This window comes from Cinclus cinclus, chromosome 5 (genome assembly GCF_963662255.1).
Source record: "Cinclus cinclus chromosome 5, bCinCin1.1, whole genome shotgun sequence".
NCBI lineage: Eukaryota > Metazoa > Chordata > Aves > Passeriformes > Cinclidae > Cinclus > Cinclus cinclus.
Window position 1 is genome coordinate 65327770 of NC_085050.1, and position 72089 is coordinate 65399858.

Sequence of the window (72089 nt, forward strand, 5' to 3'; positions counted from 1 at the left end):
AAACACATCCTTCAAAGAAATCTGTAGGATTCCCTGAAAACCAGCCCAAAAGAATGTGAATCTGATAGAAAACCCTGGCAATTTAATGCAAACTGTAGACACTGTGTACTGAGCTGTGGAGTTCTACAGCTCAGCCTTTTCAGATGTTCACTGTGATCATCCCATAAATGAAGGTTTGATTGATCTGAACAATGTGGGACTACATAACCTACTAGTGAGTGAATATTATGCTTGTGCCCTCTCTACTTGACAAGCTAGAAAGCCTAGTTCAGTAATTTAAGCAAAATATCACTCTCAGCATCACTGTTGCTGGTTTAACCAAGCAGTTACTTATCACTTTTGTTAGACTCCATCCTTGCTGCTACTTTGAAGAAACACAGGTTTGCTTTCTGGGTTTTTTTCTTCCTTCAGTGTCATTTGGGTGCAAAAAGGTTATTCAGATCAAAACTCTGTTTCTTCTTTGTGCATGAAGCTACTGGAATCTAAACTACTAACTTCTAATAATGTCTAAGAACACATACTGCGAGATAGTTGAAGCCAGTGATGGGAGACTAAAGTTTACAATAAAAATGCAGCACAGAATCCTCAAAAGCACATCAGGAACAAGGGATAGCAGAGAGAACTACATTCTATAGTAGAGGAAATAATAATGATTAAGGTGACTGTTCTGCTAATAAATAATAAATCAACAAGAGAGTTCACTGATAATAATACTTTAAGGAGCAGAAAAGAGACTATTTCTGTAGAGGAAGGATTATAAGCAACGTGAACTATTTAGCACAGCTCTGAAGATTTTGCTCTAGTTGATCAAAGAGAATTTAATGATCAAAGGTGCTTTTTAGAGATGTGAAAGAAGAGTGAGAAAATGACCTTTATTGAGTGAGCATAAACTCAATATGTAATTCATGACCTCTAACAGCATAAAATCCTATATCGTGGACAAAAAATATCAGTCTGTATCTACCTTAGCACATACTAACAGGGAAAAAAGCTCATTTTTTCTTTTCTAGGAATAAAAGGAATGGGACAACGTTGGGAGACATGTATAAAAATTATCTTTAAGGTGACTAACAGAATTTGCAGGAAAGAAGAAAAGAGGATGTTTGAGCTTTTTCTAAATTTGTTTTCTTCTTCCGCATTTGAGGATCCTTCACAATTAGAAGGAGGAAGAGTCTGTGTAAGGTGATCTGGTAGGAGCTTTCCATTATCATGGGTTAATAAGAGCAACAGTGTTGTCAAAATTGTAGAGAAATCACTAAATAAATAAGAATTCCCACTCATGAAGGTTAAGAGCTTGGCTGAGGATTCTTGGTGCAGCACTCTGTAAGGAAGTGCCCTGTTCAACACCTGTGAAACAAGAAAGCTCAAAATGACTGAAATAATCTCAAAAAATATGTTTTAGGATTTAATTTACACTTATTCTAAAAGCAATCACTTTTGAACAAGTATAATAAATCTCAGATACTCTGCTGGTAAAATGCACCTACAAAGAAGTCATGGATCAGCAAGGATTTCTTTTGAAAGAAAAGAGAATGTGTCCACTGTGGTTCTGTAAGCTAGTGCTGATAGCCAGGTACAGGTTACATTTATTTGTGTCATCCAAATATAACTCTGAACAGACAAGACTAGATTTAAACCTGCTGTACATATTAAAAGCAGCTGTGTTTGCCCATAAATTGGCGCTCCATTACACTGGTGAATTCCCCAGTTCCTGTCTGTCCTTTGCTCCTTTCACATTAGGGCTACTCACACCCTGCTGTGGTCAGAGGGGTCCAACCCTGCTGGCTTTTGTTCCTGTACACGCTCTACTTCTGGAAAGAACACCTCACACTGAGCTCTTGGCAGGTGGCAGGTGTTTGACTATGCAAAGAGAGACACGTTTACTCCTCCTGCAGACCTTCTTCTGCTCCAATAATGGAACTAAATTGAAAAAAAAAAACAAAACAAAACAAAAACCACAGAAAATGATCCCCTTCCTCCTGTGGAAGCCACTTGTTTAGCATTCATCACAAGGACATCATTGTTTTCTCAGGTCTTGATAATTTATTTTTATTAATGAGGTTGTGGTGACATAGCTCCAAGCTGGAGCTAGTATGAATAAGAAAAGTTATTTTCTCATCATTCATACAGACAGAACTTCTAGCTATTCACAGCCTTGTATAGATTTAACTAACCTATTCTTACAGACTTATTCTGTGAAACACCTTCTTAGTGGGAGAATTGTTTCTTCATTAATTTTCCACAGATAAGTTTTGAGGAGAATTTATCCTCTTAAAAAAAATCATCAAAGTAAAAACCTATGAATTTTGAATGACTGCTGCCAAAAACTACATAAAATATAGTATTTTATTTTCAAGGATACTGTAATAATTAGTTGAATATAACATTTAAGACCATAGGCTGTCTCAAGAGAAGGATTTTAATGATTTCAATGTTTTAATGATGTAATATCTTGCCAGCTAAATGGTCAACAACACAAATTATCTATCAAAGAAACAATGTCCATTATGATCTGTGGAAGGTCATTAAGTGTCAAAAGTCTAATTACAAAGGAGGTTTTGGATCATGGAAAGAAAAGCATTCTTCTTCTTCTTCTTCTTCTTCTTCTTCTTCTTCTTCTTCTTCTTCTTCTTCTTCTTCTTCTTCTTCTTCTTCTTCTTCTTCTTCTTCTTCTTCTTAACAATGTGTCCAAACACATAGCACCCTCCTCCTGGACAAGTATGTGAGGGAATAGAACAAATGAAAGACTTGAGTCATTAGCAAGGCCTGAAAGAAAATCCAGCACCTCAGATCCCACCTGCTTTCATGTAGATGAAAAGTGCAGATATTTAAAAACCTGAAATGAGAATTCAATATCTTTTTTTTAAGAAAAGGTGTTCTCTGTCTTTGTTTTGTTAACTGTAGTATAAAAGCCTTTATTAAGCCATAAAAAAGCAACTGTTTGCTAATGAAATAGACAGTAGCTATTCTATGGTAAAAATAATGTTACTCCGAAGTAGTTATTCTGAAATGTCCCAAAATTATCTCTGTATTATAAAAAGAATGGGAAAATAAAAATGAAGCACAATAACTTGCAGTTAAAGCAAAATTGCTGATGTTATAAACAGACTCAATTTCCATGTTTGCTTCTCAGTCTAATTTCTCATTTTACATGCTGGATAAAATAAGCTAATAAATAATCCTGGAAGAAGGAACCATAACTGAGAATTTTCCAACTCCATGTTAGGGTTTTTATCGCTCTCCTGCAAAGTCATGCCCATTGTTCTACTCCTTCTCTTTCCAGCCCAAGCATTTTCTCATTCTTTGTTCCATTTTGGCACTCCTTCACTAAGAGGGTGAAGGAGGATTCTATACTTCTGTGGAGACTTTCTTTCCTTCTCTGTAAAATTCCATGAGCCTGGTAAGAAGAGCTCATGGCTCAATGCTGAGGGGAAAGACTGGGAGAGGCATTGCATGTTCCTGGGCTTTTAACCATTGAAATATATTATCATCTAACTATTAAGATCCTGTAAAAATCCCTCTGCACTGTGGGATTCATTGCAAGACAAAGCAGCTGGAGCTCCATTTTGTGAGGAAATTTTCCCAGTTTTTGTGTCCAGAGTGTTTTGGGTGTACCCTACTGTATCAGGAAAGAGAATCTCTTTTCCAGACCTCAATCTGGAGAACCTAGGCCTTTTATGTTTTCTACAGGCCATTTTAGTTCAACAGTGAGATTTTAAAACACTGAATATCTACTAACTAGGGGTCATTCAAGTTACATGACTAGCTCCTTAAGCTCTGAGTCCTTCTATGCCCACCCAGGCCTTGCATTCTCAATGTAAATGTGTTTACAAAACCACCTATTCAGATAAATATCTGTATATATCCAAATCTCTGAAGATTTACAGTCTGAGATTCATTATCTTAGTTCCAGAGGAAAAAAAAAATGAAGAATTTACAAGAATACGATTGAACATGGAAAGTGACAGCTCTAATTAAACTTAAGGATAAGAGAGAAAACTGAAGGTATTAAACAAATTTGAACTTATTACTGAAATGCCTACTTGAATATATTATTGAAATGTGTGTTCACATCATCAATTTGTTCTCAGTGATACTTCCATACTGTACTACTTAATAAAAGACATGGAATAGCAACAGTAATATAGAAGATGTATAGGAAAAAATATAAAAAACCTAAAAGCCATTGGCCAGTATGGTAGCTCAGAAGAAAAAGCCTGCCTGCTTAAAATTAAAAACATGCAGCTGTGACAGTGTTGGGAAGAACACATTTCCATTTTTAAGTCTTAATATTAGCATGCAAAGAAATTGAGGATGCCTTTCAAAGCATAAGGATTTATGAAGTAGATGGAAATTACTCCGGATCAGTTGGTTGGAATAGGGTGTTAATAATGCCAAGGTCACAGGTTCAATCCCTTTATGGGCCATTCGCTGAAGGGTTGGACTTGAGGATCCCTGTGGGTCCCTTCTGACTCAGAATGTTCTGTGATTCTGTGACTCACAAAGGGTCAAATCCTGCAAATGCTTCAGCTCTATAAATCTACAGGAGAAGTGAAATTACTCAAGGAAATATTTGAGGAGTGAGCCCACAAAGTGGGTAGGCAGAGGACAGATGCAAATGCAGGGGCTGTGGAAGTTTACCTCCCCCTGCCAATAAATGCCTATAATTTTCTTTTAATTGTGGGGAAGCAAGAAGGAAAACAGCCCTTGGGTTAAGCATCAGCAGACAGTGGTTATTGAGCAGTTAATTAATCCACAGCTCTGAGCTGAGCACCACTTCTGTGTTGAGATGACTAATCTTAATAGCACAGGTTAGGTTGATAGTTTATTTGTATGATTTCTTTTATAAAATTGTGGCTTTTCTGTTTACTCCTAGGTGAGTGATTTCAGATAAGATAAAAACTGTTATTTTGGTTCAGACACAAGTGCTCTTACTGGTGTGTTTTCCCCCCCTTTTTTCTTCCTCTAAGGAAGAATAAGATTTTAAGTGTCAATTGGAAATTAAGGCATTGATTTTCAAAAATGTAGATGCCCAAAGCATTTGCATTCTATCTGAAGATGCTGGTTCACTTGCCTCTGAAATCCCCTTCTATAGGGGCCTGCATCGTAGTCATAGGAGGAATTTCTCAGTTTATCACAAATTTACAAGTTAACCTTTGTAGATTGACACCATCAATCAAATATGTTTAACTCTAATTCCTATAATCTTCTAAAATCTCACTGTGTATGGATACTTTGTGAATAAAAGGGAGTACAAGTACTTAAAATACCATGTTTTTCTGACCTCAGAACATTTAACTGAGATTATTCCTCTTCAATGTCGCTGGAAAACACCAGAGGTTGCATGTTAGCTCTGTCATAACATTTTCTGGCACACCTCCACAGAGGTTGAGACTTTAGTTCCTTCTGGCATGCTATGCTGTCTCCACGTGCACGTGCTATGTCTAATGTGCTGATGCTATAGACTGAGGAGGAAGAGACAATGTCTCTGTGCCAACCTTATTTCTGTTTAATCTAGCAAAACCCTTCCAGCAGTGTTACCACCTTATGATGGACCCTCCAAAACTTTCTCAGCTGAGGGGGAATGCAACTTTTGTAGATAATGAAATAAACTCACACTTTATGAAAAAAAACCAAACAAACAAAAAAACCCCCAAAAAACCCCATGGAACTGACCTTTAAATGTTCTAAACACCAGTAGTTTTATGTCATTACAATTTATTTAACCTTTGAGAGGGTGTTCATTTAAGTCACTCCAGCTTTATTTCTTTTTAAGTGTAAGAAAATGAATTATGTCACAATAGGTGGTTTTGTTCTTATTGGATAACAAATTTCCCTGAATTTTATATTCCTAGTCATTCATTTACAGGACAAGTCACTTGACATGCTGATATACATACCTCAAAGTTTCTTTGATTTTTATTTAAAATACTATTTTCAAAACTGCATTAACAATATTTGCTATGTGTTTTTCCTCCTTCATAACATTGCCCTCTAAGATTTCTAATCTAATGATGCAGTGCTTAATGAGACCCAGTGACTCTGCTATTAGGGCTTATTTTATCTCTTCAATCTAAGATTAACCATCAATTTCAATCGTAACAGTGTTGCATATCAGAATATTAAAGTAATAAATACTAACAGTCAAAAGAACAGAGGTCCTCTGAGTCAATCTGCTGCACCCTTTTTCTTTTTGAAAAGGGCCAGTTCTAATCTCCAGTTAAAGAGCAGTGTTCAAAATGTCTTATTTCCTGCACAGAATTTAACTCTTCTTTTGTTTCGTGCTTCATTTGAATCTGTCTGAGACAGGGTCTTCTTGAAAAGCTAAATGATGTTTACTTGCTAGACAGAGAGCTTTTGGCTCTCTGAGGGGACAATGGTGCTCTTTTGCTTTGAATGTTATCATCCTTTCCTTCAGAACAGTAACAATTGGACTTTGGTTTTGAGCATATCATCCCTCCGGATACTTAATAAAAATACAGTGCTATTCCACTGATTGTTCGGGCTTTGAAATGGAGGGGAAAAAAGTGAACGTTTCCATGAATGCAAGAACTAACTCAGGATGCTGTTATAAGTGTTGTGTCTGTGCACAAGAGTCCTCCATCTGCTTTGGAGTCCTCCACAAGAGCGATTTAAAGCATTGTTGGGAGCATCTATCTGCTGGTCTACATCTTCAGCAAGATTTTGAAACTGAGACACGCTATCACCTTTCGTAGTAAAGGTCACTGAGAGCCACATAAATGTTGGTCAGAAGCATTTCATAGTAAACATTAGATCTATTGTAAAAGATAAGAAATCTCAAGGTAAATACTGAAGTGCTCTTCTGTCGTTCACATGAGTGGTTGGCTCTGAAAGCCATGACCTACCGAGCTACTTGACTACCTGATCCTGTCCCTCTGCTTTTTTCAATCTGTGTGAATGGCCTAATGTTTGACATGATCCACTGAGACTTTGAAGCCAGTCAAGTCAGCTTCAGCATTTCTGTAAATCCATTTTTTCATGACCAGAAAAATGCATGTGTCCAAAACTATCTTAGTTTTATTTTGTGTAGCCAGACAGCCACATAATTTCTTTTCAAATATAGAAATTTCTGTGACCACTTTGTCACTTTAACTTCTGTCAAGTATTGTACATGTTCTGTAAGTGTATTGCCTAAATTGAAAGATTTTAATGAAAATATGAATTCATATTTCATGAACAGGGTTTATAGCACACTTTTAGATTTTGACTTTTTTAGATTTTTTTTTTCATCCACTATATCTGAAATAACTCTGAAAATTCTGACTTTTAACAATGTTACACATTCAAATTATCAGTTATGTACTGGAATCACCAGAATATAGTGTTCACCAGACAAAATTATTTAGATGAGAAGCATAATGCAGCTTTAAATGGTTAACAATATACCTGCATGATTAACATTTGAGTATGTATAAGTCATATTTCTGACAAAAGAGTATGTTCTATGTTCTACTAGGTACTTTCTATCAGCTATATGATTTTTTTTAAAAATTTAATTTTTTTTAAACTTCTGTCTTAATAATTTTAAAAAGAAGCCCAAGTAAATAATCTCAGTTCCTTGCCTACAATAGAATTCTGATATGGCAAGTGAATTTATAATCACAAAACAGTAAAAATATATGTTTTCTTGCTTTGTTAGAATTTATGACAATGTAATAACAAATATTACTTAATTGCTATTCCTTTCAGCTAAGTTTCTCATAAAATCCAAGCATAAATGTTTGTACTTGGATGGATACTTACAGCTATTTCACAACATGATACAGCAATGTTTTATATTCTATATTTTATATAAAGAACATGGATGAAGACAAGGCAGAAGTCTGTCTATCTATACCATGAGGGCTTGCTGTATACCATGAAATATGAAAGCCTGTGAAGGGAGCAGGATACTGCTCTTTCCCTGAAAATAACAACCAAAAAAGTGCTTAACAAACTTCTACATGTACCAGTTGAAAGACGGTGAATGACACAGAAATACAGAAATCCTTATACGTGCAGATTGTAGCACTCCTGAGAGAAGCAAGAACAGAGAGATCTGATAGCTTTGCCTCAGCTGTGCCATAAAAAGGCCTCAAAGATAACTCTGTGGAATTGGTTTGAAAGTGCCTCCTGCCCTATCCAAATTCAATCAGGTAGGCCATTTTGGACAGCAGGATGAGATAAACAGATTGATGCAGTGATTCTTCTACACTTGTCCTCTGAGCATCTCCTAGTGTGGATACCCAGACATAGCTAAATTTCATTGTATGCATTGCTACTTTCTCCTGTGTGTTTTCCACTTTTAGGCTGGAGGGCATTTCTTCTTTCACACAGCCTATTCTAATCTCAATGAGACTCTTACAAAGAGACTTTTGTTATTTCTTTGTTGGGTTCCTAATATCTACAAATAAAGGTTAATTCTCTCCAATGTCAGGCTCTATCTGTACCTGTAAGACCAGTGTTTTGTTTAGGAAATAGAGATTGGATATGTAAAAATTGTAAGATATATATATATTTCCTTTAATTGTTTTCTCAGTTTTTTCATTGCCTTTTTTAACTCCTGGAGTCATGGACAGCCCAAAAAATTGTCCATGGCATCCTCTGTTCCAATACAAGATAGAATATCTTTCATTGTAAATTGTGCTTTCAAGGCCTATTTAATACAAAGCGTCTGAGATGTTTAGGAAGAGGAGATGTTTGCTCTAATGCAGCAGTACGACTAAGAAAAAAAAAAGCTTCAAAGAGACTTTTTAATGTTTTAGAATTTCCAAGTTAAGAAGAAGCTGTTAAATATTTGGGGGAGGGAATAACTTATTTTCTGCAAATGAGTCTATCAGTTAAAAGAAGCAATGTAATACAATTAAAATTAGGTGGCTAATATAGACAGAAGTTTCCATCTGGCATCGTATTATTAGAAGAAAAACAAGAACAATAAACAATTTCACTAGACTGATGGTTTCTTCCCTTCATTGAATCTCAATACTAAATGTAATTAGGATCTCTGAGCCCCAATGACTAATACAAATTTCTCTCTTCAGCTTTCCTTTGTGCAGGCTAATGAAGTAAGTAAAATATCTTTTTTGTCTCTTGGAGGAGTATTCTAGACTTTAGTTTCATGTCAGGCATAAATCAAGCCTCATAGTACTTTATATCCTCAGTATATCCCAAGGAAAGAGAATTTCATCAAGAATAACACCATTAGTGAATGCCTGGAGGGCAGCCAACTTATTCTCTTAAACTAATGAATAAACTGCTAGTATACAATCAGAGTTTTAATTGATTAATATTTGCACGGGAAAGGATAACAACAAGACTGTCATTATGTTCTTTTAAACAATTGAAAAATATTCTGACTCCAAACTTTTATCACTGAGATGTTTCACATTTTTTATCCTGCTGTTTCTCACAAATATTTTGTTCCTAATTTCATGTGTTTGCTTATATACTCATAATATACTTTATAAAAATAAATAAATAAAAAATTAAAAAGAGAGAGGTCCTTACTCCAAAGACTAATTTTAAAATACTTCAGGACAGAAAAATACATTGTAGGATTAATGTTTGGGTATTTTGGGGTGTTTTTCATGGTATTGCATAAGAAATATTTCTGTAATCTGTAACTAAAATTACTCTAAGACACTGATGAACAAGTTATGATGATTCATGTACTTCCAGCTGGTTGTACTTTCTGTTTCAGTATCAAGATTATTGGATGCCAACCTCTGCTTTGGGGATGCTTTGGACCACAAACTTTTTCCTGAGATTCTGACTTCCATCAGCCTAGATATACATTTCTGCTCAGACACATCTGTGCTTCTGGGAGCTTTTCCTCACTCCACTATTAAAGAGCAATGTGCATTATACTGAAACATGAAAAGCTACCACAACTTTGTGTTCAGGTTGGCACTGGGAGGTTTTCTAATTCAATAATCTCGATTTTAATTAATTTATTTAAATTTCTAAAAATATTAATAAATTGCCTCGTGTCAAGACTCATTTTTCCTGTAACATTTTTTGAAATAAATGTAAGATTACAGTCAAATTAAATTCTTGCAGTATTGTAATTCTACCTTCTACTAGATACTTCCCTATTATTTGATCCATATTGCTTAAGGCATGTTATTATTTACATTTCTAAGAGAACTCAGATGTATCAATAATTCAGAGTTACAAAACACTGAGAAAAACCCAGGGTGTTTTCTCCTTTTTTTATGAGTAAATAACATTACTTTAAGGGACTTATTTTCACACATCCTTTTGTACAAATGTTTATAACAATGTGATCTAGGAGGATGAGAAATTCCATGTTGCAAGATCCAGATCTGGTTTTAATTATTTTAAATCAAGATAACTGCTCAAAATTGAAACCATCTACCTTTGTCAGGAGAGCTCTGAAAACAAAATGCACAAATAAAATTAATGTAGAGAGACAAATAAAATTATCTGTTAGCTAACAAAATTGTTACAGTAGGTTAAATTTTGTGTTTTTAAATTCACACAGCTGCTCAATTAGTAAAATGTTTGTTGTTACCTTCCACTACACACTTGGCTAGGGAGTCAACTCAGTACTTGCTATTTTAGCTTTTCTCTGGGAGTATTAATTCCACTTTTCTATGTACTTTGATCATAAGCTAGTTTATCAAAAAAGTGCAGCACTGGGACTGTGGGGGCCATATGTTGTCCAATATAGGGGGCACCTAAGGTGATCACAGCTTCCTGCTTCACAGAAAAAGTAATCTGTAATCTCCACCTGTAATTACAGCAAAGTTTGTAGGTGCTAGGATGCAATCAAATTAGATGTTCACACTTTGGACATGGTTATGAACTGCCTTAATTAATTAAAAGTAATGTTTTAAAATGAATAGTGGAGAAGAATGGAGGTGCCTTCACACGGTGCTTCCCAACTTCTGACTACAGTGACTTCCTCACTTCTTCTACAGTGTGTAGCTGTCATTTTAAGGGGAAGAAATTGATCTCTTTCAAATGCCTATGGAGTATTGGCACTCTGCATTTTTCTCCCAAGCTGATCGCAGTAGAATCTATAAAATCATCTTGCTCTGAATGTTTAGCCTTATCACTGATACCTGCTGAAATAGGGATGCTTTTATATTCCCTAACTAATAAATTGGGATTTGGAGCAGTTCAGCTTATTTGTTCCTGGAGAGATTAATCTTGCTGGTCTTGGTCTCTATGCTTCATCAAATACAGGTCATGTACTTTAGCGCTGCCTCTTACTCTTTCTACCAATTGTATCCATATGTGCTTTTCCTCTCATATTTTAGTACAGATACATGAAAATAGCAAATGTCACTATAAATACTTGGAAAAAAACAGGAAGTAGAGTTATTTAGAGTTGGAGAGAACTTAGAGATTAATTATAGGCAAATTATTTACAATCATCTTTCATTACATGGTCCCTCACTGTTTTCTTGCAATTCCCTACATAACCTGGGCAGGTCATATGAATGACATTTAGAAGGCTTTTTGATTCTTCTCATAGAAATCACTTACATAACTGCAAATAACATCTAAATAAACATGATTATTCTTAGTGGTTTATTTTCTGTATTTTTCCACTGTCTTTTTGAGTGTAGTGTCAAATTAAGACAGGAATTTTTGTTGCTACATGACTTCAGTTAATGCACACATTCATTTTATTTCCGTGGTACTTAAAACAATTTCTAGTTTAAAATTCAAAATGGACTCAGAAAAGAGGATTGTTTCTGAAATGAGATTGATATACTACGTTTTAAAGTAATTAAAATGAGCCCTTAAACAGATCTTCTGTCTTTAAAATAAAACACAAATGTTCTTTATTATGCATTTGCTGAATAAAAATTTAAATCTTAATACTACCAAAGGTGCTTACTTGGGAAGTTCTTAAATACTTGTGGCATTGGAAGGATCAAAATGAGTAACAGTCTGAGTACTGCATAATTATTTCTTTTTACTTCTGAGACTAATGTACTTTCAGAAACACATCGCTCAAATTCTTTCCCTGATCTTTAAGATATCCAGCAATCAAGATTCAAGGACAAATGGGATTCTAATGGATACTCATTCCCATCACATGGCATGCAAATACAATATTTCTTTCATAAACTCTTACTCTGCTCTTAATTTTTCTGTTCAGTCCTTTTGTTTCACTGTGAAAGCTGAAAAGCTGTAATGTGTAAGATTCTTGGTGATTAATTAATTTGGAGGAGGAAATTCAAAGACCTCACAAGATCAAAGTGATAAGAGTCAAAGCAGGTGAAACCTGCATCTGTTGCCTAACTTAACTTCTACTTAGTGAAAATTAATATTATTGTTTTTTTTAATGCAATGTTCTTTGGCAATAATTACAGTATCTTGTCAAAGGGGAAGGGTTATAATATTTTGGAATTTATTCCATTCATTTATAACCATTACAAAATCATTAGTTTTGTAATACTACAAAGATAACGTAGTGACTTTTTGTTGCCCTTAATATTAAGGAAAAGTCCATTTATATTTTTCAGAGAAAAAAATATGCCATGAAAGCTTTTAATTAAATTTGTTAAAAAATGCACTGCATTGATTATTCAACCTTACTTACCCAAGACATGATTATACAAAATAGGGTAATCTTCTCCCTGGCTGTAACTTAGATTATAAAGTACCCAATAGGAGTTGCCATGGTAATCAAAGTTAGAAAAGTGCTTTTTCAGACAGAAATTCAGAAATAAAAGGACTTCTAATGTTGTGATTTTTCTGGAGCAGAGGTCTGCTTCTGATGGTTTTATAAGCTTGTCAGAAAAAGTAATATGATCCTTAAAAACTTCACTTTTAACATGTTCTTTACAGAAATACTTCTACTTTTTATGGTAATTACCTCTTTCTTAAAATTCTATGCTCTGGTTATCTTGAGTTTTGCTTGGCATAGAGGAACTAAAGGACATAGGAGTAAAACAATTGACTGTGAAGGTACCTAAAATGAGGGCACCTGCAGTTCTTACTCTCTTGCATTGAATTGCAAACAACTAATTTAAGAATCTGCAACTCTGAACTGGCATTGTTTGGCATGTTCATTGAATGTGAGGAAAAAGATGATGATTTTTAAAAATGATGATTTTTAATTACAGAGGGGCTACAGTACTTTGGGGATAAATGAGCTGTGACAGAGTCCATTCTGTAGATTTGTTATGTATCTAGGACAGGAATAATTTCTGAAAGAAAACAAAACCAAAGAGAAGCCATCACATAGCAAACAAAGAGCAAATCACCCAGATATAACAGTTTTGGAAACTGTGCCACCATATTAAACTTTTTCAAATCTCAAGGTCTGTAGAAAGTTATAACAGTGAAGGTATTTTATACACTGTTTCTAAAGGTAAAGAATGAATTTTCAACATTCTAAACATTTAAGAAATACCTAATAATCATATTTCACAAGGGTAGACAAGCATTTAAAATACTTGCTCAAATGACTGGTGTTATTGTAAAATGCATATAATTATATTTCAGGTTCTTTTGTGCAAGTGTTTCTGTGAAATATAAGAGGCAATTACAAATAATCACTTTTTCAATTGGAAAGTAATATTTTTGTGTGGATTTTTATGATCGATGTTAATTATTTTTTTAATTTTTCTCTTAAAATAATATTTCTGTTTCATCTTCTGCTTCAAAAAATATTTTAATTTAGATATCCAATCTCATAACACGGACAGCAATAATAAAGAGTGAATCAGAAAGAGTACAATTCATCAGGAACTCACTGCTGAAATTTGTCTACATGATTTAAGCAAATATTAAAATCCAAAATGTGTTCACATCTGGTCCTAGGCAGAAAGTTGGATCCAACTCATCAGAGTGTATTTGCAAGTAGAAATCCATCAAACTCTAATTAAAATTCACTAGAATAGTGATCACAGGGCCGAATTATATTGCAATTAAATAGAAAATAAAAATCGAAAATGTAAATGTCAAACATCTCTCATTTTGCTTTACCAATGAAATTAGTCATACTTCAAATAAAAGCTTTTAATTTGTAGGATTTATTTCAATGAAGAAGTGATAAATAATTGCTTTATAATTATTGTAAAGGAGATATTAGGAGTGAAGGACTCAATACTTCAGATTTTAGTGAAATAGCAAGAACAGCATTTAAACACTCTGTGTGCCATATAGCAAAATAATGGTTCAGAGGACAAATACTCCACCTGCAGTGGATCACTTTGATGTCTCCAAGTTTTGATCCCATTAAAGAATTTGCTTTTTAAGATGCACAGAAATACTTAAAATCTGATTCTCTTCGTCTCTAGCTTTATGTACAGGTGTGTTTCTACTGGTAAATCAGACATGTCTTGAAGAGCTCCTGGGGAGCAGAGGCCGCCTGACATGGCAGCCTCTCAAGGGAATTCTGTGAAGTCTCCAAGGAGGGATGACTCCATCCAAAGTGACTGTTAGGTGTGCCTGGAACATTTTGGCCAAAATAACATGCCTGTGAATTCATCGGGAAACCACAAGTTGCCAAGGGACATAAGGAGCCTGGAAAAGCTCTTACATTCCCGTAGGTTAGGAGTGCTGCTGGACACAATTTAATTCAGGAAAATAGGTGAATTACAAGTTTTTAATCTTAGCTTCCTCTGTGGTGACTTTTTCTCAGGATTTCTAATCTAGGAATTTAAAGTGGTGAGTAATGTCTAATAAGTCTTACAAGACTTAAAGCTCAGGTATAAATAAATACGTACACTGCTTAAAATGTATTCCGTTTGATTTTCTCTCTTCAATGACTTATAATAATACATTCTTCTACAAGAAAAAAATTGCAATTTTATTATTTACCTTCATACTCTAAAAGTATATCAAATTAGTAATTTTATTTAAATCACAATTTCTTTATTAGGGGTAACTCAATTTTGTAGTCAATTGTGAATATTCTAGCTTTTTTATTTGGTAAAATTTAACACTGAGAATACAGTACAAGGGGCTCTGTCACAGTCTCTATAACCTAGAAAATGAGTTCAAGCCACTATTTAATTCAAAGAACTTTTGCTTCATCCTTTCCTAATGCTTAAACCAGCTAAGAAATATTTGACTTGCACTTTTATCGGGAATTAGTTCTTAAGTGTTGACCTTACATTCTTAGTAGGTAACTAAAGATGCCATGCTTTTAAAATGTCAAAAAAATTTAAATGTCTTCCAAAAAATTAAGACCTTGTGATAAAAAATGAAGAAAATTTAAAATAAGCTGAAAGTTCACTGAAGGTAGAGCCATCTTAATCACTAATAATATGAATGAAAATACACTTAAAATTAAAACATATTCAAATAAAACTTATGGTACAGCATATATTTATGAGCAGTTAAAGAAAGTATGTGTGGTATAGCTCTTGGATAGGTATTCAGTGTAAGGTTGTGCATTTGAAGCCAGACCTGGTTCTCACCAGTGGAAAGGGAAAAAAATATTTGTTTTCTTTGATTGTTTGTTTTATCTATTTATTTCAGGCCAGATCCTCAAGTCCTTAGCTTGTCTTCACTCTACAAAACTCACATTATCAGAAATATTTCTCTTGATTTAAGATGAGGCAAGTAAATTTCCTCCACCATTCCAATTAGAAAATGTATCACTTGCTGCAATGATATCCCAGTAGACATTGCACAGGTCTCTGATTCGACTCATATGCAGCACATAGTAAGGAAAACACATACTGTGCTAATGAAAATATGGGATTGAAACCTTGAAACTGTGACTTTGGAGATTTAAGCATTTAAGACCTCATAAAGCCTTCAAGTTAATCTGATTTGAAATATCAAGAAAATAACGAAAGGTCTGTTTTATAGGTAAACATCTGCAACCTGTAGATGTAAGATAATCTTTTTCCACAATATTGACAAGAATTTAAGCAGGCAGTTCAGAGAGAAGGAGCAGCCCTGGTGGGTAATCAAAACTCATGAAACTGGTGAGATGAGGGATAGGACTGAGCAAGGCACAAGCATTAGTGCCATGCACACTGAGATACCATGGGTTCTGAGCTGAAGAAGATATGTTTGAGGGGATACCAAAATCAGTTTTTGCAGTAAAGTCTTCCAGCATCCCTGCCTACTTTGAGCATATTGTTTTAGGCATGATAATTTTTAGAGATACTTTCAGGTGCTAAGTAGTTCCTGTAACTTTCCTTATATCCTCTACTCTTACTGAGCTAATAAGGCTAAAAGACATTTATAAATTGCAGCTGATTTGTGGGATTAAGCCAATTAAAAATATTGGTTCTAGCTGTAGCAGTCTGAGGGACCACAGCTGCTCCAAAGGAGTGCAACCCCCTACTTATGTTTGCAAAGCAAGTAATAGGTAGGGAGTGCTCTGGTAGTTCCCAGCGACTGTCACAGTATATCCAGGCATTACAAAAACTCTCTTGGGAAGACAGAACTTCAGATTAATGCTTTGAGGTTTATGGATGAGGAGTTTTTATTCTCTTTGGAAATGACTCTACTACAGCTGGACATCTGACTCACAGGTCCCTGCCCCACTGATCTGACAATCCTGATTTTGTGATATCCACTCCCGCACTGCTGTGAATCTCCTGAGTTACCCTGCTAGGACAATGCAACTACTGGGAAGCATACCTTGGGCACTAGGACTCAGATGGGTGTTTCAAGGGGTTTTGAAGATGTAAAGGACAAATAGGGGTGTTGCAGAAGATAAGGACTGGAGGGTACCTAAATTGATTTCAAGTGTTAGCAATTTGCAACAGCCTTGTATAAATAACCAAGCTGTTGCCAGGGCTTAGCTTTTGGCTGGGATAAATGAGATGGAATCTTTTTCAGCCAGGTGCTTTGGCTTAAATCCAATTAAGGGATTTTGTTTGTTTGTTTGTTTGTTTTGCTGTAGAAGTGTATTTCTGGGTATAATTTTTCATAACATAGGGTAATAAAACTGGTAACGTTAATAAAAAAATGCACAGAATCAGGAGTAAAAATAGCAAATGAGGGTAGTTTCCCTATATTTATTTTCAGAAATGTCCACTCATCCAAATAATATCTAATATTTCTAGTCAGAATGGTAGTACTTAGCAAATCTAGAACAGTTTGCTTTATGTCTGTTTCCTTGCATTACCTCTGCTTACAGAATTTATACCCCAGTCACATCCAAATATCTGTTTTTAAATCTGTCCAAAATATAGAAATTTCTGACGCACCTGTTCTTCCACCTATTATGCTTTATAAATTTTCTCTCTTACTCTATAATTTATTTTACTTTGGAAGCTTACCCACTGCTCAAGAGTTGTTTCTATAAAGTTATAGCAATGAAAGAAATATTGAATAAAGACCGTAATGCAATTGTAAACATTTTAAATGAGTATTTCATCCGAAATCAAATCTACAGTTCTTATTGTATTTGGTTGCCGCACAGATTGCAAGACTCATGTTCTTTCCCAACATAACATCAATAAGCTATTTTCTCCACCAGCTGCTCACACGTTTGGTTTGTTGTTACTATTAACCATAGAAAAGTTATCTCATCATTGCATTTCACTGATAAAAAGACTCATGGCATCTTGATTTCTTGCAGTTTTTGCTGGATTTTTTTGGTTAAAGGCACTCACAGTAATATCAAGTTCTCTGCCAATCTCTAATAACTATAATTCAAACAAGTCTCACAAGCATTTTTATCAATGTTCATAAATATAAGCATATACATCTGTGTGTAAATTTTATATATATATATATGTGTTGCTCTAGAAAGGGTAAGGGTCATCTGGCAGGCACAAAAAATTCTTGGAAGCTGCTGTAACTCTTGCTAGTGCAGGGAATGTTGCTGTGATCAGCAGCACCTCAGAGTTGAGTCAGTTTTGCCTGGTTCAATTGCTCTGAATACAGTGTGGCCAACATATAACTTATGTGGGAGGAATTTCAGTTAAATCCCCAGTATTATTGTTCAGGGTGAGTAACAGTGGCAGATACTGACTCCTAAATGCCCACTTTCCATGCTGATGTTGTAGCTATATGCCTGTGGGAAGCTTTGCTTAATGAATATTTGAGGTTTTTTTCTCCTGGCAGTACTGTAGCAAGTCCAAGGGCTCAAATACTGTTTACTCAGACAGAAAAAAAGGTTCCATTGACCAGAGATGCACTCCATACGACAATTCTAAATTCTCTTAAATTCCAAATGTTAATAGTTCACCTTGGCTTCCTTATCATTTTAGTGCACAAGTGTATAAAACTAATCTTTTTTTCCAAGCTTACCAATCAAAGCAGCACTTACGATGCAGCAAACGCAGGTCTACTGAAATAGAAGAAAATGCTAAACCCTGGCAAAGTCTCTATATTATAATTTTCTTATAAATTAAAGAGTTCTTTGTGATGAATCTAAAACCACAAAGAAACTTGTCTTTTGAGTGTGAGATGACCAATGTTATAATCACAGGTAACAAAAAGAAAGAAATGTTCTGCTGACAGATAAATTTCCTTCCTGTACTCTTAGGTTTTGTTTGTTTTCATCAGTAACTTCATGGGAAGCCTATAGACAAGTAGGTGTATTAAGCAGAACTGCTTACAGAATGAACTTGTGTTTTTGAAAAGCATGTCTGGCTACGGGTTTGTCAAAGAATGAAATTTCTTGAAATGTGTTTGGAAAATGGATCTTCTGAAACAAACATATTTGCATTTTTGAACATTACGGAAATGTTTGTGAGTTCTCATCAGCTTATTGCTGAGAAGCTCCTGAACCAGGAAATATTGCAACAATCAAAAATAATTTTAGACTCTCATCAGCTAATAGGATTGTTTTCCTAACAAAATAATACGAAACTTTAAATATGCATTTTTTTATTATCATGACTCATATGCACAAATAAATTTTCTGACTCTAAAATGCCACCCTTTCCTCCCATGCTACAAACACAGTTTTACATATCAGAACAGATGGTGGTTTACAGTGAAGATGTACTAAACTACAATAAAGGTATAGTTACTACGATACCGTGCGGCAACAGATGTTAGTAAGAGCTTATGAGTTTAGTCTTTTTTATTGCAGCTTTATAGTATATTTCATGCAGTTTGAAGAAAAATAATCCTATTTTCCTATCGTTCCAATTTGTGCGTTGGATTTTTGCTTCATAAAGATTTTTGGATGTTCCTACATTTTCAAGTACCCCATTATATAAATTTGCCTTTTCTAACAAGCATTTGAGTACAGAAATAAAACTTAATAATATGTGTTTCTATTTTTATCCCCCTAGGAAAAAAAAATATGATCAAAGGCAACAGTCAGAAGGGTTCCAATGAAGAGAAAAGTGTGAGAGGATGGAAATCTGTACCATGCTCAACAGACTTGAAGTCTGCCAGAGCATATGGGAAAGAGAATCCTTAACTGACAAATCTTTACTGAGAATGAACCTGTTAACCAAAGCAATTTAAATCCAGGCAGTGTTCACTGGAGTGCTCCAGCTGACCTCAGCCTTTTTCTGATAGCAGAGAGAAGCTTTTAAGGGATTTTCACAACCAAGTGGAACTGAACCCATAAGTGCACAGGAAAATGATGCATTTCTTGCAGTTTATTTTTGCCTGAATCCAATTATGCCTAGTCAACAGCCAGCTGTTGCCTCAAAATAGACTAAGCTGGGAACTCTCTGCAGAAAAGTTGGTAAAATGAAAGCCAGCTAGTTGTAAGAATGGATTAGAGCAGAGATTTTTGAATCTCTTTTTGCAGTTTTGTGTTTTCCACTCTAACCTAGGATTGCTAGATTACTCTGATCTAGATGCCAAAATGGCACTGCCAACTGAGACTCTCTTGAGAGAATTCTTCAGGCAAGTAAGTGGATTACATCTCAAGCACTGTATTGTCTGCAGTTTTCAATTCAGTTAAGCGCTGGGAATTGCAGATAGCAGCTGAAAGAGGCCCCACTTTAAAGAGAGAGGTATAAGTGTCTGAAGCAGAAAAGGATTTTCTGACTGTGAGATTTGCCCTGAGAAACTGAAGATGGGTTTCTAAGGAAAGGAAAACAAAGGAACTGTCTCAGAATCTTCATGGACTGCAAATGGGAAACAGATTTAGGATGGTCTATACAGGCATCATAGGAATTGATGGATTGAAGAGGAAGATCAGGTAATTTTGTGGGTCTGAAAATAGCAAGCACATTCGAATTTATGAGCAAAGTGACAGCATGGAAATAAACTCATTTTTTATAATATAAAGAACAGAAAAAGTAGCAAAATCCACAAAAATATGGGTGTGGAGTGGAGTGGTGAGAGAAGATAGAATAAATTGAGTATAATTTTTTAATTAATGGGAGAACTGAGAATTAACTGCCTTTAAACACTATAAGTCAAATTACCGTGTCTTTACAGACAGTTGAGAAATATTTCAGGTACTCAGAATCATAAGAAATATTGCTAAAATGTTGTCACTTTACATGATAATTGTGTATATAAATGGCAAAACTTGAATGGAAACATGGGTTTAGGGCTAAACACTAAACAACTAGAATTATATTTTGCTCTTATGCTGATTGTAAGCTGACACTGACCAGCCTGATGGTATTATTGATGTTGCTATTAATAGCACTCATAAACTTATTCCTGTGTCAACTTTTCCTCGGGGACACTGAAGCTTTGATTTTTTTGGCAAAGAACCAAGGAAGGGCTGCAACAGAAAGTGTTTAGTGAAGATTTAGGCAAAAACTGAGCAGTTTAAATAAGTATCAAGATAGTATGCTCTTTCCAAATTATTCCACAGCCTCTAGATCTGATACCCTGTCTCCAGTGCAGTCTTTCAATTGCATTCTTGATCAGCTGTTTGCAAAAGAAGCTCTTTGGAGGTATCTTAATGGACAGATTACAATTCTAACTGTGTCCATGCTAAAAACTCATTAAGTGCCAGTAAATATGAGTGGAATGAGAGAAAGCAGAAAGATTAAAGGGGCTATTATGATCCAGTAGAGGAGAGGAGGTATTTTCATTCAGTGTGTAAACAAAATTTCAATTGCCCTTTGGGCACTCATGTATCACTGGCAAATAACCAGTCTGCAAGGAGAGTACTTTATATGTGAATACTGTAACTTGGGGGGCACGCAAGCAGTGGAAACATGCAGCAGGTATTAAATGGGTAAATATGTGTAAAGATTGTGTTTGGCTGGGCAAGAGACAGAAACCTGGCAGAGGGGATCGTGGTGACACAACACAGCAAGCTCTGCGCGTCTTGTTGGATTAAAGACTAGATTTGTGTCTTAGCCAATATAATGTCATGTTGAGTTATGTAAATCCCATCACAGAAATGCAAACACAATGCAGCAGCAGCATTCTTTGGCATGGGTTCTTCAGCTGTTTTTCCTGAAACCAATTTGATGTCTTGCTACAGATTGTTTCTCCCTTGTGGCTCAGCCACTCTGTTGAATTCGGTTCTTTTTTTTCTGAATTATGATGATGCAAACTCTGTGGTTTAATGACTGCAATGTTTTATTGTTGGTTTTTTTTTTCTTAAATGCAATACCTTAGGGCAAGTAGAAAGTTGATATCATAGTAAATGAAAATATTATTATACCATCGAGGAGGTAAGCAACATTTAGCTAAAAATGATTTAATGTTGAAGGGAAAATATCCTGACCGATAGTAGGATATAGCATTCATATAATCAGGCAGAGACCAAAAACACTGAAAGCAAGCATTAACCAGCCACTGAGCTCACTAATAGCTTTCCTCAAATAGCCAAAAATCATCTTATTTGGAGGCTCATACTGGTTCAGAGTGCATGGAGAAAGAAAACCAGCACTTGGGCTTATTTCACCTCTTTCCTTGAGTGGATGGCAAGAGGACAGAGCCAGTCAGATGGTGGAAGATGACATGCCAGTCCTTATTTCTGTGCAAGGCAACAAACTAAGAATTACTCCAGGGGGAAGAAAAGGGGTGAGGATGAGAGTAAAACAGCAGCTCAGAATAACTATTTGGGAGTGCAAACCTGTTTTTCTTTTTTCATGAGGTTTATTATGACTTTCAATTTCTTCTTTGCCTAAGGCATCCTAATTATGGTTCTAATCTAGCCCCAGGTGCTGGAGCTGTAATACTAACGATGCACGCCTAGTGCCCTGATAGTTTATGCCAAACTCAAAAATCACTTTAGGGGTGAAAGTTCAGACTTAAAGCACAGCTTTTGAATGCATACTTAAATGATGCCCTCAAAATAAAATGCCTTCAGGTGCCCTCTTTTTAGTTTGTAATATGTTAATATTAAGCCTAAAGTATCTAACACCTTAGGAAATTTTCCTTCACATCAGCTCTTTTAGGGCCTCTGCTGTATTTGGTAGTCTCTTGAACATAATGAAAAGAGTTTTTTGAATATATCAACTTTAAGAGGTGTGATACATTCAAAAAAAGATTTAGAAAACATCAAGATTATAACATAATGTTCTCAAATGATGTATACTGGGGTTTATTTTCCTCCATAATATCTTTTAAGATAAATGTGACTCAGTATAGAAAAGTGAACATAGCAGCATTTAGTTTGCTAGCATTCTTTGATTTTATAGTTCTTACATTTAGCTCTTTGTTCAGACGTATTGAATAGCTGTGTGTGGCATTTAAAATTTCTCCTTCCAAACTCACTTCCACTTTATAGTAAGATAAAAATCAAAATGTTTTTTTGCAGAAGTCAGCGTTCCCTTTAGAGGTATATAAGTATTTTGCAACGACACTATTATCCTCATGTCTTAAATCTTCCTTTCAGAATATTTCGGTTTCGTAGGTTGGTTTGACACTAATCACATGGAACAGTTGTTTGCAAATGTGCAGCAATGCTGTCTGCTGAGATCTGTAAAAACACTAATAGCTTCCGGAGCTGTTTGCTGCAGGAGCAGGAGCTTGGCTGCAGCCGTTGACAGTGATGAAAATGGGCATCACACTGAGACAGTCCAAGCTTGTCCTGATGTTGAAGGATTGTCCACCTTGAGAGCTAATTGGAATTACAGGATTATGTCACCTAGAGAGCTAATTGGAATACTGGATCAATGGCTGAGCTTTGGAGTCACTGGTTCAGGCCACAGGTGAGATGATTTGTCTTGCCTGTAGATATTGGTTCACATGAACCCTACACATTGTAATGACCCACCACAAAATAGTAATTTAGTCCCAACTCATGCCTGTGTTGAGAGGTCTCATTCTGAGTTTATCAAAGCAATTCAAGGGCATATTGACTTTATTTAGGAAATTATTAGTGCTTTATAAACAAACAGTTACACTCCCTTACTATGAAAACCATGGATATGAAACCATAGAAACCATACAAATATTTTGTAACTTCAAAACTATGTGCTTAGTAACATCTTCTCACCTCCTTCCTCAGCCTTTTGAGGTGAATGCATTCAAATAAAGGCTGTTCCATGGATCTGAGAATAGGTTTTGCCCTTAGCTGTAATGGTTGCCAGATACATGGTGTTGCCTCTCTTAAGCCAACATATCATTTAAAGTACATGCTTGCCTTCCTAATTTTAAATATATAACTGACATCCAAACTGGATTTTCATAGTTTTAATATGTTTTCAAAGTTTCTATAAAGTTTAAAATCAGTCTGTGTGTTAAAATTTGTAATTAAGTCTAAAAAAGATGCACTAGACATTAAGTCTAGTCAATGCACTAATTTTCAGGAAAACCCTGTTCTCAAGCAATGAAAGTAAGAGCAGAAAAAAACCTCAGCGTTCCTAAGTGTTTCAACTCCCGCTAAGTATGGTAAACTTAAATGATGGGTCTATCAATTAAAAGGAGGAATCAAATTCAGAGAGACAATTCAGAGAAGCACTATTTATCATACCTGTAGTTCTGAGGCCATCTAAACAATTTTTCCCCTCAGGGTCTGAAACTGAGAAAAAAAAAAAAAATCAAATTAATTTATTTTTTGAGGAATCAGTGTTTTTAGTTATACTTTGAGAATGACCACTCAAAACTTCAGGGGGCATAGCACAGAGATATTCTTAGCTCTTGATCTTTACTGCAGGAAAACACAACATAGTAGGTTAGCTGATGTTGAAAAAATAGTCAGGCCTGAATACTTGCATAGGTAAAAATGTAGGCATTGAAGAGACTTAAATAAATTTTCGGGTACTGTGAAATGTACCACCTGTGCTAGGTACTACCTACAAGATTGCCAGTGTTAAAATTCAGATTTTAAATCAGATTCAAAAAATTTAATTCAGATTCAAAAATAAAATCCTGTTTTAGAAGTTTGAATCATTTGTGTGAATTTAATTGGATTTTTTTTTTTACCTCTAATATAGCAACAGAGAGAAAAATAATAAAAGAAAGTAAGACCAGGACTACAAACTACAAAATATGACAGAATAAATTCATAGAAACTATTGCAGAAAGAAAATTGATTTTTTTCTCCTTGTTATTTTAATTTACTTTGTTTTATAATGACACTTAAAAATGTAAGAAAATCCAGGGAAAAAACAGATATGAAGAAATCTCTTTTGCCTATTTTATTAGAAAATGGGTATATTATGATCTCTTCATAGAAATCTCTCAAATTTTTATTTGACTTCTCAAGAAGAAAAGTATGAAAAAGTAAAATCAATATAGACTGCAAAAGCAATCAAATATTGGTTTTCAATATATCAGTTTAACTTATATTATTTAAAAATTAAAATAGCTGTTACACAAATGCAGAAAAAATTACAGTATTGAAGGACAGAAAAGTAAAGGTTGTCAATGTCACGAGGTTCCCACATTTATGAAATATCACTGTTGGTTTTGGGTCATAAAAATGATAACTTCACTTTCAAAAGAGCAATGAATCATATATAGGAGACTTGAGGGAAAAAAAAAATGAGCTTTCATCTACACTTTACTTTATTATTAACCAGAAAAGTTATTGCATTATCTTGGAAACCACCACTCCATCTGGAAGCTACTCCATGGCTGAAGGAGCTACGGAGATGTGCTTCAGTGGAAGCAATGCATTTATCTGAAGGCATCACACCTCATGTACGAGGCACTAAGCTTTGATTTCATGGTCTCATGCAGACTGCACAAATATCTCTCTGTACAGCTTTTACTAAGAAATGACAGGAAGGGATGAACAGGAGCTAGATATCCTGTAATTTCAGAAGCTTACTGGCTGTATTTTAATTCACTCAGTTGTCTGGAAGTTTTAGTCTTGATAGGATTAAATCCTTATTCTAAATAACAACATAATGATAGCCTTGAATATTTACCTCAGAGTTGCCTTTGGTGAAGAGTGAATTTCATTTTCTTGAAAAAACAGGCAGCAGTTGGATGGTCTAAAATCTAGATATTTAAATCTGTGCATGAATGAAGAGAGCCATGCTTGAAGTTAACAGGTTTTTTTAAAAGTCAAATTAATTTGTGTCTAAGGCATATGTCATACTGATAGGCACCGAAGGCATAACTGAACTGAGAAAGGAGTTATTATCTGTTACTATTTCTGAGAGTTTACAAGATAATACTTTCACCCAGCTCCCTCACAAACACTGATCTTAAGTTTTAAGTGTTTTGCCAAACTTTGGATGACTTTTCAGAACATTGACACAAGCTCCCTTTTGACACATTTCAGACAAACATATATCAAACCACTTCTCATGAAGGTTATAGTACACTGACTGTGTCTTCCACCAGAAACAAAGGATTCATATCCATAGAAAGTGGGGAATATAGAATGGGCTTATCCATACAACTAAATGTTGAAAAATTCACATAACCAAAAAAATATTAAAAATGGGAAATGCTGCTGTACAGTGCTTTGCCTTATTTATTTATTTATTGTAGGTACTACACAAATTTAGCAGAATAAAGGCATACAGAAGCATTTCAGGACTACAATCACTGCTGTGGGATTGGCATGGATCCAGTTCAGAATATACAGATCCATACTCTTATGCCCCTTTTGTTCAAACAAATTAAGGAAGTCATTAAATCTTTCTGTGGAACAGTTACTAAAGTGGATAAAGTGTTCACTTAGTGCCTGTCTCACTTGACTGGTAACTAAAAATAAATCAGAGACCAAAGTTATGCCTACATTCTTCTTCTAGAAATAAATGCTAGATAGTTTCCAGGAATAATATGCGGCCAAAATAATACATTGCTAAAACCTTGCTGTTGAAAAATGCTGTAACAAAGCAATTGTTAGTGACATCACTGGCACAGGTCCAGTATTCATCAGTCTTGTGATATATCCTCTTAAAAACTCTACCACACATTTCTTTAAACTCAGAGGAATGTTGCTTGGGCAACCTATAATAATATAATGTGATTTTTCTTAGCAGGGAAAGAGGTTGAATTTGAATCTGTGGTCTTTATCGTACTTTCATATCAGCATTTTTCTTCAGAGTTGAAAGGGATGAATCTTACTGCTCTGCCTTCCTGGAGATCAAATACCATGTGGAGCCTAGGATAAGTCCTGTAGAGGTACAGTGTACAAAAATACCAAAGCACAGAGTTCAAGGTTGTGGCTATCATCTTTCTAATTATTTTGATCAGAAAAGTAAAAATAGTACATTTTCAACAAATGTCATTTCCTGTTTTAAAAAAATCATTTTAAAGAAGTCAGTTAATTGTGACTGTGATAATTTAAATGTTTCTTGTGAAATGTGTTTTCTGGTCTTTTCATGGCTTCTCTTTGGACTTTATTTTAAGAGAAACATAATAAATATTGCAGTTATATTTGGAAAATATCATCTTCACTGTAGTTGAAAAGTCACAAATGGGTGGCAACTGGTTCTATCATAAGATTGTATCTGGCTTCCTGATACTAAAATTGTGATTGAATATCTTAGTCTATCTGACTTGACTGAATCTAGTTAAAGATGGGCAATAGCTTTTAGTCAAATGCACGCACTTCCTACAAAGGCCTTGTTGTCATAAATTCTTCTCTGTTTTTTCTATAAACATATGGTTATATCCTGCAATGTGTTGACTGTCACTTGGAATCGACATCTTTATAGGTTGTGCCAGCCATAAGATTTCTGAAAACTAGTGTTTCAGCTTTTATTAACATCACATAGGAGCACTGAAAATGTGTTTAGGGAAAATTATGGTATGAAAAATGTTTCAGCATGAAAATTTAGGTATGAAAAGTGTTCAATCCTGCAAGGAACATTTACTAAGAAAAAGTTAATAGGTACAGTAAATCATTTAAATGGAAAAAAAAAAAATCTGTGCCCTAAAATGCTACTGACTTTGTATAAATTTAACAATTTCTTAATATAAAGCAAGACTATACTTTCATATGCCAGACTAACAGAACAAAGTGGAAAGTACAAATTCTACACATGTTTGAACTAATGAATTATTTAAAAAAAATACAAAATTCTTGGTGTTACAGGTATTAAATTATATATTGCTTAGGGTGAAAACATTGCTATAGATCAGCTTTGTCTCTGCTTTCCTTATTCTTTCATAATACCATGAATGTTACTTTTATTTTCTAATAAATACAGAGAATGACACAAGTCTAATAGATGGATTAAGTCTGCTGGAAACTTTGTAAGATATGCTTCAGAAGTAGGAAACAGAAATGAATTACGTCAAGACTATATCACAATTACCATGATATTGCAATTACTTTCTGGAAATTTTTTTTCATAATATTTTTTGGTATGTTGTCATACCATGATTTATATATTACATGAAGTAAGGGAAATAAGTAAAGAATGGGAGAGAGTGAATCTAAGATTACTTAATACTCTAAAAATCTGTGAAATGAAACAAACACAAGTGTATAGAAATCCTACTATGCAAGCGCAAGTCATCCATTTATTATTATTTTATTATTTCAAATAATGTAAGTTACTGTGACAATAGTCTGCAACCGTTTAAGAACTGAGGGCAGAATCACAAAAAATAATCAAGCAAACAAAATAAAGTTGCCTGTAATTTTAAAAAGGAAAGTTAAAAGCTAGGAAGAAGAAATCAGTGTTCCAGTTCTCTCTGTGTACATAGCATCAAAGTTAATTAATTATAATTAACTTTAATTTATATTGAATTGCTATTCTTATTGTTATTAATAATAATAACCACAATACATATTTGATTTGAATTAACATAATGCTCATATGTGAATAAACTCAAGAGGACAAGAGAGAAAATGCCAAGGGAATTGTAGTGTTTCATTATTTTCTTTCCAAAGCTAAGCATCAAATTTCAAACATTGGCACTTTGAAAGATTCTAGCTGTGTTCATTTGTTTTGCATTATTTTTGACAGCAAATGTCAGTCCCATGCTTGCTGGCCTTTTGAATGCAAAATACTGCTTTATAATTTCTGTTGTGGGGCCTCTTACAGCTGAAATAACTCAATAAACACCCACTTGTAGATATTTGTTTAATAACTGGAGTACATGCCTTGTGTTTTTTCACACAATCCCTGCAACGGATAGTGAACCAAAATAATATGCATTGAATTTGGACAGCTTCCCCTTCACTACTGTAATGGAGGCATGGAGGAATCAACAAAGTTTTCATCATTTCTACTTTTTAACTACCATCGAAGGCATCTCAGGCTAAACTGGCTTTAGTAATAGCCTTAATGTAAAGGCTTACAAAAGTAACCTGTATGGGAAGTAAGAGTGCTATGGAAAAGGAGCTCATCTCTTACATTTGGAAGAGAATCCACTAATTTCCTGGTTGAATTAATCAGCAGTGTCTCTTCATCTTACCTGGTGCTATTTTTCAGTCTTGGCTTAGTCTGATGTTTTGATTAGTGTGTGAATTGCCAGCTACCATGGTGTAAAAACGTGTGGAGTAACACTACAAACATTTTACCAAAGTTTGTTTTTTTTTTTCTTATGAGCAAATGTTCATTGCAATTCTTTCTGCAGCCTTTCTGCCCACTCCTGGGGTGGTTTCTGTTCCCTTGTCACTTAGAGTGCAACAACTCCCTGTGTTGGCATACGTACAAGAGCAGCAGTGATGAAAAGGTCCAGTGGTTGTGGATAGGATTATACATGTCATTAGAGTTTCTGATATATATATATATATATATATTTATTTTTTAGATTATGAGTTACGCTGTACAAATACTGCATCATGCTTTCTGGAATCATTGAATTGGGTCTCAGACAAATGCTATCATTTGTGTAATAAATAGGGCTCAGTAAGTAACAGATATGTAATTTGAATGGAAATGCTCAAAGGAGAAAGCCTTAAGTTACTTTAGGACAGCTGCCATTATATAGCACTGTGAAAAAAATAAGAAATGTCATTTGCCCGGGAGCCACTGAAGGGCCCTTAGCTCTCACCATAGGTGGGAGTTAGGGATGATGTAAGTGCTATATTCAGTAGGACAAGGACTGAAGACCATGATTTTGGTAACAGGATGGTAGAGCACATTTCAAGATAGACAATTTCTGTGAAGTAGTTTTAACACAACAGTTACTAGATTAACCCATGAAAAGCCTGGTAGTTCGTTCTTTCAGGTTCCACTGAACTAAGGCAAAGTCTAAGGTCAGTGTTATGATTATGGTTAAGGGTAAGAAAACTAAAACAGGAACACTATCCAGGCATGATTGAACCTTGTCTTAGACCTCATCTAGAGATAGCAGTAGAGTGTCTAAAGCAGACACTGTGGTATGGCATGGAGACTGATGTAAGAAAATATATTCCTATATACATTTAGTGTAGTATTCTTTATATTTCTCAGGAAGATATGGAATTGGGCTTTTCTGTTGTATTCTTCAATGTTAAGTTAAAAGTGTTCAAGTTTATTAGAATATGAGGAGAGTGAGTAGGTGTAACTCAGTAGCTCAGAAACCATCAGATTAGTCAATGTGTGGATTGCAAACCCTATTTGAAGGAATTATGTTTGAATTTTTTCTCAGTTGTCAAATGGGAACAATCAACTGGCAGTATGGACCCCAAATTATTGTAGTACCTGCTTTTCTAGGGGAGAAACTAGATGTATAGCTTCTCAGTCTAGGGCAGGTTTTAGGTGTACTCCTTGAAATGCCTGTCTTTTCAGAGGGTTCCCCACCACATCCAAACCACCTGGAGCATTCAGAAATGCTGAGAGGTGTGCTGCATGGGTTGTGCTTTGAGTGGGGCAGACAGCACACAGGCTGTCTAACAGCCCTGCACTTGGAGCACTGACTGCAGGAATTCTTAGTCACAGGGTTTCCATACAGTTGTCTCTCCATGTCCCATGGTGAGTAGAGATGGTCCCAGGCACCATCCAGCAAAGGAAATGCATCCTGTCTGTCAAACACTTTCAGCTCTCCTCGGGACACTTATCGCTGGCTGTGAAAGAGGACCCAATACAATGGCATATGACTTAAGAGGATTTCTCTGAGCTTCAGACTGGAATGAAGGGCTCTGCTCCTCTGATGAGGCTTTGAACCTGCAACTTTATGTGTGCAAAGCCTGTACTAGCACCCTCACCTCCTCCCCATGCTACGAGTGTTCTTCACGGAGAGATAATCCACGTTCTCATTCCATGAATTTAAAACTAAGGGGGCTTGCAGCAAGCATTAAACTTTATCTTAGGTAGTCAATACTAAAGGAGCATCCATATGTCACTCTGGTTTCAAAAGTAGATAAGGCACTCAGCTGCATTCTTTAATGCAAATCCCTCTAAAACCTTATATGCTATTAGTAGTCTGCTAGTTATTTGATGAAAGAGAAAATTAACTTTTCAAAGAGCTAGGCAAAAAATAGAACTGAGTCTATTACGCCAACCAATCCAATATTCTGCACAATGAGATAGTGTTTCTTTCTACTCATTATGCCTAGCAAAAGCAATCAACAGAAGCCTGAAATGATAATTGTACAAAAATGCAATCTGATTAAAAGTAGAGATCGGCAGGTATTGGAAATAACCCACCTATGTCTCAGAGAAAATGCCAAGTCTCTATGGTGCAAGTAGGGGATTGTTTAGCTCGGCATTGCAGGCTTGGTTTTCTTTCTAGATGAATTTGCCCTGTATTAAAACAGCTGTGCTCATAATGGACGTGTGTCAGTTTAAAACTGAAGTAAGAAACATAGGAATTAAAGTCATAATCTGCATTCAATTTAAATGTACATTAATGTTGTGATCTCTTTGCCACTTATTTTGCCCCAAAGCATTCAGGAAGCTACATTAAATCAGAGCCTAATTCTGGGTCACGCCAAGGTTAATTAGAGCATATGAAAATGGTACTGGACTTGTCCATAAAGTCTGTAGCAACAGTTATTAACCATAAAATTATTAGATGACGCAAAACTGCGACACTCAGGAACTTAAGTTATGTTTGCATTAAGTAAAGGAAAAAGAGGTATTTCAGATACTGTTATTTGAGAATTGCTGGTGAGTTGCAAACTGTCAGGGAAAATGCTTCTTTTAGAATAAGTTGGAATAGATGGGTGAAAGGATAAGTGTGAGACACTTGTGTGTACTTTCTCATATACCCACAAGCACGCTGGAGACTCAGCATGTTGAAGATTAATTTGATAAATACTAGCTCCTTTTTCAGAACATGCTGCACTGAATGTGCTGAATATAGGGAGGGATGAAGGCAAAAATTATCAGAGGGAAAAATAACAAGAGACTAGATCTAAAATGTACCCACCTCCTATCTTGCATAACACAAGAGTATTTAAGTACACTCCATCTAAACTGTAGTGAATCTCTCTTCCAGCACATTGACTGCATTTAGAAATGATTTTTATGTTCATATCCTTTTGAATTCCTAGTTCAGCCTGCCTCTCCCTCTTCCTCTCTTTTTCATACAAAGCAAACGTTTTTGGTTTTGGATTCCTACAGCCTTATCCCCACATTGCACAAGGAGTAAATTCCAGTTTGCTTCCAAACAAGGGAGAGAGATCTGAGCAGAGGGTCTTCACGAAGGCAGCTGAGTTCTTCACCTGCTGTTCATGGTCATTCTGGGACTGACCCATCCCCGATCTGGATGTAAGAGAAAACTGATGCTGCTGATGTGCAGAAAGGATTCAACCCAGATAACTCTCTGCTGTGTCATCTCTGCAGGGCTAGGGAGGAGACCTGATTTAGTACTGGCAGTAGAGAATAGATACCTTTTTAAAAATATTTGTCTGAGAGAGGGGGTAGCATTAGCTCACTGCAGAGTATACCTGAGTTGTAATATAACCAAGACAACTGTGACCACCAGTGTGTGATTACTTTTTTTGTAAGCAAGGAGTGTGTAATGGAAAGTACTCAGGTGAATCTCAACTTCAGGAAAACAGAAACTCAAAGTGAAGATGTTTCTGTTAAAGAGAAGAAGAAAAATCGGAAAGTGCTGCTTAGGGAGGTAAAGAGACTGAACTGCTTATTTTAAGAAAGAAAAAGAGCAATTTTTATTATATATCTTATATTTTGGAGAAAGTGCTGTGGAAGGTACAAATACCATGAGGCTTCTCTTTAGAGAGTGTTATTTATACCAAATGGGACAAGAGCTGTACATAATTACTCAGATGCAGGAAGGCTCCTGTAGTCTATAAGCTTCTATAATTTCCGTGAAGCCACAACCCTTAGTAATATTTATTAATTAAAGAGAGTGGTCAAGGAAAGCTGTGAACATAACTATTGTGGCAATCAACAGTAGAAATATTCCACAGCAAACCACCTTATCAGTGAACCTGCTGGAGGAACAGCCATAAAATCTAGATAAAGATGACAAGATGGGTTACAAACCTACAGATGACAGAAAAGTAGATAAAGCCACTGTTTTCAGACAGCCTTGAGGCAAGCAGAAATTTACCTGTGCAGACACTTCACATAGTTAACATACCTAAGGTCTCACTCTACAGGGAGTGCTGGTTTTGCTTTCTACCATCCCCACTTAACTGCTTCCCATCTCAAAATCAGCCAAAATAGCAGAGTTTGTAATCATGAGAGGTGATCTACAGAGTCAGACAAATGGTCTGCCAGTGGTCCAACCTGATTTTCTGCCTTTGACAGAATATGGAAATGACAGTGATGCTGTTGAGAAAGGATAAGCAAGTCATACAACTACCTATCCTGAAAGGAGGTGCTTCTTTTGATCTGTTTTGAACTGATCTCCTGCCAACAGTTCTTTTATTTTGGGACTTGGAAAGCAGCAGTTCTGTCTTCACTTTATCAAGCCATTCAGAGGAAATGGCTGCTGTGCCCACAGGAAGGGAGTCAGCTGGTAAGAAACAAGTGGCAATGCCAGGCTTGCTCTACACACCCAGCATTTCTGCTTTGCTACATACAGGAAGTGGTATAGTCTCAGAAATTTCAGGTAAGTTCAGTTTCCTTGGATTCTGACTCTTCCTTATTACCACAGTGATGCCCATCTAAACATTTTCTCAAGCAGTCACTATTATTCTTCGGCTTTTATCCCAATTCTGTTCTGATAAACATGAATAAAAATGCAAGTAATTTATTAGTGTTTCTATACATTTAAATTATTTAATGAGCACACTAGAATTACTTTCTAATATTTTGTAATTTCTAATATGTATTTGCTGTCCATTGAAATCTGGTCTTTGGAGCAGCTCGTTAAAACTGACATACACACAAAATATGGGAATTAGACATAGGAGAGAGAAGGTAACAGAGTGGGAAAGGAATGCCAGTGGTACAATATAAATGCTGCTCCTTACAAAACTGCAGGAACTAAGGAATGTTTCCCATAAATATTTATTGAGGACCAAAATTGTGCAGTATTTCTGCCACAAGGGACTTGTATTCTAAAAGCAGTGTAGAAGGAGAACGCTTCTACACATTTTTCTGCCCCCCTCTTTCAGACTGTACATACTCACTATGGCATCCATTTCTGCATTACATTTAATTTGCATATTCGACTGCTTCATTTGCATGAATCTCAATTATGCATCTTCTCTGTGATGACTTGCCTCATTCCAATGCTTTTAAGTAACTATAATTTTAAGAAAGAAATAAATGGGGTTGGGGGGGAGGAAATTAAGGTTCTAGGGTCCCAAATGGAAGACTAATCCTGATTTGACAGTCAGGGTTGACAATAATCTTACACAGGCTGTAATTTTAAGATTGTGCAGCTTGTGGTCTTTTGGCCCTTGGAGGTGAAGATTTTTGTGTCTCAGTAAATAAAGCACAGTCCTCTATAAGCTGCAATACGTGTCTGTGTTTGGTACTGAGATATTTGCTATTCTACTCCTGGTACTATGTCATACCTATCATCCCAATTGTACCAGAAGCTTTGAGGCAAACTGACATGCAAGGAGAGAGAAAACTTATTGTAAACTGGTTTTGAGGTTTCCAAAAAGAGATAAGAACTTCAGAGGTTGAAAGACTGTACAAATTACTGTGACTTTCCCCTTCAAACATTTTGCTGAATAAACCCCTAGATTTAATATGTGTATTTTAATTTGTATTAATTTTATATTACTTATCCCTCTCTTTCAATGTAAGGCCTGCTAAAATAAACCAACAATAATTATTCTACCTTCTTTTTTAAAAAATGAAACTACTGGAGGAAAGAAATCTCAGAATTTTTGTAAGGGGAAAAAAAATATTCAATGTAAAGAGCAGAGAACAGTGCAGAGAACAGCTTAAAGAACAGCCTGCTGGCAGCTAATGCAAAAAACAAAGCAATTTTAAGTCACCTCTTATTATGCAAGATGCTGTGCACGATGATCTAGAACTGGGAAAGTGGATAAATAAACAATTAAACATCTACCTAAGTAATCCCATCCTCCCATCCCATATTTATCTTTATATCTGGGTAGAAGTTCAAAGCACATAATTCAAATTTTCATGTACAATGTTTTGTCCAAACCTCTTAGCACTCTTAAATTTTAATTCATTCCAATTTTCAGTGTGTGTCCACAAGTAGACAGATTCTAAATCCATGACATGTTTTGTTAAAATAAGCATTTTCCAAGTTGTCCCTGGATGCTTCAGAAAAAACAAAAAAAAAACCAAACAAACTATGATTTATCTCTTTTTCCTTTTGCTGTAAAAAACTGAAGGATACAGCTTCTTACAGAGAGTTGCATTTTAATGTCACAGAGGTAGCCAGGTGACAGCCAGGTCACAATCAGCCATTCCAACTTGCTAGGACAGTTGCCAGCTGCAGCAGATTTGTCTTTCATGGGATTAATGTTCTACAATCACTAGTTCCCAAAGCAGGTAATTGAAAAGACTTTTTTTTTTTTTTTAACAATTATTTTGGCAGCGTGAATTCCTATCCTAGTTTTGTCAGGCTTGTATACTATAAACATTTCATTTTTGAATAACACAACCAGGATTAAGTGAAAGTAAAATAAGTTTCTATGGCATTAAATCACAAATGGCCTTTGATCAAAAATCTGTGTAAATATTTCAGCAGCAATGTTTCCAGTTTAGGAATGGCACAGAAACAATGCATGGATTAATATGCTGTGTACTATTTTTCTTGCCAAAGAAGTTGGGGGAAGGTCATAAAAAGAGTAAACTTGGTTACCTTTGTGGTTATAGTTCTGATTGATTCAGGTTAATATACATGTTAAGAACTTCAGGCTACTTTGAAACAGGAATGTTTCAAAGGAAAGCATTCCTAAAGCATTCCTAAGGAATGCTGCAAAAGTGTACTTTATTTAGGCAGCATGCTGTACAATGAAAAAAATATCAGAAAATCTGCCTGTGTAGGCTGCATACTCTAAAAAATCTTGATTGCACTGTCTCTTCACTGACCACTCAAAGTTGAAAATAGCTTATGCAAAATCTTTTTTTGAGTACTTGGGAAAAAAACGTTAAATATGGTGAATCATATAGTCTTAGCAATTACTGTCAGTCTTGTCATTTTTAAAGACTGGGGATGAAAAATACTCGCTTAAATTTAAAAAAAATTATAAAAAATTAGAAATTGACAATAAAGAAAAAATCATTTCAAAGTAGGTCCTATGAGAACAAATAAAAAGAACACAGTTGCAAGAACAGTGATTGGGTTTTCTACCGTCCTTTGCTATGAGGAGGTCCCTAGAGACTTAAACATTCACTGACTCAGTCTCAAGGGGAAATCAAGGAGAAAAGATGAATATTTCCAGGCTAAAGGTATAATTTCATCCTCCAGCTGCATGGTTTAGAGAGAGGAAGAGAACTGGGAGGACAGAGCAGGTGATATACAAGCTGTGGGTTTTACAGTTAATCTGTCATCTTGAACTTTCTATTTTCTACTGCAGCAATATATATGCTTCTGAAATCCATGTGCACAATATTATTCAGCTTCAGCTGTTCAGCTTCAGAAGAGATGATCATTGCAAATAACAGGCATAAAACCATTTTGTTTATTATTTTCCTTTTCTTATCCAAATCACTTTTGATGTGTTTTGTTGGGTTTTTTTTTGTTTGTTTTTTTATTTTTTTTATTCTGCAGTTCATTATAACATAGCATTTAATTCTGGTGTCCTTGCACTGTTTTAGATTGGAATTAATGATATAAAATAATTTAAGTTTACAGGAAAAATCTGTAGATGAGATTAGCTACTAAGATCAGAGTTACAAATGCATGGAGAGAAGCTCATATAGATGAGACAAGATTTAAGTCAATAAAACAGATTGACACACACTGGCTGAGGGAGAATAAAACCAAGGACATTTTTGTATCCCAGTAAACCCTATCATGGCAGTAGGAAAATCCTGAAAAAGCAAACAGGACCAGACACTAGCTAAGTCAAACTGGGAAGCCTCAGGTCACCTTATCCAGGGGCAGTCAGCTACTGTACTGCACGATGACAAGCAGTAAGGCTGTCAGTCTTCTTGATGTGGTGCTGAAAATAGCCACTCATGCAAAAACTGAATGTCCAAAGATCAGTCAGTGTGATGAGAATTTGAGAACCTAAAATTATTTGGAAATACGCCAACGGGTATCAGTGCCACTCACATGAATGCATTTGTTATCTCATGCTGACAGATCGGGAATACACAGGGTAGAGGACCTAGGGCACTCTGCATGTCCTGAAAGTGAATTGAATCACAGGGAGAAGCACAGAAATTGTTGATAGTATATGGCTTAATGATCAAAAATCCATGTGAGGGAATACCTGTGCTCAGATTCCCTTGGTCTCACAAACATTCAGCATCACAGTCAGAAACCATTTATGGGAGAGAAGACACGAAGAAGGAATTGAGGAAGGTACTTTTGCATTTTCTGTCAAGACAGAAGGGTTGCACAGGAGGAGGAATAAACATGAGAGGACTTCATCCTACTTCCTGTGTCAGTGTTGCCTCTGAGATCGTGGACAAGCTCTGCTAAAGGCTGACCCTTCTTTGATTCCTATGAAGTTTCCAGCATTTAATTTAAATGTAAAATTCCAAATATCGAAAATAAAAGTTTTTGGTAACAAAACTTATGTTGTTAAGACTGAAAGAAGTAAAGCTAGGCCAGAAAATGCAAAATGTTATCTTAGGATCGTTCAAGTGGTTGTGTGGTAAATGTAGGGTTTTGTCTTTTCTGCTAATTTCCAGGCCTGCCCCAGTCCTGGTGCATTACATGTTCTGGTTCTTCATCTGTACATGCAACAGATCTGTTATGATGGAGGCAGGTAAGATGTCTTGATAGCGGATTTCTGATTTTTCTCTGCTTTTCTGATTTGATTTTTAAAGGCATTTTTTGTGATAGTGTGTCCTTTAAATGCCTATGTCTATTGTATATAGTTGCATATAGTGATGGTTATAAAAGGAAAGCTATTTTATTTCATGAAGTAACAGTAGTTTGACCTTAATTTGAGATACTTTTTCTTTTGTTATGTGTGATCTGTAATGAAAACTGAAAATGATAATCTCATTTTCTCAAAGTATTTGATTTATGGAAGTAGATCTGCAAGGTTACAACTAATAGCGTATGGTGTGTGATTAATTATTTATTCAGCTTTCTATTTATCTTGAATGTTTCATTGCATTTTCATAAAGTGCTGTGTACTTATTTTCCTGACTGTAAATGGTTCCTTCACTTTTTAATGATCCAAAATTAGTTGCATGGATCTAAAATGGATCTAAAAGAGCTCTTCATTGCTTTTATCTTTGCACACTCTCAGTTATCTCAATCTATTAAAATGGTAATTTAATTTTTTGATTAAACACAGATGGAATGCTATACTGGGAAATGGAAGATGATAAAATACAGAATAAATTGATAAACCTCTATGTCAGGTAGGACACTGGTGCTCTCTGTGGATGGTGCTCCTTCATTCATTTTCAGCTGCATTTGGTGCTTTGCAGTGACAATACTGGTGAATATATCTTGACTTACTGAAAATTAAACTGCAGTGAAAGGAATCCTAAATAGGGCTCTGCTCATAAGAATATTGAATTTTTGTTAAAAGGAGGAATGAATCAAGATTAGGAGAAAATTATGTGAACTAGCTACACGCTGAAACTTCACATGTGTTTGTTAAATTATTTCTCAAACTTGGCAAGAAAAACACTAGCTCTTAAATTTAACTTCTTTTATGAGGGATCCTCAGGAATATACATAAAATATTAGAAATATAAGATCTTTCCTTTTTAAACACTTTAGATCATGAAATCATAAGAAAATGGAATAATAAAAAAGGATTTAATTTCTGTGCAAAATGAATGAGAGAAGAAAATACTTTTAGTGGCAAAAGTGACATTTATAATTATAAAATGTCTTTAAATTGGAAGACAATCATTATATGCCCATATTGAGTTATCTCAACAACTAATTTGACTAGAACACTGAATAACATGTTTTCCTTTCTCATAACCATGCCACATACATATGCTTCTAAAATGAATTTCAACAGTTTATCAGGAACATTTTTGATGATAATATTCACAGTTCCTTAAAACTGTGAAACACTGAAAAAACAGTGTTTCAATATACTGAATTTCCTTGAATTATGTTCTGATAAACTGTAGTATCAAGACAACATTCCTGTGCAAGTGTATGCTATTTTACAGTTGATAACTCTGGAAAACCTTTTGTAATTAGGTAGGTACCCTGCTAACTTTTTAGAAAGAAAAAGTATGCTAAAGAGCCAGCTGCTGTAAACTCCTGTGCAGGTTCTGGAAATTTGCTGCAGTTACCACTGCTCTGGGAACCCCCCAGTGGCCTGGAGTTGGGACACAGCAGTGGGATCAGACATTCCATAGAACTCTGCTTCCTGCCCTGTTGCAGAGTCCACGTCAGCAACAGAGGCTGATGATGTCGAAAGAGTTGAAATATACACAGAAAGATGTAAAGTTCTAAGACAGAGCTACATCCATTAGCTGCAGTGAATTATAAACCTCCCCATTGCAACTCTACTGGGGCTTTGTGACAGAAATTCAAATGATGAAAAATGTGGCTTTTCAGATGGCACTGCCTACTGAACCTGCCGGAGGAGCTAAGTTTACTTTTGCATCATTTATGCATTTCAAAATGCAGAATATATCTGCAAATGATAATCTCAAAAGAGAGGAGGGTTTTTTTGGGTAATTTTATTTTTAATTAAAAAATATACATGTCATTACTGCTGGGAGAATATGGTCTTTGCATTATGAATGTCATGCCAGAAATGACAACTAATTACACTAACCTAAGCTATTTATAAATATATTTAAATCAAGAAATAAATACAAATACGCTTTCCTTTAACTGAATATCAAAATTAAAGAATGCTGTGTCTCAGCTAAGACATCAAAGCCTTGAAAGAGTTTAGAGAAGAAATGGTGTGTTAATTCTTATTGAAAGCAAAAGCATTCCTAAGGGAAACTATTCCAAACCATATGTCTTAGACATAAACTGGCAATAAAAGAGAAAACTACTGCTGAGAATTTCTGTGTGAGAAATGCAGCTGAAAAGTTTCTTCCTTTTCTAACCATTTGACCTCATTGGAGATATTACACATCCTTATTTTGAGGTTCATATAATCTATTGAATTGAGCCTGGCACCATTCATAATCTTACAAGAAATGGAATACATTGGGAATTAACCTGTAACAGTAAGATTATTGTGTTAGTAACTGAAATGGTACCATCAGCAGAGTTCACTTGGACATTATTTGGCACCTATTGAAATGCAGGACTTTGGAGTATTGTGGTAGGCTCCCAGACCTGGGTCCATGTGTTTTGAGGTCTGTTACATGCAGAGGTGTCACTTAGGGACACAGTTTACTTGTGGGCTTGGCCGTGAGGTTTATGGTCGGACTCAGTGAGCATGAAGATCTTTTCTAAGTTAAGGATTCTGTGATTCTATATGCATCTTAACTCCAAGTCACAATTAGACAGGCAACCACTACTACTCAGTACTGGGACTGCTATTTGAAATATTCAAATGTTTTGGGGTCTTTTTCAGATCTGTCCCATAGTTTGAAAGACATACAAGGCATGCTCTAGCCATGATGCTTCTTCCAGTGTTTCTGTTGGATGTAGCCAGACACTGAGATTTTGTCCTCCAGTATACAGTGAAAATTTCCTCAATTTCTTGTTGATGGTATGATGCAATAAATCCTTTTCTAGGGAATGCTTACTGCTCTCTGTGAGAAAATGCACCTAGAAAATAATATGCAATAAATGCAGTAAACAAAAAGATGCATGAAAGAAATTTTTCTGTTAAAAGCTACAGAGCTCTAAGTGGTAGATGTTTAACAGTTGAACCTGCATCACACAGTTAAATGATCATATTTCTCCTCTAAGATCTTTCCTTTTTATGTGTCTCTTCTAAGTTTTACTATGACACATGTTACCAATTATTAACTCTTCAGGATTGGGTGGGAACTAAAACACTGGCCATAGGCATTTGCAGGTGAAAGAGACAATAAATTATAGTTCTAAGGAAAAGCTTTAGCTCATTTAGAATTTCTGTGTGAAAAGGTAAGAGCAACTCTATTTTTTTGCAATATGTTTTCATTTTAATATGATGGAAATCTAGGTAAAATCCTCATCATTGTGCTATTTCTGCTGTCAACACACTAAGTCACTGGGTAAAATATGAAATCTTCATTGTTTCAGGGACCTAAAGAAAATTTTTCCTGCCACCCCATAAGAGAAATTCCATGACCAGTTTTGTTTATTCTCTCACTTTCACCCACTGAAGCTTGAATTAATTTTTGCACAGTAGAATAACTTGGAGAGGATCAGCTTATTCCTTCTCTCTTCATAATCAGCCCACAGCATTTCAGTAGGGGTGCTCATCTTAGAAATAAGATGAACACTGGAACTCAAACATACACACAGTAGCCATGAGGTTTCCCTGTCTAGTCAGCACTGATTTTAGAAGGAAATGGCAGTTTTAACTTTATTTTGCCTGGAGTTGACCCTGATGGGCATTCCTTGACAGTATCTAGCATACTGACCTCCCTAGAGTATGTAAGTGTTCCTTAGCTTAATTTATAAGAATTCAGGGATGGAATAATTTATATATATATATATATATATATAATTTTTTTTACTGATTTATAGTAATTATGCTCAGTAAATGAGCTATAAGACTATGACATGTTTACAATTTACAAATACTCAATTTGCATATATTTAGGAAAGTGTCCAATATGAGGCCTGTAAAAGAAGTTGCTGACTGATCAGGACACCTAAGAATATTCAGTCTTTTTCTTTCCTTTTAAACTGGATTTCAAAATTCAAAATTTCCCACTGAGCCCATGTAGTTACATGTAAATACATCCTTTTCAGAAAGGTATACAGTAACTGTATTATGAGGGAGATGAAATAAATAAAAAACCTCTTCCCTAGCTTTTCCTCTCCTATACCTCCTTTAGGATTCCATTTTTTTTTTAAACAGTGCTATAGAAGTCTTCTTGTAGCATTTCTCAAAATTGCAATACTGAATTTTTATATCAAAATTATATTGAAAAATATATATACATTGTTTCTTGAGACATTAAATTTCAGATGAGAAAATTGCTAAGTAAATGGATGTGTTATTCCTATAAAATTTTGATACTTGAACCATATTCACTGGCCTAAAATGGTTAATTGCTCCTGGGCACTATGCAATTGATGCTCATTTTTCATACAAACTTATTTTTACTAGTGTTAGGCATTTGTAATTTACTAGTTACAACTACTGATTAGAATTTAAGTATTGAGGACAGCCATACCAATCTGGCTATGGAAAACTGCCATGAAATAATGGAGAAAAAAATGCTGGTGCATTTTCTAGTTTTTCGGTGTTATTTAGTGGTAAGATGATGCTGTTTGGGATTTTTATTTTTTCTTGTTTGTTATTGTTTTGGGATTATTTTTTGTTTCATTTTGTTTTTAGAACTTCTATTCAGCATTTAAAAATATTGCTATATTGTTTTACAAAACTATATTTCAAAGCAACTAAGATTTATTAATAATATTTCTTTTAGAATGAGCTAACATAATTTGCTTTGTATCTTGAAATCTGTGTTCACATGACAGTAACTTTCAGCATATTAATTAAAAAAACATAATTCCCTTTACTACTCCACAGTCTTACACTTTCAACTGTTCCCAACAGTAAATTGAAGCCCAATGAAATCTAATTGCCTGGTATGCAACCTGAGAGACATTTAAAGAGAAATTAGAAACTCTAATTATATGCTAACTTTCTTCCATTTATGTTACGTTTGCAAATTTAACTCCCCATACCTTTAATTTTCTGTCTACTGCTTTAATTTTGGCTTTTCATTATTAGCAGCACTAAACTACTCTCCAGTTGCATCAATATACTCTTATATTATCCTAAATGAGCACAGATCAGTTTGTGTTCCCTGATGTTTGTGTTGCAGTCTGAAGTCTCAGAAGTGGTTCATTGCATTTTATTATAGAGAACTTTTGTACAAAAAGATCAATTAAAATGACCCAAGTTTTAATAGAACATGAAGGGACAGACTCTTTTTTTCATGCAGGATTGAAGGTAAGGGATTTTACCCCCCAAACCCTGGTTGGCTCATTAGCCTTTCGGCTGTTTTTACAGATGAGAGTGTTATTATTTTTTTTTTTTTTTTTTTGCAGTTTACCACATGCTGCAGAGGGTGTTGATGACAGAGAGTTCCTTCTTCTACTTGTACTTAAATTTATCTAATTTGCCAATTATTTGACTTGTATTTTGAATAGAAAGTGAGATGTACAGTGAGCTTTTTTTTTTTAAATTAACATTCCACTGTTGTTTCCCCAGTATAGAAAATAGATCTGAATTTTTAGTATCTCCGGTTTTAATCTTTTTTTTATATCTCCAGTGTGTGCATATATATATATATTTGTATATAAGTGTGTGTGTGTGTGTGTGTGTGTGTGTGTGTGTGTATGTGTGTGTGTTGACTTCTACAGAGCACTCGAAGCACTAAATTAAAGCAGTTTACACTTGTAAGGTCAAAACATAAGGACATGAAAACTGTCTGCTAGTCCTGTGTCAAAAAGCAGACTGCATCAAATGCTTATGAAAGAATAAACCAGAGAAGCTGCTAGTGCTTGCTCCTTCCACCCTCCAGAAAAGAGAACTTCAGGGACCCACTAAGCTATAGATAGGCTGCTAAAAATAGGGAGCTTTGGTTTACTTCATAGAATCCTAGACTTCTAGAATCATTTAGGTTGGAAAAGACCTCTAAGATCATAGAGTCCAGCAATTAACTCAGCACTGCCAAGCTCGCCACTAAAACATGTTCTCAAGTGCCGCATCTGCGCATCTTTTAAACACCTCTGGGGTGGTGCTGCCACCACTTCCCTGGGCAGCCTGTTCCAGCAAGGGTAATTGTAAGCTCTCTGAGGACCTGCTAATGTTGGTGCTAATGTCAGCACGTTTATCCTACCTGAACTCTGAGGGTTTTTTTCATTTTTACGTTCATTGTAATGTTATGTATTACCCGCGAATTCTTGCAGTCTCCCATATTACCTGTATACAGTTTCTTCTTTTTTCCCTTTTAAAAATGTTTGCTTTTTTTCTGAATGGTTTAATGCTGAAGGGAAGAACATTATTGAACCAAAATGCCCATACTTATGCATATAAAAATATATATAAAATTATTAGTAGCCATTATGTGTACACAGATACCTGTATATGTTTCTTTCCCCCTCTGATTTTGATGACCCTGAAATTTGTTTCTATGTGAAGATGAAATATATTGTGCTTCTTATGAGGTGCATAAGATAGAGGAAATATGTAGAAAAAACATCTTTTTTAAAAAATAAAATATTTTATTTTAACTAAAATCAAGTTTTAAAAAACTATTTTTTTAGGACTAACATATGGTTATGTCCCATGATACTACTGTAAGTTCACTAACAGGAAGTAATGCCTTATTCTAAACAAATTATTTATAAATACTTAAATCTACAAATTGAAAAAAAGAGACATTTTAAAGTTGCTTTGTTTCAAAATTACATTCCTTATATTCCACACATGAAGTGTTAAAAAAGATTTCAAATACTACTCTCCTTTTGTGCTCATGAAGGTTTTCCAAAAAGAATTGATTGCATGACTGAGCACTAGAAAGTTTGCCTGATTGTTCTCCATTATATCAGATGGTCTAATAAATGATATTGCCTCTGCCAACAAACCTCATTTCTTCCTTCTGAAACAGCTTTAGAAACTTCTCTGCTTGCTTGAAAAATATCGGAGAAATGATGATTATCCAGTAACCACTCACCTAAAATTGATGCATCTAAAGCTAGAAAATGCATCACACATGAAATATACTGTAAGTTCATATCAATAATGGAATAATTTTGCACCGTTTGACATCATAACTGATATGGCTTTTACAGCATAGTGATAGGAACGAAAGTATTAATCAGGAGAAATGCATGCTAAAATTATTAAGAGACTTACTATGACCTCTAAAATTAGAACCAGTTATGCATTAAGTGGGATGCCTTAGAAAATAAAAATAGACTTGATTTCTACTTAGGTGCATATTAGCTGTCAATTACCATCAAACAGTGGGCTAAGAACAGTGGTTATATTAATGTTGGAAAATTAATCCTGCACATGCTATAGGATATGAAATATACTTTCAAAGAAGCATTAAGGTTTTCACTCAGAATCATTATATCTAATCAGTTTTGGGTACTAAATTAAAAGGACAAAATCTTTCGGTGAAAACAGAACCAAAGTTGTCATATCTGCATGTTGTAGATTGAGAGTGAGGTCTGGCCAAAGTGAAGTAGTTTAATTTTCAGTAGGATATGACTTTTATATCCTAAACTTTGATTCTGCAAACTTGCTCATTCAGTAAGTATCCATCTCTAAAGATTTTGCATCTCTGTGTTGGAATATGTTTAGATGATATTACTAGACCTGTGACTCTGGGACAAACCTGAAAAATAATTTAGATGTGTCTTATTTGTCGGCCTTCTGTACTACTAGCAAACTGATTTCTGAGGTCTGGAAGGAATCCCATGAGTGAGAAATGGCATTGGCTTGGGATCTGTGAATGTGTCCTGAAAATAAAGAAATGACAGCAGCCATTCTCTTTTCACCAACAGTGTACTGGCACAAATAGCTATTGAAGGGTAGAGTCTATTAGCAATGTTTAATGTAGGGATGGGACCACTGTTGGGCTAAAAACAATTTATTACTCAGATAAACATCAGCCTCAAAGGCCGTGAGATTTTAGAGGAGCAGGAAGTTGGCCATAGCTCAAAGTAGTCACAAGTTTCTTTGTTACAAGGCAATAGATAACATTCTAACCCAATGCAAAGTTGCCACAAAGTTTACTTTGTTTTTCTAGACTACCACCTTAATTCTGCTATACTGCCTATACTTTTATCCAACGGGTTACTACTACATGTACACACATATGCTTCTATTTTAACATCTAAACTCTTATTTTACTCTATAGAATTCCACTACTACACGATAAAAACCTTCACCATCTTGCCCAATACAGTTTCATACTTACTTAAGGCAAAATCTTACTTAAGGTTTCTTACTTACTTACTTACTTGAGGTTTCGTACTTACTTACAGCTAGTGAAGTTTATAATTTCCCTGCTTAATATCTGCGTATTTTTATTTGTACGTCAATCCAAGCTTCCTCCAAGGCTGCAAATCAAACCCTTCAGGTTCTGTGGAAGTTTCTATCTTTCCATTTCCTACGAGAGTCCAATTGCCATGCCCAAGGAAGGGCAGCTCGCCCACGGAGCGCACGGCTTAGTGCCTTACCCCAGCCTGTCCCACAGCCCCCTGCAGCCACAGCTCCTGCCCAAGCAGCCTCCTGAGAAGGCAGCACATGGACGTGTGGTCCCAGCCAGATGGGGAAGAGTAGGAGTTTTCATTCCATGCATCAAATTTGGATTTGAGCCATTCTGACTTAGATTCAAAATCCTTCTTTTGCCTTCTCATAAGGTTTGTTACATATCTTAATCTCTGGCGGTGTCTGTCTCTCAGCTAATCATTCCAAGTGTCTGTTGCAATCAGCAAAGCTCTAATCAGTATCACTAAGATAATTACTCGCATCCTGAAGCAGACGTCTAAAAGAAGCTAAATTAATTGCATCTTGAAAGTGGCTATTTCTTACCATTTCACCACAACGAAATACAAAATGAATACCTTTGTGTCCATAATATGCTTTATAGAACCCTAAAGTTAGCTGAGATTACTTGTAATAGCTTTGTTATAAAACTGAGAAACTTTTTTTTTTTTTTTTTTTTTTAAGAAATGCTTTGAAATTGATTTTAGTAAAACCCCAAGTAATTTTTATTAATTCTGCTTGTGGACCCTATAAGCCTCTATAGATGCCACAAAAACATTTGACTTGTTTTTGTTTTTGGTTTTGTTTTAAATCATTAACAAAACCTAATTTTAAAGTTATTTGAGATTTCTTATACGAGACTGATTACAACAGTTCAGCCTTGTTGCTAGTACACCGATTTTACAACTCCTGGTATGAAACTATCATCTTTGCAGTGAGGCTTTGTCAGCTGGGACCTCCACAGAAGAGCGATGTCCAGAATGATTCTTCGGTGTGCTCAGTTTACAGTGATCCATGTACCAGGCTGTGATGATCTGGCAGTGCCATCAAGCAGCATCTCCCTCTTGCTTACACTGGACAACTTTGGTGTGCTTTGCTACCTGTTCCTGCCCTTTAGGCAGGCTGTGTGAACACATTTGCAGTGGAAAATGAGCTCATCTGAGATTCTTTCTGCTCTTAGTTATACAAAGCTTTCGATTCAATCTTCTGTGGCAATTAAGCCAGGTTCTCTCAACAAATGCCTGCGTTTCTTCATTGTGATAGCTTTTTGTTAAATAAATGGCCTTTTTGGATCTCTGAAAGCTCTGTATTGGAATGCATGGCAAAGTGTTAAGGTACACAGAGACTCACCTCAGCACAGTATATTTACATAAATCATGACACGGGTTCATGGCTGTGTAGTATTTAAAGAGTAAATGCTGACTCTTAGCTTCCTCTCTTGGGCTTCTTATGAAAATAATAATCCATTTCCTTAAGGACAAAATGTATTATTTTTCTACTTTAATTTTATTTATTTATTAACTTTCCAAAAGCCCTTTATTGAGTGAGCAAAGTCCTTTCCTGTTTCAAAGCAGCTAAACACTGACCTATATTAAAGAGTTAGACTTAAGACACAAAGATGCTGTAGTGGCCAGCTGTTATTTCTCGAAGTCATGAGTTTGTTTGTTCTAAATCACAATCATCAGTAAAAAAAACATAACATCATAATTTTGTAATGGTAACATGATCTCTTGTGTCTGCTTTCATTTTAATTTCATTTGCATAGCTAAATGCTCCCTTTTACAGGTCAGTCAGTGCATAACAGCCTGACCCTGCTTTCCCATATTCACAAACCCGTTACTTGTGAACTGTTCTATAAAAATACTCAATATGTTATTAGGTTAACAAAAAAGGCCTTAAAATAATCAATATTGAATTTGACACAAGACAACAAGGTTCTTTTGCCAAGGAATTTTTTTCCTTAAATGTAAAGTATTTGTTGTAAAAATAAATAAATAAAAAAAAAATAACAAAACCAGCTCCTTGGTCTAAAATATCTCTTCCCCTAGAGTGATTCCTAAGACTCATTTTTGGGCTGTTTTTAATTCATTTTTTGGTAGTTTTTAGAGGAGTTTTTTTTTAAGTTAAGTTAAAAACTTGTATTAAAAATGACGTCACAAAAATAAAAACATAAGCTTGTTAATTTATTCCAGGATACAAAGACAAAACACTCAGGAGTCAGTTTGGAAGCCATTTCAGCACACTGATGTGTGTTATCCAAATAAAGACTCCATAGATAAAGTATGAAGGTTTGTTCCTTGTTCCTGTGCATTGCAAGAGAGGAGTAACAATTAAAAGTGGAAATATTTGCTTTACAGGTACAGACAAGTAATGTGCTCAACTGTATGTAATCAACTGCAAATTCAGAGACAGATGATTTTTTCAGTTGTTAACTGTATGCTGACTTCCTATGTTGTACAGGTCGTCTTTTTTTAGGAGCTTCATAGTATGTGTGATTTATTTTTTCTTTCTTTTTTTTTTTCACCAGAGTATACTAAATCTTTAGTCACCTCCTGAACTGTTCACAAGCTTAGCAGCTAAGAAACTCTCAGACCATTCCTTCACTTCTGCTCTGTTTAACCTAGAAACAGAGACAACATAAAAACTCAAATAGATAAGTATATGGTGAGAGACAGATGTAGAAGGGATGACAGGAAAGTAATGTGCAGAGGGGCTTTCAAGTCTTCAGCTATACTCAAAACAAATATGAAATATCTTAGGTTCATTGACCTGGAGAAGCTTCTGAAAGGCTCTCGTGTTTGTCATAAGAATCTCAGGTTTAGATTTTTGTTCTCCTTCTATATTGAAAACAAATACACATACAAGAACATTTCCTTTTTTTGTACTGTAATCAAGAAGTGGCCTTTGATTATCTGTTTTAGTGTATCAAAATAATAACATACTGTTTCCTATTCTGTAGTTAAGGCTGAGTATAGCATGTAGAAGCACAGGCTTGTGATAGACTGTAAAAGGGTAAGTCTAATGAACTGCTTCAAGTTTTTCTGGTTTTGCATGACCTTGGACATGTCCTTCAATTTCCATAATTAAAAAACATGTGGGTAATGCACTATCCTTTCACACTTAGCTTCTCAATTAAACTTGTATTCTTAACATCTGGAAAGATTAAGAAAAAATTAAGCATGAAATGAAATGATCCTAAGAGACTTATACTAGACAGAGTTAAAATCAGGAAAAAAAAAAAAAGAACAATGCAAAAGTGTCAAATCACTTGTATTAAGTATAGATGATTTTACAACTTGAGATTTGTAACCATACAGATATTTAATCCTGGCCACTCTCTATCACTTTCATACTCTTTCAAACAGCAATAAATAAAAAAAACTCATAAACAATCAGTAGTTGTACAGTTAAGGTACATTTACAGAGATATACAGATTTTGACAATAAGATTAAATTCAGGTCAAGGCTACTCCACCTCTGGGTTTTAAAGTAAAAGTTTATTGATATAACTAATGTAAGATGGAGTTTGCTGATATAACTAATGTAAGAATTGAACGATTAAAATTTTCATAATACCTAACAAAGGTGAAATAAGATGAGCTCCAGTCTCTTAATGATCCTGTGCACAGCAGGGTTTCGTAGCGCAAGCAGTTTCAGCCTGAGTGCTGCAGAACTTCAGAAGATGTGACATGTGCTGTGAGATTGTCCTTGGCACCCACTGGACATTAATGCAGTTTCCTCTTCAGCCCTGCCACACCTCTTTCTTAGTCACAGCCATTTCTGCACTGTGGCCACAGACGGGGCTGCTCTTGGGTTACAGAAGGGGAGCTGTGTGGTGTTTGCTGCTCTGGGCACTTCAGTGCCCTGTGTGTGTGAGGGTGTACTCTGGCAATGCCCTATCCGTGCTCCAAGACAATTGGGCTCCTCTAATAAATTGAAAGCTAACTTCCAGCCCTCCCACAAATATCCCCCACCTCCACAGTTAATTACCTTTCTCCTTTAGATCAATCATAAATTGTATTTCTCAGGTGACTAAACAAAGAGGTCCTTGCACTTCTGAGCACTCTTTCAGTACTTGGACTTAATATTTGTACTTTTAAAAAGCTGTAATGACCCTTCTTTTATTTTGAAGCATATTGTAAAGCTTGTCTCATTATGCTCTCAAAGGACTATGATACTAGAATGTTGAGTGCCTTAGAAATGCCCATGCATAAACATCTGAGGTAAGGCCTTGAGTGGGATCCAAGGGCCCTTGGATGCAATCCACAGAGAAGCCTGCACAGCCGTGGAAAGGTTTATTTACTTCTCTAGCTCACCATCTCTGTGAATTATAATTTTATTATGAAGTATAAAACCAATGCATGTAGAGGCCTGGCCCTTGAATTGAGCAGAATGGGTTGGTTACCTGCAGTGACATCTCTCTGCCAACTACCTGCACAAGTTCCAAGCAATTTGGAAACTCTCACTGTTCTTTAAAGTGCAAATGGTTTCAAGGCAGCTGGGACAAATCCATTTCAAATTTGAAATGAATATTCTCTAACCGTGCCAGCGGAAAAAAAAAAGGAATACAAATTACAGTGCACCAGTTTATTAGACATGACCACCAGTGCCAAAACCAGAACAAAAGGAAGTCCTTTCTGATATTAGGGTATAGACAACCAACAGATAAAAAAAAATGATTCCTAAAATATTTTTCATGAATGGTACAGTAATATTTTCTGTGAGCCATTGAGAAATCATATCAGTTTGTGAATTCCTTGGGAGCTTCTAGCTGAAATGCTATTCAAGAATAGCAGGAGTTGTAAGAGTATCATTTATCTTGGTAGGTTTTACAGGGAGGCAGCGATGGCAGTCACCTGTCTGGCATCACTTCCAATGCTGTTCCAATATTCTTGACCACTCAGGACCATACAGTGCTGGTTGTCACACAGAAAAGCAGAGAACACAGGTTTAAAGCTGGGCTGGGGTGCGGAACCTGACCCCTAAATACGGCGCTCCCCCAGCACAAGGTGTTTCTGTCTGTAATGGCTCTTACAGGGCTTGGGGGCTCAGGGGCAGCTGGGGCTGCCCTGCCTGACATGGATGGATTCTGTCACTTCCAAGGGTTCACTGCAGGCACTGCTCAGCCCCTCAGGTGGCACCTTAGGAAACTTATTTAAAAAGCAGAAAAAAAAATGCCAGACAGACTGAGGAAAGGAAGGGAAAAAAGCAAGAGACAATCCTGCAGGCACCAGGGTCAGTGAAGAAGGAGAGGGAGGAGCTGCTCCTGCCATTGGAGCAGAGATTCCCCCAAAATCCCTGGAAGAGCCCATAGGGGAGCAGGAGAGAATCTCCTGAAAGAAATGTGGCCTGTGCAGAGGACTGCATGCAGGAGTGGTTTGGTCCTAAAAAACTCCAGGCTGTGGAAGGATCCATGCTGGAGGAAGAAAAAAAAATGTGCAGAGTGTTGGAAAGGACCACAGCCTCCTTTCCTCATCTTCCCTGTGCCACTTGGGGTGAAGGGAATGAAGGTATGACGTGGAGCCTGGAAAGAAGGGTGGTCTGGGAGCAAGATATTTTAGTTTTCATCCTTGCTTATCACCATCCATTTCTGTTTAAATTGGAAATAAGTCAATTTCCCTTCAAGTCATGCTTTGTTTTTTTTTCCCCTGTGGCAGTGATTGGTAAATGATCTCCCTTTCTTTAGCTTCATCCATGAGCTTTTCCATTCATTTTCTTTCCCTGGTGGGAAGGGAATGTAAGAGAGCAGCTGTGAAGGATTTTGCCTTGTAGCTAAGAATAAGCAGCAACAGTATCTTGAGAAAGAAATGGGGGGGGGGGGGGAGGCAGGTAAAGTTTATTTATTATACTTCACTTCTGACATTGGATTCAGATGTTACTCTGTATCATTTCATTGGATTCATGAGTCTGCTTTTCCAAAGAAGAGAGATATGCCTCTAGTTAGGACATAGAGAGAGTAAAGATGCAGGTGTGTTTATTAAAAGCAAAACAAAAAACCCAAAACCAAACAGAAAAAAACAAATCTGAAAAAAAAAAACAAAACAGAAAACCAAAACAAAAAGAAACCAAACAAAAACTAAGCAAAAAAAACCCTAAACCACCCTACCCAGAAGCTTCCTTTAGAGTGGGTTTTGTGGCTTTGACTTTAATTTATCCCTTTTTTTTTTTTTCCCGAGATTAAGACCATAACCCAAAACTATCTGGGACAGAAAGTACATCTTGGTCAAAAGTACAGTGATTGAGTAAATTTTATTTTTTGATAAGGTAGATATTTTCCATTATGGATGAAGAAATGGGAATCCCTAATGCAAGTCAATGAATTATCTTACTGTAGAAGAAGAAAAAATACATCTAATATATTTTGATGCATTAAAAATGGATTTTTAGTATTGGCCTTGAATTCCATTGAACATTTTTCTTTGACTAGCATTCCAAAGATAAGATAATGTCTTTTCGATTCTCAAACCTACTGAAATCAATTTGCTTCTATGTTTTTAAAGTTTCTTTTTCACTTAAGGTGCATGGTATGAATGTTGAGATGAGGTATTCATCCTTGCTATCAAATAATTTGCCTGTTTGTCCACTCTTTTGCATATTTGTTTTGCAGAGACACAGTTATTCTTCTGACAGGAATTAAGGAAGGTGTTGCATACACACCTGCAGTATAGCAAGAATGTATATTCACAGCCCTACAGGTCCTTTTATAATGCTCTATGGTAAGTAGAGAACATATTTTAAAAAAGATCTCATTTTATATGTATCTATGACTTCTATCTATCTATAAAATCTTGCTCTGAACTTTCTTGACATAGATTTGTATATGTCTATACCACACATATAGATATATCTGTGTGGCAGTATATGAATATCTATCTCTATGTGCCTAACCAAATCAGATTTTTTTCTTTTGTTTGTTTGGTTGGGGTTTTTTTGTCTGCTTTAGTAGAAATTATATTTCAGGAGGGCTCCATGTTGTGAAGAAGTTTATGGGGAAACTTCCATGTGCTAGGTATTCTTCTTTAGCATGAAGGCATCAGCTACCTTGCTGTGTGTTTAATATGCAGTCAGATATTCATTATTAAGCACTGCGTGAAACATCATCACTGCAAACCAACCACATTATTTCAGCCTGGCTAAAATTAATGAATTTTCAGTTTTGGCCAAACAAAAATCAGTAAAATTAAGCTGGAGATGAATAACATCCCTTGCACAGAGTTAAAGCAAAACAAAAAAAAACTCCCTATTTCCATTTAATAGTGCTTCTGAGCCACAATATTTAAATATATTTCTGACCATATTCCTTCCTCTTTAGGACAACTACTGAAACAATTTACTATTCATCAAAAGCAGAAAAAAATATTTATAGGTGGATAACTAATTTCTCATTTTTATGCTGAATTTGCACAAAACAAAACCTTGCACAGCTGCTCTTTGGAAGATAAAAAGGATTCAAATTGCTGTAGCAGACTTGTGAGTAGAAATGTTTTCAGATTTTCAGGAAATCAAATTGCATGGGGAAAGGGCAAGCTTTTTTTCCCCCCCCTCTGGATTGTTTGCCTCTAGAAGTATTTTATCCTCTACCTATGCCTAATTGATTAGCACTTATGCAAGGGTATTTTTGCTACTGTAGAATGTGTGGAATGAAAGACAAATAAATAAAGAAGTTCACCTTGTAATCACTAGAAGAGACATCCAGAGTGAGAACTTTGTTAAGGCAACAATTAGGGAGGCTAGAAGTTGTTTTGATAGTGATCTTGGTTTAATCTCCATGATTTACTTTATTTATCTAGGTGATCATAAAAATGCCCATCACCAACAGGTCACACAGACTTCTCTGAAATAAACTTGGGCATGTAATAAAGCCAGTATATAAGTATTTGCCATAGAAATAAATATTTTGCAGTTAAAATAAACAGGCATGATATCAAAGAAGTGTTTTACTGAAGGAAATAAAGAAAATGCATGCAAGCAGAAAATAAGAGAACTAAGGGGGAAAACAGATTTTATTCAAAGGAGTTGTGGTTTTCTGCACAGGATCTATTCAATATATTTGAAATATTGAATTTTCTTCAAAATTGCTACCCTATTCCAAAATGAATGTAAGGCTACGCTGAGTTTCTCCTCAGATTCTCCAAATCACTCATCATCTAGATTTTCTGGTGTCAGCATGATGGGGGCCATTTCAGGCATTTCTTCTCCCTGCTTGATTTACCAGGAGACATGTCATGAGATTCACCTGGCCTGCAAATCGGATCTGAAGAGGCGGAGGAGGACAATGACATGACTTCTAGCAGTCAGTCATTCATTATATAGAAATACCCTTCAAAAAACCCCTGCCTGCCTCAGGTGAAATAGATGTCAAATTTGCCTGAAGGACATGGATCAAAGAGTACTGCCAACTCATGCTGCACACATCAAAACTGCCCACAGCTGAATTGCCCTTTTTCCTACTGAAGCAAAATATCTCCTTGTGTGGGTGTTGTATAAAATAAGTATTTTAATCAGCTCAAAATGTATTTTAATTATTTGCACTGATCTAGCAATTTGCTTTACAGAAGAAAAAGAAATATTATAAGTCTTGGTGTTGGACCAATTCTTGCTCTCTCAGACCTGTGGAAAGATAGGCTTAATCAGTCTTCCAATTTTTTGGTTTTTTTTTAACTGGTCAATGAATTCTTTGGCAATAATTTGTACTTTCTAACTCTTGTTACACTAATAATTTTGCCAGTTGGGAAAAAAAAAAAAATCCTGTGGGGAGATTCTGCCTCCAGCAAAGCTGATCTCACCTACTTATTACCAGCAACTCATTTCCCTCTACTCTGCTGAGTGTTCCAGGCTCCTTGGATATGATAGCAAAGGGAAAGTTATTCCCTCACATTTTCAGTAACTCGATTCCAGATTTACTAGCTGAATGTTTCAGGAGATCCATTCTGTTAAAAAAAAAAAAAAAAAAAAATCCTAAGTTTGTCTTCCTAACACATCTAAAGTGAGCAGAATATTCATCCTGTTTACCTGCTCCTAAAAGCAGGTTTCTCTTCAACCTCAGCCAGGTTACTCAGGCAGGTGAAATCTCAGTCATGATAACTTTATCAAAAATATATCTGCTGGAGGGTTTGCAGACACATCTCTTGGGTAACTTCAGTACCTTGCTCCTTGAGCATGGACTATTTCATCCATGTACTTCTGCTTGCCAACAGAGGAAAACTCTGTGCCACGCCTGCCTTCCAATGCAGCATGTTCAGAAAAGTTCAGGTCATAGTAAACAAAGTCTTGGATCAGGTGCATGAACCCATGAACCTCAATTTCTCTTTCACTCTGGATGTTTGTTTTTTTTTAAAAAAAAAAGAAAAAGGTGCCTAAACATATCTAAGGTGCACCACGAAGAGCTCAAGAGGTGCATTGGATCATCTCTTGCCATGTTTCCCATTTTAAACAGATTTAGAATGGCTTTCCTAGTAAGAGGCTGACAGACATAACATTGAATCTACTTCCTTTTGCAGGAAATTAATTGTTCAGTGATATTGGATTTATTACCTTGCAAAACAACATAAATTTTTACTAGCTTGAAGTTCCTTTTCCCAAGTTCTGTATTGTCTAACACTTTTTTTTTTTTCCATCATAACATTAGAAAAGTCAGGAGCAGTATATTTCAAAAGTTTCATGCAAAGCTTCATGGTTCTTTAGAAAGAAAAGATTTTTTTTTTCTTTTGTGGTAAGAGAGATCAGAACACCCATGACTATTTTTAATACTTGTTGAAAAAAATAACAGTGTGTGTGTGAGAAAAGTCTGTCCTAAAGCACTTCCTTTTGAATTTTGAGAGGATTTTTTTTTTCCATTTATATTCTCATGCCATTTCAACCAGTCATGCTTATTGATTTATTGGCAGAAAAAAAATCTGGTGCTGCATTTTGCCAGTTTACAATGTCCTGTTCACTTCTGCCAAGTAAGGGACATAAGAGAAAAATAGCTAGGTTCCTTGATTCCTCCATTAAAGTCTCTTTTAAAATGAAGAATTTTAAGTAGAGAAGTTGTTTCATTGTTTTTGAAATGCTACTCATGTATTGGAAGAAAATGCTCATTTCCTGAATTAGATAAATGTTTCAAAGTGGAAGTTTTGAGGACTTTCAATGCTACTATGAATGATTACTCTGATTTTGGAGGGGAGGAGGGCTCTGCAGAGATCTGGAACGGTTGGATGGATGGGCAGAGTTCAATGGGATGAAGTTTAACATGTCCAAGTGCCAAATCCTGCATTTTGGCCACAACAACCCTGCAGCGTTACAGGCTGGGGCCGGTGTGGCTGGACAGGGACCAGGCAGAAAGGGACCTGGGGGCACTGGTGAACAGTGACTGAACATGAGCCAGCACTGTGCCCTGGTGGCCAAGAGGGCCAAAGGCCCCTGGCCTGGATCAGGAATGGTGTGGCCAGCAGGAGCAGGGAGGTCATTGTTCCCCTGTGCTCAGCACTGGGGAGGTCACACCCTGAGTGCTGTGTCCAGTTCTGTCCCCTCAGTTTAGGAAGGTCGTTGAGACACTTGAGGACATCCAGAGGAGGCAACAAGAGGGCCTTGGAACACAAGCCCTGTGAGGAATGGCTGAGGGAGCTGGGGTTGTTCAGCCTGGAGAAAAGGAGACTCAGGGGTGACCTTATCACTCTCTACAACTCCCTGAAAGGTGTTTGTGGTCAGGTGGGGGTTGTTCTCTTTCTCCAGCTAACAACTGACAGCACCAGAGTCTAAAGCTGTGCCAAGGGAAATATAGGTTGGATATTAGGAAAAAGTCTTTTACTGAAAGAGTGATAAAGTACTGGAATTGCCCAGGAAGGTGGTGGAGTCACAATCCCTGGATATGTTTAAAAAAAAGTTTGTGCCATGGTTTAGTTGAGGTGTTAGGGCATGGGTTGGACTCGATGATCTTAAAGGTCTCTTCCAACCTAGCGATTCTGTGATTAAAACCCAAAGGATTATTTCCAGCTAGGAGTGCAACCATCATTATGAAAATGATGATTTCACACCACATTTTCACAAGTTAGCACATGAAATGCTTTAATTCTCTACAACTTGGAGAATTTTGTTCTCAGACAATGAAGATAGCTGAAATAAAGAGTTTTAGACATAGATTTTGTGATGACTTCTTTTCTAATCACTGACCTTGGTGTAGACATTTAGAAATAATGTTGGATATTTAAAAAAATATATATTTTATCAAAGTGTCAAGTAAGAACTGTCTACTCATGCTTGGTGTATTGTTCTTTTGGAAATTGCAGCATTCTGATAGTTTTGAGGCCAGGACTAAAAAGATGGACTTTTCAGTCTTGGCTACTCTCTACACCACTGCCAAGGAAAGAGATGGGTCAGTGGCAGCCCTGCCACTCCCTAGCCTTGCAGCTTCCTTGGAGAAGCCTGGATGTGAAAGCTGGGAGAACTTTGTCACAGGGGAAGAGTCCCATGATGCCCAACTAGATGAGACTGCAGTTTGCTTGCTGCACAGGCAGGTAAGGACACATCTGCCAAGTATTTCCTATGTAGCATTGACCATGACTTATCCAAGGATTAGATGAACAAAAAGGAAAACCTTGCATTTCCTGAATTTAATTTTGTGGAGCTTAGCTACGGTTCACTGTCTGACCTTGTGTTTACAGGATTTTATTATATGAAAGCATTGCCCTTAGGAAAAGGTCTTAATAGAATTTAATAGAGATTAATCCAAATGGCTTAACTGAATTATTCTAGCAAATCTTAATCTAGAAGAATATTTTCCTTCTTCATGGATTTTCTTGAACCAGAAGAATCCTTTGTAAAGCATAGAGACAAAGTGTATAAATCTGAGCATTGTAGATATATGTGCAAATGTAGGAGAACTTGCAGATCTGAGACGGGATAATTAATGTCAGTTAGCAGAATATAACAACGTACAGCTTTCAAAGAAATAGTTGCATACTTTAAAAACTGTAGCATATTAAAATAAACATGAATATTACAGTTCATGATCTTGGTGCATAAAGCTGTAGACATCTAGGTATCTACACGTAATGTTAGAGGAAGAAGTAATGGCAGTAGTAGCAATCTAGGAAAATTAAATGAGTTCAAATAAATATTAGAATAAACATGAACTTCAAGTAAAAGGCAGTTTTTGCAGTTAAGCAAGTATTTGTTTTATCCCTTACTGCTTGAAAAATATTTTTGGTTTGTAGGGTACCATGAGAAGTAGAAAGGGGCTGAAGTGAGGAATCAAATAATATTCTGCACTATTTATGTCAACATGACATCTTATGCTATGTGTGTTTGTATCTTTTGCAATATGCCATCCTTAATGAAGTATTTCAATTTCAGTCAAATATCAAAAATTGAAAAATAAAAATACGTTAAAGATTTTATAAATATTTTCATTAATTAAGGCATTCGAGCAATAAAAATTATTTCTACATGCTGCAAAGTAGATCTAAGTTGAATAAATTAAGTGATGCCAAAACCATGTGAAAAACAGGATATAATAATAACAAAAATGAATTGCTTAAGATAGCTTCAGTTAAATTTTAATACAGAAAAACATACTTTGACACCCAGCTTAAAATTCTAAATAAGTATGAAGAGAATCTAAGATAATTTTAACGATAGCTGTCCTATATTCCAGGGAATCTTAAAATACAGCTATCTGACAGTAGGCAAATGTTTTCCCAGGACAGCATATTGGTGATGATACCAGAGGCCTGAATGGCAGAAGGTGATGGATGAGTTTGTTTCTTGCCATCCCAAAGCCAAAATACGTGGGTTTGACTTCATCTGCACAGTGTCACATCTAAGCTTGGGGGTGGAGGAGGAGAAAGTTGTGCAGGCAATCCGGCAGGGAAAGAGAGGGGTGACACTCAGATCTACATATGCTTGCCAAGGCTGCATTTCTTCTGCCCTCCTTTGGAGGAGAGGCTTTGGTCATAAACATTCCCCTGAGGTTTCTGGGAAAGAGGCTTGGAGAGAGAGGTGCCCAGATGTTGTCTCTGTGCCACCCAAGGTCTGACCCTGCCCGTAACCACAGCTGCCGCTGCATCCTCTTCCATGAGAGCATCTTGCTAGAATATCCTCCTGAAAAGGAGAAATTTGCAGAATAGCACTGAAAAAAAGATTTTGCATTCAGATCCAGAGCTAACTGAAACTAGAGTTGTCTCTTTTGCAGCTGATGCAGATTTAATGCAATTTTTTTTTTTTTTCCCCAGCACATTAGTGGGTGATACTATACTGAAGTAAGGTGCTGGAAACAGGATAATTTCATCGAAGCATGAAAACAATAAGAGTTCCATATGCTTGCTAAAATGACTGGAAAATTCATAGTACAATGGACTTTAGCAAGGCTTTAAGTTGTAACAGAGAATCATGGATCCACAATTTATTAATTGTGTTTGGTTATTTTTTTTAAAAGATACTTGTTATAGTTATTAGTAATGCTTTATTCACAAAGTGTTTAGTTCTGCATGTATATCCCGTCCAGTTTCTGTACAGCTAGGATTTGGATAAATGGAATTTACTTTTCATTTAAATTCAGATGCTAACCAAAAGGCCAATAAAATCCTTCAGTAAACTATTCTTAAAATATCAGATTTAATAAGATTTTATTTACTCTTTTCTTTCAATGCATAAATGATACAAAGACCCCTTTGAGAAGGTGATAACAGCTCTCATTAAATATATTTTTCATTTTGTTTTAAGACAGATGGATCAGTTTTGACCTTTACAAAATGCTTGTTAGGATCTATTGTTCTGCCAGTTTTGACATTGCTGATGCCCAGTTTATTACCGGAAAAGACAACAGAATCTTTCTACCTTTGTTGTGAATAAAAATTTCAATTTTGCAATTTAATATTTTTTCAGAAGATGCTTATTTTAAAAACTCATCAGAATGTTTGGGGTTTGCCACTTTTTCCATTTGAACAACAGAGATATAATTGGTTTGGTTGTTGGTTGCTTTTACTTTTGGTAAATATACAAAGCTAATGCTATTTCCCAACTTTAATTAAACATGTACATTTACTTACATAATGAAAGTTATTGTATTGGCAGGTTCCTTGTATTATTTATATTACCCAATGGCACAGAAACCTCACATTATCATATCACATCACTTAATTGTTTAATCATCATTCCATTTGGTGTTTTTCGTGTTTGGATATGAATAGGAAAGGCCTATCATTTTCAGGATCCACATGCTACACTGTGCATGGACGTCGAGCTATTGAAAGCTGCTTGTCACAGCCACAGTTCAGTGCTTGATGCTTTATTTCTCCAAATTATCATTCCCCCTTTTTTATTATAAATTCTTTATCTACGTAAATGCTTGATGGACTGGTCTGTGGAAAAAAAGTAATGTAAAATAAAATAGTGCTTATTTTTATCCTCTTTCTGTTCAGCAATACTGATCTTAACACCTGGCTCTGTCTCTTTCGGTACAGAATCATTTGAAGATGCTTCTTGTGCCACTTTGCCTACCCCACTATGCAATGTACTTTTTTCCTTCATTTTTTTTTTAAACAAGTCAGATGCTGGGGGTTTGTTGCTACCTAGACATATAATTTCATTAAAAGTGAGTTAAAGTAAGTTTTGTATGTACTTTGTGTCACCCTGGGTGATGATCCTCATGGAACAGGAAATCTGGGCGAGTCAGCTTTGAAGAGACAGAGAGTGGCAGGAGAAAGAATGGCCAAAACTCTTAATTCACTCCTGGTGTAAGCCAGCACAATCTGTGCAGCACCATTAACAAAAATATGAGAAAAAATCAAAATCATGAGGCTGAAGAAAGTGTCTTTGGGTGCATGTGTTTATTTAAAGTCCTGTATCCATCAGCAGTAGGCAGTAAAATGAATAATGTGAAATGCTGAAAGAAGCTGAGCAATTTTTTTGGTCAGTAAGGAATTCAGCATGTGTAAGAATGAGGTTGTTTAATACTACATGGGAAGATTTATTAATTCCTAAGGGTCTCATTAATCCTTACAGGACTAGGTATGTGTTAATACCAGGACTAGAAAACTGTCATTGTTTAGCAGCTGGCTTAAATGACCTCACTCAAATTGTATTCATATTTCAGAACTCTGTGTCCAAGTTTTTCAAAGCAGAACCTGCCTTCTTTAGTGGAAGACTAATCTTGTTTAACTTCATGGAACAATTAGCATTGGAGAAAGGAAGAGCTCTTCTGCCTCAATGAGAAACTTCTGTGTTCCACTGTAGATTTTTTTCAGGACTTCAACTAATTAGCTCTCTTGTGAGCGAAGGAAATTCCTGCAAAAAATTATAAAGCTAAAATTGGCTGCTTTAGAAGTGATCGCAAAAAGAGTAACTTCCTTAAAGGGATGAAAGCTTTGTGATAGTATATGGAATGAATGGCAGAAGCAGAATTTAAAGCAGCAGGTATCAATGTCCTTATCCAAATCCTTTGCCCTGTGGCTGTGACATCACCAGTGGTCTTTTTGCTGTATGCTGCCTTATGACATGTGTAAAGCCAGAGTGTGTACCTGAGGACTCTCTGTTCTCATTTCACATTTTCCTCGTCACATTGGACAAACTTATTCTCCAAACTAAAATAATGTCAGAAGCTACAATAAAGCATATTTTAGATTTCAATTGTAGCATATTTTAAAGAAGAGCTAGAGTTGTGAACATTTGTCTTGTTTTGACATTTTTAAAGGACAAACAACTGACCTAGAAATTGATCCAGTGGAGATGGTACTGAATATCTTCTATCACATTTTCTTTTCACAGTTTGTGGCACTGCTGAGGAGGATTTTTCTTCATGCTACTGCATTTGACCTAACACAGATATTCCCATGTAAGACATAAGTCCTTTATAAGCACATTTGTCATCTCAGCTTATGCATGGAAAGAACACTGCCATGATTATCAAAGGGATGTAACTCAGAGATATATTTTAGCAATTATATATGTAGATTAAATCAGCAGACCTTATTGTTGGCAGGCTAAGAAATTCTATACCTCATGCAAATTATTTAAAACAGGGGAAACAATTCCCCTTCCTCTTCATGTGGCTGAGAACTCAGAGTCGCTCTTGAATTTGTGGTTAAGGTAATGCCAACACTTCCATTGTGGCCAAATATTCTTATTCAATATACATTAATGCTGAATGGAAATGGCAAATAAATTGTATCAAGTTTAAATGTAACCTCACATTTGTAGCGTACTTATTAACAAAAAAAAATAAATCTATTTTAGTCTGACATTCCTGTATTATGGGGCAGTTTATTGTCAAATAAAAATCATGTTCCAAATAATGGTCAAATACTGTTGTTCTAAGCTGAATATTGACTCTGAGGGCAAGTGACTTAAATTTTCCTTTTTAATTTTGTCCTAAGGAGGTTTTTTTGTTTGTTTGTTTATTTGTTTTGTTTTGTTTTGTTTTGATTTTTTTTTTTGTCTGCCTTGATTAGAAAGAACAAAGATTTCTGGTATAGTTAGTGGACCTGAAAGTTAACTTGCAATTAAAAAAAAAAAAAATTAAATCTGCAATCTTACAATGGGGTCTTGCAAAAAGGGTGCCTTTAGCTACACTCTAGCAGTGGCAGCTTTCTTATGCTTTATTTCCTTCAGTGGGTTTTCATTGGCAGTTTATCAAAACTGATTAGTTGGGCAGAAGAGTTATAATTTTTCTTCTGTAATTATAATACCTTTCTAAAACCAGTGTAAAAAAAAAAGAAATGAAAAGTTCATTGTAGTCTTTAAGTTATTATCATTAACAAATATAACCTGTGACAGCTGCGTACCTACATGTCTTCAGGGAAGTAAAGTTATTATAGTTATCTTATCAGAACTGAATGTTAAAATATTTTTCTAGGTATAGATTTAGTGAAAGGGTGTTTGGTATTACTTATATATAGCACTTCATGCTTAACTGAACATAATAAATATAATAAGACATCACTTTTTATTATAATAAAACATCATTTTTACAACAGTATTTAATGTCAAAATCACATTTTCTGTGCTTGTTAACTCCTTTGACCACTTTTCATAGTAAATAAGAAACTGATTTCAGCTCTTTTTTTCATGAACTATAATGAAAGGTATTTCAGTGTAGATAGAAAATTCAGTTACATGACGAAAATGTTCTTCAAAACATTTTTTGTAAAACACAAAATTTAAAACATAAAAATGTTGTAAAACATTACAAGTTCTCAAGTTATATTGATTCCTCACATAATCAAAATGGTATTAGTCAGAATCAGGGATTCTCTATTTATTTTCTCATCCCAGAAATTAAAATAGTTAAAGCAGGAACAGTTCATCATTTAGCTGCTGTGTTCTTTAATGAAATGTACTGGGGCCTATTTAAAGCTAACTCTTGATACAATGTTAAATTATTCAGAATGGTTAATTACCTCATCCATGCTAGAAGTATCTAGTGCATCAATTGATTGATGCTCATTTACATCTGGAACTTTCATCTGGAATGTTTTTTTGGTGTCTCTATATTTCCTGCCAATCAGTGGCAGCACAAATCTGTAACTTGGTGTGTATGTATAACTCAGTTATATATTTATTTAAAATAAATTATCTGCTGTCCTTTCTTTTGTAGGACTGCTCTTTCTATCTTTTTCCTACCTCATTACTTCCACTTAAAGTCCTGGGATGAAAATTTTATGACAGTGTTTGGGGATTAATTCCATGACTCAGGCAATGTCAACAGAAGTTTGTATTCCCGGAGTTCTGCCTGCCTTTACATTGTTTAGAGCAGTGGAAGAACCATGAAGTAAGGTGAGATTAAAGGAACTCATTCTAGTTTTGGCAGGTCTGCCTGACTCAAGCAGTGGGAGTGACCCAGGTGTTTGCAGGATCACAGGAGCCAGGAGCTCCTGCCAGGCTGCTGCACAGGAGGCAAATGTACTGCAGAGACTCTGTGGTCATGGTTAACACCCTTCCCACAATAACTGTGGCTTCGTAGCTTTTGATTCACAGCTCCCTTTTCCCTGGTTGGCTAAGCATGCAAGCAAAATAGATAGATACTTCAAGAGACACTCTCAGTCACTTTGTCAGTTATTTTTAGAGTTTTATGTCCCTAGAGGTATATGAATATACATCTGAAAGCCTGTTTAGTGTCTCTGGAGTGGTCCTTTATTCCCTACAAACGCAGTGGCTCCAGCTATGTCAATTCGTGTGCAATGCACATAGAAATCACTTGCTGTCCTTTAGTTTTCTTAAGGGCATGGAATCCACACTCTTCTCTCAAATATGTGCCTGTGCCTTCCTAGTAAAAGCTCTATAATGAATGGCTTTATACTGCTTACTAACCTTTCTGTTTTAAGTGCTGAAAAGTGCTTTTGGTACTGAAAAGATTTAAAATTAATACAAAAATTGTTCATTTTGTCGGGAAAATTTCTGTTAGGAAACTAACATTTTATTAGAAACTGTCGGTTTTCTAAATGTTTGAAGTAAAAATCCTCTGCAATGGTGATTAACCAACAGTGATGACATAAATGAAAACCCAGTTTCACAAGCTTCTGCCACCATCACTATCACACAGTTGTTTCGTTGCCAGTGCTTTTCTATTAGACCAATGAGTAGTCAAGGGAACGTGGTCTTCACAGAAGGAAATGTTTCTAGTGCTGTTGTTCCTTAACCTGTCTGGAAGATCTTCAAGGTCTGCAATTTAACACTATGTTCTAACTTTTAAAGCTTTTAGGTTGCTGGTGGTGCATTGCCTCAGTTCTGTTACATATCCTTTAATTTCTGCAATTTGCTTAGTTAGCTGTGAAAGCATTACGTTTGAACCTGGCATATCTATCTGCCAAAATGCAGAAATGAAAATAACATCAGTGAAAACTTGCTGCTTAACTACAGACACTTCAGCAATATACTTAGCTATCTACGTAACCTTACTTATTTGTAGTATAAAAGATGAAAACACCAAAGTAATTTTGATTTGAAAAGGAGGAGGGAAAAAGCATTGATTTGAAGTACTTTTCATATAGTGTGTAAGCTTTTTTTCTTCCCCCCCCCCTCCCCCACCCAGCCTACTGTATTATACTGGTTAGCTAAGAATGTAAATATCTGGAAACAAGTGTACTTCCTAAAGTTTCCATTAGAAGCCATGGAAAGTTTTACATCTTCACTGCTGGAATGGAGAGCAACCACCTTGAAGTGGCACTTGGATGCAAAAATTTGAAAGAGAACTGAAAGCATTTAGAGCTAATAAAAAATGGATTGTTATGTAATTCTAAATAAGAAATCATACTCTGAGAATTTCTGCTTGCTGACTCTGTAACAAGATGCATAAAAACCATTTGCTCTAGTTCACCAAGTTTTTTTCCACTTACAGTGAATGCTTGTGATTAGCACTGTCATTTATAAATGTGTCTGGATTGCTTTTAAGGAATAATTACCTACCTGTGCTGTTACATTTTTCTTTCAGTGTTACAGAATAATTTGTTATTAGGAATAATCAGACACTGTTCATTCTCTTCAAGTAAGCTGAATATTTGAAGTAAGTGGCAAATGATTGATGTTAGGCTGTATCAGAAATTCTTCCCTTCTCTCAGTTTCTGTCATTGACTGCCAGCTCTCTGCAATATATACAAGTGTCCTAACCAGAATACATAAAGTCTGTGTGTGGAATTGCACTTATGTGATAATTTGCAGCAGTTAAAAAGAAACAAACAAGAAAAACAATTTTAAAAAAGCAAACAAGTAAAACAAGGATCCAACTGTATTGGAGTTTGTGAGTATATGTAAAAATGCAGCTTCTTGGTATCCTTGTTTTCCTGGGTGTTTTATGTTCTTTTCAAAAATGTTTCAAGACATATAAAGACGAGTGATGCAGCTTTCAGACCTCAGTGATTCAAACCTCTCTGACATGTGCCTAGCTTTGTGTAAGCGTTGGATGTTTAAGTGCTGCCCTTCAGTTTGTAAGCCTAGTGACCTACTGCCATCAAACTGGGGTTGAAGGTCCGGACTGAAGTTTGTCTTGTTTCAATTTGCCTCCAAGGAAATTAACAGGAAACTGCTGGTATTTGTTTCTGTGGAACTGGCAGGGAAATTCACAATTGAATTCACTCTTGAGTGGGAAGTAACCAGGACAGGAGCAGCGTCAAGGAGATATTTCTGCAGAGCATGATAATGAAAATCATGTTCTTATCCTGCCCTGACTCTGCCTGACTCACAGCAAACTGTGAAATACAGAATCAGGACAACTGTGGACCAGGACATGTATGATACAAACCTCAAATCTACATTATACCTTAGTGTATAATTCACACATTTTTCTTAATCCTGACAGTGTCCCCTGACCTGGAAGTCTGGGCCTGGGAATAAAGGAAGATGTAGTAAGAAACTAAAGAAATAGATTTGCATTTGGACAATTTTATCAGTTGTTATTTATTATTTTATCCCACTTCAAAATGTCTAAGAAAACCTGGTATCATTTGGGTTTAATTTAGAGAGAGAAATTTCTAATATGAATAACTGTGAAATGTAGTTTTAATATCGTGATAAAGGAAAAAATATTTAGTTAAATAAAATTGCCACAGAGAAAACATTCCTAGGAAAAAATATTTTCTGTTAGTGTCAAAGATTTACTTTCAAAGCTGTTAGGTTATGTATGCACCTGGTGAGTTCCTTGTTTGCTGAATGCTGCTGGATTATCACTGTAGGCAGCTCTGTGATGCAGAAACACCTGATCAATGACCAGAATGAGATCGTTCCAAAGCATATGATTTCTTGTAAATTTTCCTTGCCCTGAGAAATATGGCTCACTGTAACACACATTCTATGAAATCAGCTTTTAGCCTCTGGCTTGTTGGCAAGCTAAAATCATGTTTGCCAACTGTACCTTCTGATCTGAATGATCAGGTGAGCACAGATATAGGTAAGTCATTTAAAGAAGTTTTCTCAGGTTCCAAAAATGCCCCTTCTCATTGCAGTAATTAGCCAGAGCTGGGTTTCAGGGAGATGTTCATTCCCTGTGTCAGAGATCTGTGCTCACTGCTTCACAAGTAACCTTGACTAAGCTGCACTCTGCAGCATATGAGAAATGTCTCTCCTCTGTTTTGGTCCTGGTCTGTACTCAGTGACTTGGTGCAATACCTTACTCCAATCTCTGTTAATGATGTGTTGCCATGGATAGAAACTCAGGGGATACACAAAAAACCCCACAGCACTCGATCACTAGGCTTACTGTTTTTGATGAGTGGTAGACCAGAGCGTGGAGAAAAATGCTACAGAGAACAACTATTTATTATTAACATTATTATTACTATTATCATTAATTTATTTTTATTTTTTTTTACAAAGTCCAAAACAAGGTATCTATGTTTCCCATATCGTGTAGGGCGAATTAAACTTATATGTGTTTTTCTGAAGATTTCAAGCTTGGATATTAGGACCTAAAAAGGCAGGGTTTAAACACTAAGACATGAATTTATTTTATTTCCTAGTAAATCACTAAAACAAGCAGTACATGGGAGTTAAATAGAATAATTTGTTATTGCTCAGTATAGTCATCAGTCTAGACCCCATGGGACCTAGTAAAAAATATTTAGTCCTATGTACAAGATGATTCCTCTTCACAAGATTATTTTACTGCAAGCAGATTTATTTGGGAGCTAAGCCTGTACTCCAGATTTTTTATGTGTTTCCTTGATAATTTCTTGAACTGTTATTGGACCTACTGCTGAAACTTTATCTCCAGGATGCCTGAGACATCCTCACATGTCCATGACGGTTCACTCAGTTAAAAGCTGCTCTGCTCTGTGGAGCAGACTCTAAAAGACACAGCCATGCACTCTTCAAGGGCTCCTGAAAATATTTTTGTCTTTAGTTATCTATGAATGATAGAGTGGCAGAAGAGCAGGGGGGAACTTAAGTGCCAATTAAAGCTCTAGTGCTCTGTCTTCTGTGACTGGTGCTTTGGAATATCTTGTAAATGACTTTTGAAAAAAAAAATAATTTCATGGTAACAAATCAATACTTTCAGTTAAGTCAGGCATCACTTCTGTCTGAGTGACATATGTTAGGGCAATAGATGAATAATCCTTTTCATGAGTAATTTCTAGGGCACATTGGAGTGACTGCTTTTAAGTCAGTATATAATTATCAGTTGAATGTTACTGCAATTTTTATTTCTATAAAGAATGGGGGAGGAGACAATCTCTTTGTCCAAGAGCATGCCTACTAATCTATCAGTAATGCATTGATTCTACAGGAGACAGACAATTTATCAAGATTGGTGTGTCTGCATATGCATACAGGTATGCCTGTGCATATAGATTTAGCAACTTCTTTATAAGTGGGTTTCATAACAGACCAGTATCTCTTGAAAAAAAAACACTTCTAGTGCTTGACACACAAGGCTCGGCAATAGGAATGGCAAGGGGGGTGCTTGGGTAGGAGTAAATGTGTGAAGAAATGGAGAAAATTAAGGAGTTCAGAACAGCAGTGAAGATAAGCAGGCTTTAGAGTCTTTCAGAGGTGAGGATTAAAAGTTTCCAATAAATGCAAACTATGGGGGACTGTGTGTGTGGGTAATGATAGAAGTGAGGAGCCATGTTGTGAAAAGAATTAGAAGGGATGCTCATAGGGAGGGATTACTGGAACCAGGACAGAATTATGTCCATTTACTTCTTCACCCTTTGGGTGAAATTCCCACTCTTCTGTGTAGAAATAAAATGGATAAAAATAAATTATTGTGAATATGACTAGGCTAGGCAACACTTGATTTGGTTCTTTGTGGATTTTTTTTTTTTTGCACATTAATTCAACATGGCTTAGAGTTCTGGGTTTAAAGTTCAGTATGTTTTTGATAGAAGCATGAGGGTAATGTCTTGATTCTTGTAGATGCATTTCTTCTGTCTTCCTTATATTGTAATACTTTGATGGTAAAATAATATATATTGCTCAAAAAAAAAAAAAAAAAAAAAAGGAAATAAACACCCTAAGAGTGATATAGGGACTTTTCTAGCCTCCTCAGTACTAATATAGACTATTTGGAAAAATCAGCAGAGCTTGTCCAGGATATCAGTCAGCATCTAATCTCAATTATATCCTTCAGTGCTCCTTCAAAAGACAGAGCATGTGCTTGATATCTAAAAGGTAGAGAATAGTTTCAAAAAGGAGGAATGGACCAATGTTTTCTCTATGAGAAATCCAGCTCCCCACATAATATATTGCACTAAAATTCTCTTTTTCAAACCACTTTTGAAATTTACTTTTATTTATGAAATCCCAAAGTAGTGAAAATGAAATGTTTTTCCTCTATTCATCATTTTTTTAATTGATCAATACTTTTCTATTTAAAGATGATTTGCAATCCTGTACTGATCTCTACTGTTGAGATTTTTAAAATAATTTTACCAATCTGCATTAAATAATCTGTGTAACTCAATTTCCAGCAACCTCAGTCACCATTTTTAGTTTGAGGTTAAATAGAACTAACATCCCTTTATGTGACCTTTTTCCCTGTATTGGTTTACTCTCTGAAAAATGAATTACACATGCAAATTTACACTTCATTTCTTTCTGATTTGCTTTATGAAAAAGTCATAAAGTACTGCTATTCTTGTACCAAATTTTTGTGGGTTTCTTTAGATGTGACTGAGACAAATGTTTATGCAAGAGACTAACTTTGTTTTCTGTAGCTTCATTCACACATTAAAAGATAGGCTGTGGTCTAAGTAGTTACTTGGATTGTTTTCAGCATAGTGATGGATTTTCCACTCCTTCAATTCTATGCTTATATTCACACACTTAAAAGGATATAAATTCCTTATTTGATATAGCTGAAATTTTCAATAAGAGATCACTGAGTTTATATTAGTTTAGCTATTACTTCTAAGCAGCATGTCATTTTCTGTTGGGCCACAGAATAGACCAGTGGCTTTTATATCTGCAAATGGGTCACAAGCTATTGGTGTCACACTGAGAATCACTTTTGAGAACTTTGTATACGCAGAGTGCACAGTCAGAGTTCTTAAACAAAATGTTTACTGGACTGCTCTCTCTAGAAGAGTTTAAGTTGTTGTTGTTGTTGTTTTGTTTTTTTTTTTTTTGTTTTGTTTTGTTTTGTTTTTTGTTTTTTTCTTTTTTCCTAACAGTAATTTAATTTTTTACAAGCTAACCTTATTCATCAGTTCTTTGCCCTGGGAGTCCTTTATCCTGCAAAAAGAAAGATTTATTTTACTTTATATTCAAAAACATGTATCTCAGATTACATGCAAATGAATGAGTCAAGGGCTCACTCTCACTCCCCTGGAATAAACTGAATATATGCCATTGAATTAAAAAAGGGTAAGAATGAGTTTCAAAAATAATAATTCATAGAGTTTGTCATCATGGATGGCTTTAAAATGTGCTCTTTTTTTGGCAAGCCAATCTTTTTCTATGGTCTTATCTTAAGATGAACAGAGCAAATTCAGGAAAGAAAGAGGTAAGTTCAAATGATGAAACTAAATGGGTATCTAAAATACTCAAGTCAAAACTGTTTTACATTGAAATCCCCCTAAAAATCCCAAACCCTTCATGTTGTTTCATGCTTTTCTATTATCTGCAAAATAATATATTTTCAAAGTTTTTTATTTTTACTGTGTCCATGCATTTTTAGATTGCAGTTGTGTATGATTTTTGTATTGCCATGTTGAAGGTTTTAGTCATCCAAACACGGATGAAGGTTATTCACCTTAACTTCAATCCTCAAGCAAGTATATGAACATGCTTAAATATGTGTCTTATAAGTGCTCTGATAAAGCAGATCTTATACTACTACAACTGAAAAAAAACCCTTTGTAGAGTATGTTTTGCATGCTGAAAATTAAAATACACTGAAATGCAGAAAAGAAATTACCACTAAACCCAAACATTTTTTTGTTGGTATCAGAGAAGTGTGTCTTTTGGGCAGCTGTTCTTGGTTTGATATTTTGGCATATACTTCATGAACTAGGAAACATTAAATCTGAGAAATATTTACAAAGGAAAATATTTCAATTTATGTGTTTTGGGCAGAAGGTATCTGGAATGTGGAGACACTAAAGACTGGGAGAATGCCCTGGAGAAGTTTCCCTGTGGGCATTCCTGGGTCTCTTCCAGTGGCCACTGTTGGGTGGTGGATTCAGCAGACCTTTGGCCTGCTTTGGTAAGACTGTTCTTGGTCACACTTCATGAGGACACAGGGCCACATATCTTCCACTGTGTTCAAGCACCAAAGACTCTGGATGCTGTGGTGGTTCAACCCCATACACCTGCTTGCAGTGATAACACTGAATGTGAGAATTCTCAGGCATCATTTCTGCCATTTTGTGAGACATGGACACAAGAGACATGTCCATAGAATTTGTACCTCTCCAAATGCTGAGATGCTGCATCCTCTGCCTTGCTTTATTAATGGCTTCATATTTTGTGTGAATCAATTATGTAGTACCTTGTCCTATCTGTGCTAATCTTAGTAAATAAAACAGAAATTTGAACAAATACTGAGATTGTGTTTGAGGACTTGAAAGCATCAAATGCAAGCAGCCTTTTTAACATCAGGGAACACTGATCTGTTTTTGTGACTATTATCTCTTCTGAATCCTTTCAAATGTCTTACTTGAACATCATGAAAGCGAACGTATTGAACTTGACTTAACAAGTGCCACCATGCCACAATATTAATTTTACACGTACTTGAGTTACAGACAAATATCATATTGGGTCTTATGTGTTCTACAAATCCTCCATGATCATGACATGTATGTCAGAATTTAACTCTGGCAATGCTGCCACTGTTCTTGACAAATTCATCCCTTTCTCTGATTTGTGTAGCTGCAGAATCACACTTCCGAGAGCACCTACATAAAGTACAACCTTGTGGCTTGATTTTGTCCCCACAATATTTTACAATTAAAATTGATGGCATTAGTTATTCCATTTACAAAACAGCCCCTATTTTAGTACAACCCGGACCTTAAAATAAAATGTCTGGCTTAACAATCCACATTAGTTTATATACATATGGATTTTTTTCATAAAATACAGGTACTTCAGAGGGGCTTCCTTCATCCTTTTTGTTCCATTATAAAAATGCAGCACTGTGAAGTCAAAGTGAGCTACAGAAGCATTTGGCATTCTCTGGCATCAGAGATATTTTAATCAGAAACATCTTTTTGAAGTCTCAGCTATCAAAGGAAATGGTCTTTTATCTCATCTTACCTCCATACATAAAATTTCCAGCAGTGATCAATAAAAGAAAATTTGTGAAGATCCTTCCAGTGTCCCTTAGGAAGCATCTCTTAGTCCACACCATAAGGACCATTACAGTCAAGATGTGACTGCCATAAAAATGTGATGC